The 70699-nt window shown below is 51.4% G+C and overlaps 1 protein-coding gene across 1 annotated transcript; it reads left to right on the forward strand.

The window, feature by feature from the left end:
- The first annotated feature begins 25460 nt into the window (after positions 1 to 25460).
- On the forward strand, positions 25461 to 45028 carry LHX2 (LIM homeobox 2). Its single transcript, XM_042913269.1, has 5 exons — positions 25461 to 25580; positions 27090 to 27292; positions 28283 to 28690; positions 34349 to 34547; positions 44718 to 45028. The coding sequence occupies exons 1-5, from the start codon at positions 25461 to 25463 to the stop codon at positions 45003 to 45005; spliced, it is 1218 nt and encodes a 405-aa protein (XP_042769203.1). The 3' UTR covers positions 45006 to 45028.
- Positions 45029 to 70699: the final 25671 nt, after the last annotated feature.

Below are 70699 nucleotides of genomic sequence, written 5' to 3' on the forward strand. Positions count from 1 at the left end.
TTTAGGGGCACCTAGGTGGCTCAGTGAGTTAAGCGTCCCACATCAGCTTAGGTCTTGATCTTGCAGTTCGTAAGTCTGAGCCCCGTGTGGGGCTCTGTGCTGACAGCTCAGGGCCTGGAACCTGCTTCAGATTCCGTGTCTCTGTCTCTCTCTGTTCCTCCCCCACTCAGGCTCACTCTGTCTCTCTCTCTCTAAAACAAATAAACATTTAAAAAAAAAACTGTTGAAGCAAATAAAAATAAATAAACACACATTTAAAATCACACAAAAAAGGGAGTCTGGGTGGCTCCGTCCGTTAAGCAGCTCAGGTCTGACTTCAGCTCAGGTCTTGATCTCACAGTTCATGAGCTCGAGCCCCACATTGGGCTCTGTGATGTCAGCACAGAGCCCACTTTGGATCCTCTGTCCCCCTCTCTCTGCCCCTGGCCTGCTCGTGCGCTCTCTCTCTCAAAAAATAAATAAATATTTTAAAAAATTAAATTAAATTAAATTAAATTAAATTAAATTAAATTACAAAGTCACAAAACAAAACAAAACAAAAGAGCACAGGCTTTAGTTACTTCCTAGCTGTAAGGCCTGGGGTGTATCTCTGTGATATTCAGCCTCCTCACGTGGAAAACGGGTACCGCTGTGACGGTTCCAAAGGACTAAACAGATGATGCATGGAACTCAGTTGCCACGGTACCCGGCACGCTGTGAGCCCTCACTAAAGATCACACCGCACAGGGGCCCCTGGGTGGTTCAGTCAGGTAAGCATCCAAGTTTTTGTTTGTTTTTTTTTTAATGTTTATTTGCTTTTTGAGAGAAAGAGAGACAGAGCACGAGCGGGGGGAGGGGCAGAGAGAGAGGGAGACACAGAATCCCAAGCCGGCTCCGGGCTCCGAGCTGTCAGCACAGAGCCTGATGTGGGGCTCGAACCCACAAACCGTGAGACCGTGACCTGAGGCGAAGTTGAATACTTAACCAACTGAGCCACCCGGGAGCCCCAAGCATCCAACTCTCGATTTCGGCTCAGGTCAGGATCTCGAGATTCACGAGTTCGAGCCCCACGCTGGGCTCTGTGCTGACACTGCAGAGACTGCTTGGGATCCTCCTTCTCTCCCTCTCTCTACCCCTCCCCTGTTCTTGCGCTCTTGCTCTCAAAATAAATAAATTAATTTTTTTTAAAAAAGATTACATAGCACATTGTTCTTGATTTTTGTTTTTACCTTTTCATCTGGGAAGACATTTTATTAGAAATAGGGGCGGAGTGACTGGGTGGCTTAGTCGGTAGAGCATGCAACTCTTGATCTTGGGGTTGTGAGTTCGAGCCCTGCACTGGGTGTAGAGACTACTTAAAAATTAGATCTTTAAAAAAAAAGAAGTAGGGACAATGCCAGCTTTGGGTTTTTTAATGGTGTTAAAATATTCATAATTTAGAATTTATCATTTTAACCATTTTAAGTTTTCAGTGCCATTAAGCATATTCACACTGTTGTGCAACCCTCACCACCATCCGTGTTCCACTTTCTCATCTTCCTAATCTTTTTTTTTTTAAGTGGGCTTCATGCCCAGTGTGGAGCCCAAAATGGGGCTCGAACTCACGACCCTGAGATCGAGACCTGAGCTGAGATCAAGAGTCAGACGCTTAACCGACGACGGGGCCACCCAGGTGTTCCTCTCATCTTCCCAATCTTCAACTCTGTCCTCATGAACATGAGGACTCCCCATTCCCCAGTCCCCAGCCCCTGGAAATCACCATTCTGTTTTCCATCCCTGGGAATTTGCCCATTCGAGGTACCTTATATAAGTGGGTCCGTACAGCACTCATCCTTTTGTGTGACGGCTGAATGTCAGCACAATGTCCTCGAGGCTCATCCATGTTGCAGCAGGGGTCAGAATTTCTTTCCTTTTTAAGGCTGGATAATAATCCACTGTATGCAGAGACCATATCTTGTTTGTCCTTTCAGCTGTCAATGGACACTTGAGTTGCTTTTACCTTTCGGTTATTGTAAATAATATTGTATGAACATGGATGTTAGAGTCTCTGCTTTCAATTCTTTTGGACGCATATATCTAGGAGAGGAATTGCTAGATCATGTGAAAATTCTTTTTTTTCCAAGTTTATTTATTTATTTTTAGGAGAGAGAGAGAGAAAGAGAGAGAGAGAGAGCATGAGCACAAGTGGGGGAGGGACAGAGAGAGAGGGAGAAAGAGAGAATTCCGAGCAGGCTCTATGCTGTCAGCACAGAGCCTGATGTGAGGCTCAATCCCACAATGTGAGATCATGACCTGGGCTGAAATCAAAAGTCAGATGCTTAACCCACGGAGCTACCCAGTCACCCTGATCCTGTGATAATTCCATGTTTCATTTTTATAGTGTGTGTTTTTTCATGTTTATTTATTTATTTTTTGAGAGAGCAAGAGAGAGAGAGAGCACAAGTGAGCCCGGGAGGGGCAGAGAAAGAGGGAGACAAAGAATTCCAAGCAGGCTCCATGCTGTCAGCACAGACCCTGATGCGGGTTTTGAAGTCACACACTGTGAGATCATGACCCAAGCCAAGATCAAGAGTTGGACGTTCAACCGACTGAACCACCCAGGCGCCCCTATATAGTGTGTTTTAAAGTCTCCATTTCTTCAGCTTAAACAGAGACACGATGGCCAAATCGGGGCTCTTCTCCACCTTTCCCAGGCCCGGCACAGAGTTAACGCAGGTTCTCCCCACCACCAGGCTTTGCACCCAACCCAAGGCTCCTCTGGGCCATGCTGACCTCCACTATGATGGTGTCGTTGTGTGTTCCTGGCCCTCCGCTGACACACGCCATCCAGCCATCCCTCGTCAGGAGCTCCTGCTTCTTGCTCTCACTTCAAAGGGGAATTTAGGAGCCACCCCCTGTTTCGTGGAAATCCCTAGATGAGGCTGAAGCATAGACACCATGGAGCCCAACTGCCTTAAAGCGCCACCGACTGGGAAGATGACCTCTTCCTGCTGACAGCCCAGGGGACCCCACTCCCAGGGCATCATTGTCTTCCAGCCCCACCGGCTCTCCAGAGTGTGCATCCAAGCATCTTAGTGTCCTACTTACAGTCATGGGCTCCGGGACCAGACAAATTTGGGCTTGACACATAGTTCTGGCAGTTGCTGGCCGTGTGACGTGGAGAAAGTCACTTCTCCCTCTGAGCCTCGGTTTCCTCACCTATAAAAGGGGACAGTGATAGGCTCTGTTAATAAGAAAAGTGAGCCAACCCAGTGAAATCCCTAAGCCCTCCGCCTGGTACCATAAATGGAACTTTCACGACCAAGGCCATCATCTGGTCACCAGACTGAAGGAGGTGAAGCTTCCAGATGGAAGGGAGCTAGGATGGTGAGACACTTCAGGGTCCCAGCTGAGGACATTTGGAAGCAGATCTCGGGTTGGCCAAACCTCTCTCCTCTGCACAGGTCTATCTATCTCCATTTAATTTTTGTTAAATGTTTATTTATTTTTGAGAAAGACAGATGGCACGAGCAGGGGAGGGGCAGAGAGAGAGGGAGACACAGAATCCAAAGCAGACTGCAGGCTCTGAGCTGTCAGCACAGAGCCCGAAGTGGGGCTCGAACCCATGAAACCGTGAGATCATGACCTAAGCCAAAGCTGGACGCTCGACTGACAGCCAAGCAGGCGTCCCGGGCCTATCTCCATTTAAATTCCCCTTCCTTAATATAAACCGATGGTGGGGAAGCAAACACACATTTATGGAATATCGCTAGTATGCCTTGTGTCTCACAGAAAAAGTGTCAGTCCCTACAACTTAATTTATCCTTCTTTAATTGAAGAGAAAAATTTTTATCAGAAAATTGGTCCTGTTTTTTGCCACTAAAATATGACTAAAAGGGCATGAGGCAGTCATATGGAGGTTGCTTTCTTATATTTCTTTAATTCCCTGTATTTGAACAGGGCTTTCTGTTCAGTTTTTCTGTTCAATTTTCACACAATTCTGTCACGTGGTGCGTTGGTCATCTTGGCCCACTTTACAGATGGTAAAAATGAGGTTCTGAGATGGGTGCCACAGAGAACTGGAGTTGGAAATTGCTCTATTTCAGGCCACCCTCACTAAGTCCGTGTCGTGTGCCAGGCACTGAGCTAGGCGCAGGGCCTGGGAGATGGTGATGATGTGGGTGTGGGTCTCTCCCTCCCTCCCATGGAACAGGATTTCTTCTGTCCTTGGCCTGGGAGTAGACAAGTTTCCTAGAAGAGTCAGTGGCTCTGTATCTCCAACCCTCCTTGCCCCCCTCAACCCATGCTGCTCTGGGGTGGCTTCTAGGGCTCCTAAGTCACGGTCAACTGTATCTTGGCCTGGGGTGAGGGAGGAGGATGCCACACTGCCTCCCTCCCAGCCACCCCTGCCCCAACCCTTGGTTTTCCAGGTCCCACAATAATCAACAGTATGATTCTGAACCTTCCTATTCTTGCCTCCAGTTGCCCTTAGAATCTTTACCGCTCCCTGTCCCCACTTTCAAACCCTCTTCTATGCTACTCTATAGAAGCGGAAAGGCTCTACATGAAATTAGAGAGTGCAGGTCAGCCAAGGTCCAAGCATGACAGGGCCGGAGGACCCCCCACCCCCCATCAGTGCCCTCTCCACTTCACTTGGGCTGCTGTTGGCCAGGTCTCCCTTCTGAGCTGATGCTGTTGGTGTTGTGGAGCCAGGGGCAGGTGTTCATGTTTTCCCCTGCCTCCCCTCATCTTGTAAACCCCATCCTGTTGAGATCATTTTGGATGCTTATCACACTAAATGTGCTTGTATGATTTCTCCACTGAACAGTGAGCTCTATCAGGGCAGGTAGCTGTCTGTCTCTCTGTCTGATTCTTCATTATTCTACCAGAGCCTAGTTCAGGTCCTGGCATAGTAGGCACCTATCAGCCTCTACTACTCCCCCATCAAAAAAAAAAAAAAAAAAAAAGAGTGTTATCATTCAGCAATCTCTGGTTCTTCCTTCCCAAAACCATCTGCCAGTGGGACAAGCAGGCTGTCCAATGTTCGGCACCATCACATGTGACTTGGATGGACAGAACAGGGCCTAGTAGAGAGGAGCTAAGGTACCCCACTAGAGTTCCTTTTCCATGAAACAGAGACCTGTCAACACCCTTTGATTATGGGTAGTCAACTTCCTAGTCATCTTCAGATCCATCATACGTCTCTCTGTCTTGTTCGTAAGAACACAGTGAGAGGCTGGGCTCACTCCATTCACCACATCCTTCATGATCTACCCATCCAGTGACTCCGGCAAAGAAAGAAATGAGACTGATCTGGCACACCTTGTTCTTAGGGAATCAGTGTGCAGTCCTGAGAATCACTGCCTTCTCTTCTAAGTGCTCTTGCAAGCCCCGAGTTTTCTGGAAAGCTGCTCAGAGTAATGTCAAGCTCACCACCACTGTGTTTGCCGAATCTCTTGGCCTGCAGACTTTGAAAATGCAAACCACCCTTGTCCACTTCTTAGGCTCTTGAGCCTTCTCTGGTTCTCCCAGATTCCCTGGGAAACCGGAACAGTGGCTTGGCAATCCTGTGTGCAAATTCTCTTGTTGCCCTGGAATGAACTCCTCCCAGCCGGGATATATTAAATTCTGTGCCCCCTGGTGCCCTCTCACCACTGCCTCATCTTTCCTGGCCTCCTGTTTCTAATCAGCAATATTCATTCAGGTCTCTCGGGGTCTGGTGATCATTTTCCTTGCTGGTTGCAGTGGGTTGACCCCAAAAAGTCACGTCCATGTCCTGGAACCTATGAACGTGAACATATTCGTGAAAAGGGGTCTTGGGAGACATAATTAAGGGTCTTGAGATGAGAGCATCTTGTATTACACAGGTGGGGCCTATATCCAATCAATGGCAGGTGTCCTTCTAAGAGACAGAAGAGAAGACACGGAGGAGAAAAAAGCCACGTGAAGACGGCAGCGGAGATGGGAATTAGACAGCCACCAGCCAAGGAACACCTAGAACCAGCCATAGCTGGGAGAGGGAAAGAAACATCCTCCCCTACAGCCTTCAGAGGGAGTCCGACCCTGCTGAGTCCCGAATCCGACCTCCAGCCTCCAGGGTTGTGAGGGAATACACCTTCCTCGTTTTCAGCCACCCAGCTTGCGGTGATCTGTTACAACAGCAGCAAGAAACTCGCGTACTGGTGGCGACCAGAGCTCCTAGCTCTGCCTGCTCTTCCTCATAAGCCGTCTTGGGTGGCTTCATCATAAGCCAGCCTCCCCTCTGGCCTCCTTGCCTCCAAGCTCACCCCCTTCCGTCGCTCGGCTACACCGTGACTGACAGAGTGATGTCACTAAAATACACATGGTGTCACATTCCCGTTTGAAGCCTATCAGCTAGAATTTCCCGTTCCAAGTGACGGAAGACGCAACCCAAACTGGCTTACACAAAAAGGAATTTACTGGCTCACGAAACGGGGGGCTAGGGCTTGCTAGCTTCATCTTGGCTGGGCTTGAAGGCCAAACAATGTTACTGGAACTCCTTTTGATGTGTGGTGCTGCCTTCTGCTCTGTTGGCTTCGGTGTCAAGCTCTGCGTGGCAGCGGGAGGGTGGCAGCAGCCCTGGGCCCTACATCCTGCTATATTAGAGAAGGACAGAAAACTCAAAGACCTCCCCCAGGCCCTTGAGCGTGAGCCCAGGAGCGGCTCTCCCCCATTGTCCATCCCTCAGCCAATCACCGTGGCCACAGGAATGGAATGTGCTGATTGGCTTGGGCCTAGGTCACGTGCTCCCTCCGTAGGCGTCTTGGTGGAGTTGCTTCTACCAGAACCAGGGGGACTGGAAAGGAAGAAGGAGAAAAAGGCAGGGAAACACAATTCCCAAAGAAAAGTGCCAGTCCGAGGATAGCAAGTGCATGCTGAACAGGCACAAACAAACAAACAAACAAACCGTAAATGCCCGCCCTGGTGCTCGTCAACGGTTATGCCAAGACGCATCAAGATTCGAGCCCCTGGTCTCCTGCCTGACCTCAATTCCGATTCCCTTGACATCCCAGATGTATCCTGCCGTGTCTTGCCCACATGGTTTTGCTCATGGTCCCCTTTACTCAGAAGATTCTTTTCCCCTTCCCCACACTCTTCATCTGACTGATTTCTACTCCTCCTTCAAGATTGCTCAGCTGGAGGCTTTACCTCCACTCTGGATCCCCCACAGCATCCCGAAGTGCGTGTGTGCCGACCCTTACTCCACTGGAGTAAACTTGACTGCTAATGAATGTATCTCTTCTTTCGAACTCTGTTCTCCATGAGGGCAGAGATTTATTTTATTTTATTTTTTTATTTTTATTTTATTTAACACACACACACACACACACACACACACACACACACACGGCCCTATCCGGGGCCGACCACCATTCTAAGCTCTTTACAAATATTAACTCAGTTAATCCTCATAATAAACACAGAAAGTAGGCTCAATTATTAACCTCAGCTTAAAGATAAGGAAATTGATACAGGAAGATCATATCTGATTCATCTCTATTTCCTGGGCCCAGCTCAGGGCAAGATACATGGTTGGCATTCAAAAAATAGGTCTTTTAGGTTGTCTCTCCTGGTTGTCCAATCTTACCACAATAGGCATATCCTCGCATTGCCCTATTTCCCAAAGTGGCCCACATTCTGGGTCTTCCCAGCCTGGAAAGGGGCGTTGCTGAGGCAGCCTCAGCCAGAACACCCTGAGCTGTATCTCTCTGGCTAAGCATCTGGTGCCCAGGCTAGTGACCCAAGGGCTGGTACAGAAGTCAATGAAATGTGAGGGGCACCTGGGTGGCTCAGTTGGTTGAGTATCCAACTTCAGCTCAGGTCATGATCTCGCAGTTCATGAGTTCGAGCCCCACACTGGGCTTGCTGCTGTCAGCCTATCAGCACAGAGCCCTTTTCGAATCCTCTGTCCCCTCTCTCTGTCCCTCCCCCACTTGTGCTCTCTCAAAAATAAATAAAACATTAAAAAGAAGAAGAAGAAGAAGAAGCAGCCTATGAAATGTGGAAGGGACTACAGTCTGGACCCTTTCGGCCCAGCAAATCCCTGTAATTAGAGGATGAGCCCAGGAGACGCCCCAGGGTGGTCTTCTTCCTCATCTGTCTCAGTGTCCCCCACACTTCTGTGTTCCAAGAGCCCAGCCCTGGGGTCCCAACCTGATGGTCACTTGCCTGAACAGACTCTCGAGGATGGCTTCTGTCTCTGGAATCCTAGCCTGAGACCTCCTGAGCTTTAACTGGCTTGATATTAACAAGCATCCACCTCTGCAGACCCTTCTGGTTCTGTCTCTTTGTCTCTGTCTCCTTACTGGACTCATTCTCCATCCCTCCTCCACCACCCTATCCCAGCTGCCTCTTCCTCACAGGTCCTGTCTGACCATCCATTCCTGTCCTTGCTCTGCCCCTCTTCCTTTGTCTCTTGTCCCAGTCTCTTTCTGTCGGCCTATGTCACTTTCTCCTGTCTCTTTCTCCTGGACTCTTCTCTACTATGTCCCCCAGTGTGTGTCCAGCTGTCTGTGTCCCCTGGATCTCTGCCCGTCTCTCTCCCCGTCCTTGGTTAGTTGGGATGTCTGGAAATAGACCTGGGACCTCTTGCTTTCGCATCAGAGTGAGAGAACCCCTCTGTAGCAGGGCAACCTCAGGATCCCTCTCTCAGGACTGTCTCCCATTCTATGAGCTTCCTCCCTGCTCTCTCTGTTCCTACAGGCCCCTCTGCCCAACCCAAGAGGCAAGAACCCTCAGGGCCACATGGGCAGGGTGGCCGTCTGCTGCCCTGAGGACCCAGGCCGCAGCAGCTTTCCTTAATGAGCACGCCTTCAGTGACACATTCATTATTCCTGTTTGGTCGCTGAGAGTCAAAACTGATTAGTTACACTTACCGCTGCAAAGATGTAATGATTTTATTGTTTATCTTCAATTTATTTTGATTAACATCTCCGTTCTTTTCATTGCAAGAGCAATTAGGTGCAATCTAACAGCGACTACTTTAATTTTGTTGAAATTAAGATGAATAAGTGACGGCTTATGGTGCTTTGTTTAACAAATAAATCATAGTTAAGAGGAGCGTATTAGTAATAAATGAAAAAAGACAGCTTAATTAAAATGCATGGAGCCAGCCTCTTGATGTACATCCAAAATCCAAATCTGAATTCCAAAAATCAGAGGGAGCCGAGGGTTAGGAAAACCCTTCGCCGCTGCTCGAGATGGTGATCACGAGAGGACAGTGAGTGTGGTTTGGTTTTGAAGCCGCTGCCCAGAGAAGAGCAAGGTGTATTTTTATAATAAGCCTTGGGAGACGGTCGCACCTGGTCAGTAAATACCACCGGGAACCCTGGCAGAGACCAGGCTTGGGAGGACACAGGAAGAGAGGCCTTATCCATCCAGGAGGAAGCTGCTGTCAAGCCCACATCCTGAATCCTCCCTGGGGACCCACTGAGGGCAGGGGGCAGTTTGCCCTCGCCCCACTGAGGTTGCCTTGGGAGGCTCCCTGCCTTGGGAGGTTGCCTTGGGAGGTGGGGGAGCCCGGTGCCAAGTGGGGAACCCCAGGGCAAGTCTCTCAGTGCGATCTCCTCCCCGCTGGGCTGAGAGGGACTTCCCCATCTCTTGATTTGGAAACAAAGTGCAAGAAGTCAGCCCCGGAAAGTTTCCCGTGTGAAGTTGAAAAGCGCTTGTGCTGAGGAGGCTGGCTTTGAAGCAGCTTGCCGGGGCCCCTCGGCAGGCTTCTGCGAGTCAGAGGGCCGGCCTCGCCTCAGATCCGCTGCGCCAGCCTCTGCAGGGCTGGGAAATGGGAATTGTTTTTAAGCGGAAAAATTACTCGTGGAGCTCACTCCTTTGCCACAGCTCTTCTTTTGTTCTCGGTTGTCTCTTTCCTCTGCCTTTTCCCTCCTCTTTTGCTTTCTTCTTTAGTGAAGGAGAGCAGGCGGACCTGGGTTCAAGTGCATATGCAGTCTCTTACTAGCTGTGCAACCTGAGCCCAGTGACTTCACGTCTCTGGGCCCCAGCGCTTATTCAGAAAATCGAGGTCAATAGTGCTGATGAGGCAGGGGCACTGTGGAGGTCAGCTAAGGTAACTGCACAAAAGTGCCCGGTACCCGCCTGGCCTGGAGAAGCTCAGTAAGCATTATCTCCCTCCCTGTATACAGACTCTTGGGTCTCCTCCCGTCTATGTATTGCTACTAACCAGATCTCCACAGGCAAGTCTCCTTATCCTCGCTTGGGTCACTGAACTCCTACCTGTCCTTCACCCTTAGTTTAACTATAGGATCATTTAAACCTTAGTTTTCTTTCTCATCCTCTCAACACATGTCACCGAGTGCCCACCTTGTGCCACACCCTTAAGACCACACCAGGCGAGTAAACCTGGGACGGGCCTGCCATCAAAGAGCTTCCAATCCCACATCCCAAGTTCCTGTGGGACTCCTTCCTGATGGCCATCCTAGTCCTGTCTGTTCCAAAGTGTCGTCCCCACAAAACGAGCACTTTGTGATGGCAGGTGCAATGCCCAGCATAGAGCCCGGCACACATCAGGCACTTGGTAGCTACTGATTGTTCAAATATCAAATGCCGGCTGTGGGCACCTCCTGTGGGACTGACTGTTAAGGGCCCAGAGAGGAACCAAGCCTGGGTGTGTGCCCTCAGGGGGCAGGGACATAGGTGCCAAAGCAGGCGATGACACTGTGGAGTGGACAGTGCTGGGACAGAGCAGAGGAGGGGACAAGAGATGACATCCCCAAGAAGGACCAAAGGCAAAGGACGTATATGGGAAGTGGGTCTGGCTTCAGTCTTCCTTCCACTTCAGAACAGGAGAAATCAGGACTCCTGGGGTTCCCCTGTACCTTGGTACAGGCTCCTCCTCAGAATCTACAAGCCCCGCCCCCTCCATGCCGGGCTCTGCCCACCTTTCCAGCCTCATCCCCACCCTTTTTAGCCTCATGCCCCTCCTTCCTTCTGGTCCAGCTACACTGGCCTTCCTACCACCCGCCAGGCTCCCTGCTGCCTCCCAGCCCTGTCACATGCTGGTCACTCTGCCAAGAACAGTCTCCCTTTAGCAGCTCCTTTCCACTTCCTGCCAACTGCAACCCTCGCCCCACACCTGTCTTCAGGTCTCAGCTTCTATGGCACCTTGAGAAAACCCTTCCTGAGCCCCCACCCAGGGCAGTTTCCCTGATGTTAGGTCTCACTGCACTCTGTATTCCCCCATGGCACTTGTACAACTGTCGTGAAATAATTATGGAATTGCTGTTCACAGTCTGTCTCCCTAGCTAGACTGCAAATTGCACGAAGGCAGAGACCATGCCTGCTTTGCGAATTGCTGTGTCCTCAGTGCCAAGCAAAAATACTTAATAAGTATTTGTTGAATAAAAGTTGAACAGAATGAATAACCTTCTATAGGCTGGGCACTTTATGCATACTACGGATAATCCTAAAATAATCCTAGAAAGGAGGTAGTTATTGTTCCCATTTACAGATGAGGACACTGAAGCTTAAAGTGGTAGGACTAGCCCAAGGCCATGCACTAGGTAAGTGGTCTTGACCCCGAATCTGTCTGACTCTGAAATCACACTCCATCCAGGAAACATCTTTGAAACTTAAAGTCACTCATGGTGTGTGTGTGTGTGTGTGTGTGTGTGTGTGTGCGCGCGCGCGTCGGCGCGCGCACGTATGCGGGTGTAAAGTCGGGAGAAATAGGTTTTCTCCTGCTTGGGTCTAAGGACAGGAGAGTACTGCCCCTCTGCTTGGTGTCAGTGAGGGAGAACCAGCAGGTGACAGAGGCTGAAATGTCGGTTCCAGCTCTGGGGAGGTGGAGAGAGGTGGCACAGAGGCTTCCCAGGAGGGACTTTGGGGACCCTAAAAAGCCCTTGACTCTCTCTGCTCAACTGGCTTTCTGGTACTCGTCCTGGCCCTCAAGGCTGGCGACAAGGGTTTTGCGGGGCACACGTGGCACCCCAGGAGCCCTGGTTCCAGGCGGCTACCACAGTGACTGCTGCCTCCGGGTAAGTATGAACTCCGAGAGGGGAAACCAGAGTCACTGAGCACCTCCTGCGTGCCCCCCACCCAGTGCCCCTCCCAGCCTCACCACCAAGAGCCGCTTAACGCCTTTTAGAGATAAGGACACTGCAGCTGGGAGGAAGTGACTTGTCCGAGGTCTCAGCGGAGAAATGACTTAAGCTGCATTCCCGGGCTGCCGTTCCAAGAAGGGATAGAGGGAGGGACAGCGAGTCCTCCTAGCAAAGGGAGAGAAGGGTGGAGAGTGAGGGGAGGTAGGAAGAAGGAAGAGAGGGAGAAGATGGTGGGAACGACCGAGGGGAGAGGGGTAAGAGTCAGCACCACCATCCAAAGAGAAAAAGAGAGGCGCAGTGAGCAGGAGCGCTGGGGACACAGTGAGAGACCGGCAGAGGAGGGCAGACAGAGAGACGCGACAGAGACCGGGAGATGAAGAGAGACAGAGGGAGGACGGCAGGGACGGCCAGATCCAACAGCCAGAGCTAGTGACAGCGACCGGGGGCTGGGGGGCCCAAGAGCGCGCGGAGCGGGCGCGGGACGGCGGCGGGCGGGGCGGGGGAGGCCGGGGAGGGTGCGCCGCGGGGCCGCCTCCTCCCGCCCCCTCCCGGCGCCGCGCCGCCGCCCCCGCCCCCGCCCCCGGCCGCACGCGCCCGCAGCCCAATGACCGCAACCCAGCCGGAGACGCGCGGCCCGCGCCCACTCGAGGCGGCCGGCAGCTGGCGGCGCGGGGCCGGCCGGGGAGCCGAGAGCGCCGCAGACACGGTGCCAGTCCCCCGGCTCGGCGGGCCCTGATTGATTTGTCAGCCGAGGCGACAAAACAGCCCCTCTGATCCGCGCGCCCGGTCCTCGGCCGCCCGGGCGCCGGGCCTCCCTCCCCGGCGCCTCGGCCGGCTCCCGGGCCGGTCCCGCAGGCTGGAGCCCCCCGCCCCCCGGCCCGGGCCCCGGCGCCCCTCCTCGACCTCCCCCATCTCGCACCTCCTCCGGCTGGGCCGGGCTCGTCCCCACGCCCCGGGGCTGCCAACTGCCCCGTCGCCCCCCCTGGGCACCGTGCCAGCCCCCCCAGCTCTCACCCTGCCGCTCCCCCCCAGCCCGGCGCTCCCGCCCCCTGCCCCCCGGCCCCGGCCCGGGGCCGCCCGCAGAGCCGGCCACACCCGCTGCGGAGGACTCGGAAAGGTAAGGAGGCGCCGAGGCTCGCCCCAGGAGTCTGGGGGCTGCGCGGGGGTGGGGGTGGGGGCGGCGCGCGCAGGGGCCCAGAGGGCACCCGCGGACTCTGACCCGGAGCTACCTCTGCCACCGAGCCGGGGACGCGCGAGAGCCCCGCCGGGGCCGGGAGGGCTTTGGACGAGTTAGAATTGCACAGGGAGGACCTGGTGGGAAATGGGTGAGGTAGTTACCCGTCCTTCCGTCCTGGGATCGGGGGCGAGGGGGTGGGGGTGGGGGTGGGGGGTCTTGCTCTCGGGGACAGAGATCTCTGTTCTTGTCGTTTATCTTTCAAGGAATCCTCATCCTCTCTCGCCTTCATCTCTGTGTCTCTAAAAATTTATGGGACCGTTTTCCTGTGTCTCTTTTGAGGATTCAACTCTTTGCCTCTCTCTTTCTCCGGCAGAAAGAGACTCCTCGTTTCTTTCCCCAATTAAGCGTATTCTCTCCCTGCTCCGATTTAGGATTTTCTTCCTCTTTCTCACTCCCCAGTTTATAAGGAAGTTCTCTCTTACAATTTACAACCGTCTTCTGTCTCACTCTCCCATTTTGAAGCCTAGATCCCCTTCTCTGTCACCTTTTTAGCCCACTTAATTCTGAGTGTGCAGACTCAATTTGAGGTTTCGGCCAGGGGTTGGACCTTGTGTTTTTCTGGTGCAGGGGCCAGTTATGGGGACTCATCACCCAAAGCAGGGTACCAGCCATCCATGTTAGCCTCCAGGCAAAGGGCAACTTCCCCAGTGAACAGGGCATTTGTTTCCAGGGGCAGGGAGGGAAGACTTTACCCCGAAACAAAGAATTGAGGGCAAGGAGACTGTCCCAGCCCCTTCGAAGGCTGAAGAATCCCAGCCTCTGGGCTGAGGGGCCACATCGAGCCTCCCTCCCCCATCCCTTTAACTTTAAAATAGTTTAATGAACACAGAGAGAGAAATCATTTTTTTTTTTTTTTCTGCGTGGTGAGCAGTCTACAAAGAGAATGGGGAAAGGAGAGAGAGAGCTTTAACTCTGATCCCCGCAATTAGTTCCCTGGGATTGGGAAGGGGGGGTAACTGGGGAGCCTCAGTTCTTCAGATACAAAAGCATTTAGATCGCTTTAGACCGGTTAATCCTGAGTCTGGCTCGGGTCTCTTTTGTTTCCCAACTCCATTGTGGGTTTTGTGCAGTTTCTCTCTGTTCGCGTGATTGACTAGCCAATGGATGGTAATTATCCAAATGTCCCCTCTGTCCTTTGACTGACTTCTCCGTATTATGGGCAACTGTCATGCATTCTGTCATTCCATATCATATTACACGTATTATCATATGAAGTCTCCCCCCCCCCCCCATATAAAGGAGGGAGCCTCAGCCCAGATGCTGCTGCTTTTAGAAGGAAGGGCCCCAAGAAATTTGTCCCGGGCACGGTTCGGAATACAGAGCAGGGGACTCCCGAAATGGGAGGTTCTGCAGGTAATATGTTTCACTGGCTGGGAGAGGGGGGTGAGGGTGATCTCTGGAGCTGGGGTTAGATGACTGTGCTGTAGCCTTGGAGCAGGCTTGCCAGCTGGTATTCCTGGGCTGGACCCTTGGAGCAGCTTGGACAGATCGGGCATACCTTATGGAGAAACTTAGAACCAGCCTTCTGACCCCTGAATATCAGAAGAGTCTGCAGGGCTAGGTCCTTTTTGGGGGTACTGGAGGTTACTGGCACATGCTCAGGACATCAGCCCTTGAGATCCCAAAATACACCTCTTCTACTTGTGGCCCTTTGCAAGACAGACCCTTTGGACTCTTGTCCCTGTCTGCTGCCAAGCAGACTGAGGACAGAGGAGCCAGCCACATCTATTTCAAACCCTCACAAGCTGATGCTGAAGGTCTGAGAAGGGACAAGCTTCCCCAATGATGCTTTTGCACAGATAAACTTAGTGCCCCTTGGTGCAATTGTGCATGCCATCACTTAAGAGGGAGGCAGGATTTATAACAAGGAGGCTTTGCAGACGGAGACTCTGGGGTCCTCTGAATCTGTGGGCAGGACTAGCCTTTCTTCTGCTAAAATGGGAAAAAAGTGTTTTATTATTGCAATGGATATGAAGTGCCACCCAGATGTACAGCCTCGCAGTTAATTACCTTGTTCTTCATCAAATATATGAGCAATAAATTCTCCAGAAGGGAGGGGCGTGTGTGTGTGTGTGTGTGCGTGTGTGTGCGTGTGTGTGTGTGTGTAAATAGATGGATAGATAGATAGATGAATGCAGAAGAGAGAGAAGCTCACACTCTTTTCAAGACCACAGAAAAAGGCAGGCTATTTTATGGGAAGCTTGATACAGTGCTGCAAAATGCTTTGAATTTTTTGATGATCAAATATACATGATCAAGCTGTGCATGTTAGGGTGTGGGGTGCACTGACGGTCAATGGCTATTGATCAGGCTGTTAAGTATTTCTGCTCGGTTTTATAAATATAGATGGATCCCAGATGATTTTAAGAATTGGATAGTTACAAAAACTGGCATTCTGCATTTCTTTGGAGAAGTAGAAATAGCTGGTCAGTTACAAAAAACACAAACCATTGTTTAACTGCCCCCCCCCACCAAGTACTTTGGAAAATGTGAACTTCATTTGAAATGGTGTTCACAAATAGGGTAACGATATTCCAAGTGTTTTGGGGGGGAGTCTACCCAAAACAGTCACTTTATTTGAGGCTTATTCACAGACTGGGAGTATACTTCCTTCTCTCTCTCTCTCTCTCTCTCTCTCTCTCTCTCTCTCTCTCTCTCTCACACACACACACACACACACACACACACACACACACACACACACACACTGGTAGCCACAATTTTGCTCCAGACTGATGTGCTATTAAAGAGATGGAGAAGGTGTCATTTCTGGGAGTGGAGTCTAAGGTCCTTAAAACCTTTTTGGTTAGGAACAGGGTGAACTGGCCACAAGTCCTTTCCAATTAACTAATTTCTCGCTAATCTAAAGATCTATTTAGAAAGGTGTGGAAGGGGTGGAGGGATAGAGATTTAAAGATAACCTCTAATTGGTCTAAAAAAAATCAGTCGACGTCTAGAAAACCTTTCCCTTTCATTCTTTTCCCCTCTCTCCTCCTCTCCTACTCTCTTTCACATCTCTTTCTCTCCTTTTGCCTTCTAGAATTTAAAAGTGGACTTTGGAAGGAAGGGGTAATAAGAAATAGTTGGGAAGGGGGAGGAGAGAGAGCAAACTTTTCATTTTTTTGATTGAGTTGCTTGGCAATCTTATTTGCAATCATCCAATTAGCTATTTTATAGAAGGATCATGCTCAAGAAAATCAGCCTTCACCCAGATCAGTGAAACTTAAGCATACAATTTATAGTTAGGTTTTGGTTTCACATCTTAAAAAGACAGAGTGTAGATTTTAGATTTCTCTATCTGCAGAAAAATCTTTTCCAGCTAAGAGCCGCTCACTGGGGGAGCTCAGGCATTCCTATTGATAAATCCTCCCTGGAAATAGAACTGAAATTGGCATCCCTCAAAAAAGTTGATCCACCAAGAAATGGATGAATCAGTCCTGATTGGGTGGACATGCCCTTTCACCTCATTGTGTCTGACCTATCACTTAATTAATCTCTCCCAGATGCAGAGCTGTTGACAATGCCAAAGATAAGCAGTATTTTGAACAAAGCAGGACGCTTTTTAAAGAACAAGGCATAGTGAGGTTTGAGGCTCTTAAAAATGTGTAAATCATCAGCATTTAGATGGAGAGTTTGTTATAACATAGCTGGAGCCGAGGTGGTCCCATCTCTGCACAAAACTTTCTGTGTCTTTCTTTAACCACTGATACCTACCTACATTCATTTTCTGCCTTTCCTCTCTGATGGTCCCCTTCCTTCTGCCACTCCTTCTCTGGATTCAGACTATCCATGGTTGGTTTACTGAAAATTGTCTTCTGCTTCCCAGCCTTGTCTCTGAGTCTTCAGATCCTTTTTATAGCTTTAGGACAATCGAGGCGGTCAGCTTCGAAGGCTTTGGGTGACAAAATATTGACTGCATTTGCTAGTACCTTGTGAAGGAGGACATTTGTACTGGAGGCACCTTGGTGACTTACAGGGAATAGTTCATTAATTAAAAGACTTGCTAATTGCTACTTGAATTACTGTACAGAGAGAATGAAATGAGTTTATAAAAGATAACAATTTGGAAAATAAATGTGTGGGGGTTTTTTGTTTTTTACTTTTTGCTTAAAATATTTTTATAAACAGGTCCTAGAAAATGTGTTGCTTTTACTCATGCCTCTATCGTCAACTATTCAATTGAGCCTCAATTAATGATAATATATGGTCCGGGATCCTTAGCTGGGTTGACTGATGGAAGAGCTTTGTTGAATTTGGTGCAGGTGGCACTGTTTAATAAGCACAGGAAAGAGTGAATAATGTAGTGCTTGCAAAGAGAAGTAAATGCAAAATAGATTGCTCTAATTATGGCAGCCCCCAGAAATGGAGATACAAGCTGAAATGGCCAAGTAGCTGAGAAATTCCAAATAGAGCTGATTGTCCCCTGCCTTTTTTTTTTTTTTTTTTTTTTTTTTTTTTTACTTTCGAGGACTAGCACAGTAATGTAAAAGTGAATTTGGATCAGCTCATCTGACTCAACACAAGCACAAATTCAAAACCTGTGTCTGATGACCTATCAATGTTTGCTTTAACTGTCTAGAATCCTTTACCAGGTAGTATAATTCAGCTCTAAAACGGGGGCCATCTGAACACTTCTAGTAAGAGATCAACACAAGCTTGTTACTACTAGTCTTCCTGCCTTATTGCAAAGTGTCAGGAGATTTTGTTTTTGTTTTTGTTTTGTTTTGTTTTGTTTTGTTTGAATTTCTTTATGCCTGAGAAAATGAGTCTATTGGAAATCAAAGTGTGAATACTTAAGCAAACAGAATTTCCGGTATACCTGCAAGGGCCCATAATGATTTTCATTCACGCAAAAATAATCCATGGGACATTAGTTGTTTTAATTAATGGAAGAATAAAAATGGGGGGGGGGAGGCATGAGGGGCTGGGCTTCAGCTGAAACATGTGGGAAATGACTGTTCCTCGCCTAAAGAGACAATGCCAGCTTCCCAAATAGCAGTAGAGATTTGCTAATGGGTCCAGTGGGAAGTTGGGCTGGGGTAGGGGAAAGGTTCTGCCGGAAGTTCAGGGTGAGAGATAGTGGCCACAGTGAGCATTTTCCCTTCCTGCAACCTTACTGCTCCCCTCAGAAACGTACATCCTACATCACCTCACAGAAGAGGAACCTTCTTACCTCGAAGGAAGGTTCAATTTCTTCTAGGAGCCTAGAATGTTTTGTGATGGTAAAATAGTGCCAGTGGCTGGGAAGCCAAAATCAACATTCTTTAGCCTAAATTAAGTAGACGCTGGCGCTATGTGTGGGTTTCTTCATGAACTGGGCTGAGAAACGTACTGGGTCTGCTAGACACAGGGTGATCTATACAACAATGCCTACAGCGAGTGTGTAGAGACTCTCATCCTATGACTGGGGACCCAAGGAGGAGCCAAGTCCAGCATCTTTAGCCAAAAACCCCTCTTTTTGTTCTCTGGAAATGTTTACCAAACCCATTCCCTGGTATGGTCAGTGCTGGCTGGGCACCCGCGTCGATTAGTGTATGTAAAGCTCATAAAATGTTTATGGGGAAACCTTCGCTTAGAAAGAGTTTAGGGGTATCCTGCTGTCAGAGAGGGATGGCAGAGATGCCTCTAAATTAAAAAAGACTGTGGTGGGAAATACTCCCAGTCTCCAGGGCATGCATGTAGATACAAGAGTTGCCAGCTAGTCGAGAGTTCAGCTTCTTCCTCCCCCATCCCCCTTTTTTTCACACAAAGTCTTCCTGATTTTCCTTTCAGCAAAACGTGGTTCCCTGTGTGAAGAAATTTATTGCCGTTTATTTGTGTTTCAACCTAAAAGGCAGTGAGATTAGCAAAATGGCCCCTCTAGGACTGGGTCGTATTCTGGGTTAGATTAAAAAGAAATTACCCTCAAGGAATGGCTGTAGTTACACCGGCTGAAAAAAAAAATTGACCATCTTGTTGCAATATTTACTGTGTGTGTGTGTGTATGTGTGCCCCAGCCCAGGGCAATCTACATCTTTGCATGGAAATTAGTAGGTGGGGGAGATACAATCAGCTATTGTGTATTTTGTTACAAGTGTTCTTTAAGAATAATCTGATATGACAGATTTACATTGTTGACAATGTGATTTAAGCAGGACCCAGATACAAACTTTCCCCACCCAAATCAATAAGGGTAAATCCGTTTGCTGGGGTGAACCGTCTCTGACCTAGTATTCATATTTTTTTTACCGATTCGCTGTAATAAAATTGAACATTTTGTCACCACTTTGAGAAACACTGCCAAACACCTTAAAACACATGTCACACGCCAGCAGCCCCTCATTTCCCTCCTCCGGGAGTTTCTACATCTGGAATCATAATCACAGATAAAAACCTTGACAAAATTGCATCTGAGCATATTCCTCTCTGCAGCCCTTACTTCCTCATAACATTTAATACAATATTAATACCTGCTACCGAAATGCAGGAGGGAGGAAAGGGGCTGCCAGCCTCCACGTATCCTGATGCATCATGTTCAAACCTGAAATTCACACTTCGTGTTTCATTTTAAGTTCTGTGCATTTAACAGGGCCCTAGAGAGAGGGCCCTGGTTAGTTCCCCAACCTGCTCAGCTGACGCCCAGGGAGGCGGTTTCGGAATTGTTCAGATCGCTGCAGGGAGAAGGGAAGGAAGAATTGGGCTTTCTCTGCCTGAGATGGGCATTTATCTGTCCACAGACATGAGGTTCTTCTTGGAAACAACTAAGGCCCCACCAGTTTTTATTATCGATAGCGGCGACCACCGGATTTTCTCTAAGGTGTGACCAAGGCAATGAGCTGATTTCATAAAGAGGTAGCCATGCCTGAGCTGATTTGCTGCTGACTGACAGCCTCTCACATCAATATAAAACACTCCCCCTCTTTGCTGAAGGAGGCCCACAGGCCTGGGAAGGGAGGGGGGAATCCTTGTTGAAGATACGGGGCTTTTCTGCCATCCCTGTGACTTGGCCTCACCCCATCTTTTCTTGAAGATGTCCACAACCCCACATTCCTGCGCAGTGGCAAAGAACCACCATTAATCCCTCTGCTGTATAAACAGGAGACAGAGGTTAGAAAGGGGAAAGTGCAGGAAGCCTACCCCACTGGAGGGCGGCAGGGGGGTGGGGAGCGGATCCTGGGGGCTAGTGTGATACCTTCGAAGTGGACTTTCAGATGTTGGTGGCTTTGTTCAGTCCCTGCCATTCTCTAACCAGAATTAGGGTCAAGACAGACTATAGCAATCCCAGGGAGCAATGCTCCCTCTTCTTTTAAAATTTAAACCTTCAGGTTTCTGGAAGGAGTAACCAGCACTTCTAACAGCAGCCTCACTGTAGAGGGACACACACACACACACACACACACACACGCACGCACACACACGCACACACACGCACGCACACTCCCCTAAGCAGGACCCACTCCCGGGAGCAAGGAATATAATTTGTTGAATGGTGCTACTGGAAAAACCGGCGACATTACACTTGACGCAGGCAACGGAGGCAGGCAACTGGCCTTGTGACTGCAACCAGCGGCTTTAAGAACACAGTCCTTTCTGCTTCAAGGCAGAGAAGAAATTGTTTTTGCCTCTTTTTCTATTTGCAGTTATTATCCGAGAGGCTTCCCCGACCCCAATCCCCAAGACCATCCTCAGAGTTTCAGGTCATCCACTGGCAGTGCCCAAAGGGGGGGCCCTAGGCAGCCGGTCTGGGGCCAAGGAGGGCGGCTCCCTCCGCGCGCGGAATCCTTCCCTAGTGACTCCCAAATCCGGCGATTTCTCTGCCTGCCTTTCCCTCGGGGGAGACTCTCGGAGAGGCTGCAAAAATCTGGGCGCCCGCTCGCTCGCTTGTCAAGAAGCAAACTGTCTTCACATTCTCCAAGAGCAACATCCCTGCCTAGGAAGAGGAAGGAAGAGGCAAAATAAATAAAACCAGTTAATGTTGTAGTTAACTTGCAAATCAAGTAAATCTGTTGGTGCCGTATTTGAGAAATAAACCATCAGAGCGTCACAGCAAACACACACTTCTGAACGTCTTCATTTTGATTTAATGGTATATCAGCGTCAACTATCGCTTCCTCTGCTGGTACACACGGCCTGATGCCGCGGGAGGAGGGTGCCCATGTTTATCACCGAGTGAGATGACTAATTACACCTTGTCAATCACCGGCTATGAAGACATAAAACCAGCGCGCACAATGAAGTAGTTGCCTGCAGCGTCAATTAGTTGGCGATTCGGAGGTTATTGCGTGGCCCTGCTTTGGCCGCCTCTAATAACGGGACCGAGCGCCGGGAACAGCGCACTGATCAATCACCCTCCTTCCGCGGCTCCCCGGATCCCACCCCCTCGTCCCCCGCCCCGCCCGGCCTCACTTTCTCTGGGCCGCATGTGCTTCCTCCCTCCGCGGCCCAGGCTCCGTGGCGCCGGCAGCCCCGGGAGCCCCGGGAAGTTTGCGCGCGGCAGCTCCGCAGCCGGCAGCCGGGAGCCCCGCAGCCTTCGGGGAGCGCCGGGGCTGGTGGCCCCTTTGTTGGAAGAGGCGTGGAGGGAGCGCTTTTGTTCTGAGTTAGTCACGGTGGCCGGCTGGAGGCTGCTACCTCATTATGCGCCGGGTCTGCTTGTCTGCGAGGAAGCAGATGGTGGGGAGGTAGGCAGCGGCGTGAGTAGCCAGACCTGAATCCCGTTCACCTGTCACCTCCCACAAAAGGCAGGTTCTGGGGATTTAGGGATTCTTTTTCCCTATCTGGGGGAGGGGCGTCGAGGGGTCGCCGTTTCCGACGCCTCGGAATATTACTTTTACCTGCTCCCCCTACCCCCTGCCTTCCCCTCGGCTGCGGCTTCTCGAACCGTGTAAATGTCACTCACGTGTCAGGATGTGTGTTTACAGCCTGTTCCTTTCCTTGTTTAGTCTTCACGGACAGGGCTCAGCGGTTGTGCGACGTCCCCCCCCCCCACCCCTGCCCCGCCGCTGGGGGAGATTAGCAAAGTTACCCGCCTCTGAGCCCAGGGCTAGGGCACCCAGATCCCACCCCGCGGCGGGAGATGCTTTTGAATCTCTAGCGGACCCGGGCGCGTCCCAGCCTGACACCTAGGGATGCTTAAGCGGGCGCACCGGCGGGAATCTTGACTGCCAGGGAATTTGGGGTCGGTCAGGGATGGGCGTGGGCTGCAGGTCGGACAGGCGGTAAAATCGTGTACTTACATTTGTGGGGGGGGGGGGAGTGAAGAGCCGCAGGGTGCGTTTCCCTGTTTCTTGAGAAGCCCGCGGCAAGAGTTGCTGAGTGCTCCTCCTCCCCCACCCGCCCCCCTCCTCCTAAAGCAGCCCCTAGAATTCTCGAAAGCGTATTGTATCCATCTAGCCTGGGCGCGGAGCTGCACCAAGGACACCCTCTCCAGCGTTGTTACAATTTTTTCTACCCTTTGGGCGACCTCCAGATGAACCCCGGTGACTCCCAGATTAGGTTTTCATTCCTTACTTTCTTTGAAAGAAAGTGCCCCAGATGCGTCGGTAAAACATGCCTGTGTATACGTGTAGGCGTCCGCGTGCCTGGGCGCGGGCCGTGTGCAGGCGCCAAGGCACACGTCTGTGTGAACACTCGCGCACGCGCGCGTCTTTGGGTTGATGGTCCTTCCGTCTCATTGGGGCATCTGTGCATGTGCAGCGTGTACACACATACTTGTAACTTAAGGAGTTTTTTCAAATATGCAAAACGTGGCCTCGGAGAAGCGCACGCAGTGATTTAGGTAGTATTGTCTGAACATGCAATTGCATGTATAACATGCAATTTACCCGTTTACAAGTGCATCCTCCCGCCTGGCACTGGACACTTACACTTGATGTGTCTGTGTAGACCCTAGCTCTACATCACTGCCGGTCGTATTTTATGCCAACAGAGATGAACATGTGTGTTTGCACACACGAACACTAGTGCATGTGCTTGGGCAGTACAAGCACACATATATTTATATTTGAAAGTTACGTCCGGTAGGTAGAAGGTAGGACTTTGTGCCCCCCCCCCCCATCTCTGCCCTGTAAGATGAACCGCACAGATCAGACTGACCCGCCTCCAAAGCAGACCCAGAAAATGGGACTCTGTCACTGACTTGCTCACTGAGTTTTTCCCCACAGTCACTTTTTATCTTCTAAATCTCAGCTTCACCACACACCTAGGTGTCATCCTTGAGTCCCCAAGAGACTCTAGGTTGAGCCTGAACTCTGGGGGCTGGGGTGGCAGTTGAGATTTACCCACAGGCCGGGTTGTTGATCTTGGAGAAGTGGTGCAGTCAGGCGGCAGGGTGGACGTCTGTCAACAGCTGGGTCTGTGGCATGATGCAACCAGCCAGCAGAGGATGGGCCTGTGGTCTTTAGGAACCTCAGGAACGCTGAATGTATGTTGCAGTAGGAAAGTTTTTAATAGGGGGAGATGGAAAAAGAAAAGAGGGAGTGATGAAAGTTTGGTGAGTGCCTACTGTATTCTAGGTACTTTAAATCCATGATCTTTTTTTTTTTTTTTTTTCATTACATCTGTATAGAGGGTGCTGTCTTGGCCCTCGGTGGAAAGATCAGAAACAGGCTAAAGGAAGTTAAGTCACTTGCCTAAGGTTACATTGCACGTAAATGGCAGAACTGGGATTCGAACCTATTCCTTTCCTAGTCCCTAAAGCCATGCGCCCGTCCACTCTTCCAGGCTGCAGAGGGACAGGGAAGTGCAGGAATGAGCTACACGCTCCCATAAAGTGGGCCCTAGCTTGCTTGGAGCGAGGCTATTCCGGCTGGCCCTCCTCTCCCCGGAGTCTTAACAGCTCCCGCTCGCTCTTGCCGCTCTGGCTCAGCCCGGTCCTCAGGAGGCCTGCGCGGCCGCCCGCAACCCGCAGCGCGGAGCCTGGGCCGAAGGCTGAGCTCCGCGGGAAGCAGCCGAAGGCTCCTGCAGCTCTGCCCCAGGCTTGCCTTCCCAAGCCTCCCCAGCCGGTGCCCGAGGCGGCGGCTCTGGGCCGAGGGGAGACCCGAGTGAGAGCTCCTCAAGCATCCTCTGGCTGCGCCTTCTTAGGATGGAGACGGCGGGGAGAGAGGGTTTAATTTTCCGTCCCAAAGAATCGCAGGAAACTGTTCGTAGCTTAAAAACTCCAAACCCCGCGCTCTCCCTCCTCCCTCCCTTCCTCCCGCCCCCTCCCTCCAGCCTTGCCCACCAGCTCCCACCATCTCGTCGCTCCTCTCCTCCTCCTGCTTCTCCCCTCCCTCTCGGGTCTCCCGCCTTCCCGGAGCACGCGCTGCCAGGGCCCGGGGTGCTGGGCGGCCAATGGCGCGGCGGCAGGACGTGATGTAAGGCGCGGCTGTAGAAAAGGCGCGGACGCTTGGCTGGCGCGGACTGCAGAGCCGGGGCTGGGCTCGGCGCGCTCTTGGAGAGCATTGCGCGCGGCTGGGCCCGCGGTCGGCGGCTCCACCTCCCACTCTGCTCCTCCTCCTTTTTCTCCTCCTCCTCCTCCTCCTCCTCCTCCTCCTCCTCCTCCTCCTCCACCACCACCACCACCACCACCACCACCACCACCACCATCACCACCACCACCTCCTCCTCCTCCTCTTCCTCCTCCTCTTCAATTCTCTCGGTGTCTCGGCTCTGCTCGCTGGCTTCGGAGAAACCCGTACTACAGTCGCCGACCCAGCGCCTAAGCGGGTCGCCTAGGGCTGGGGGCACACCCCAGGGAGGGGAGAGGTCCAGGCAGCTGGGCCGCCGCGGGCACCTAGCTGTTCCCGAGTGAGCCCCGACCGCAGCCGTCGCCGCCTCGGGCAGAGTTTGCGCTCCTGCTTTGCGCCCGGGGCGCTGAAGCCGGGCGGGCGATGCCCGCGGCGTGAAAGCGCCCGCGGCGGGCGCCGACCTCTGCCCTCGGCTTCCCCCTTCCCGCCCCCCCCCCCCGCCCCTTGCCCTTGTGACCCTGGCTTTGGCGCCGCCGCCCAGGCGCCCCGCGATGTAGCTGCCCCTGCGCCTCGGCGGGAGGCGTCCTGGCCCGCGGGCGCCCGGGGCCCGGAGCCCGGCCTGGGGGCGCAGCCGAGCTCGGGCGGGGCCGGGGCCGCGGTGGCGATGCACCGGGCCCGTTAGCGCCGGGAGCGCCAGGCAGCTGAGGCGGGGGGCAAGCCCTCCCGCGGAGGAGCCGCGCCCCCGGCCCCGCCGGTCCCGCCGCGATGCTGTTCCACAGTCTGTCGGGCCCCGAGGTGCACGGGGTCATCGACGAGATGGACCGCAGGGCCAAGAGCGAGGCTCCCGCCATCAGCTCCGCCATCGACCGCGGCGACACGGAGACGGTAGGCGCACGGCTGCGGGGTCGGGGCTGAAAGCTGGGACGGGGCCGGGTCGGTCCGCGCTTCTGCTCTCCGAAGTTTGGGGGCACTTTGGGGAGCGTCCTTCGTGCCGCACGGGACTGGGCGCTGGGGATCCGCGGACAGGATGCAAGGCCCGTAGCTCCCGGCTCGGGGGAAACCCGGCTGCTGGGGCGGAGGAGGGAAACAAGGTTTAAACCGAAATTTCAGACCCCGAGGGTGCAAGAGAGCATTTCTCCCGAAGTGGGAGCGAAGTCCTACCCGCGTCCCGGGATGGCCCTCTTCTCACTACACCGGGCCCCTCTGGTCGCCAGCTCCGCGTTCCCCTCCACTACTCGGCTGTAGCTGCTGGCGGCGCCGCCTGCGGCGCTGGGAAAGGCGAACCAAACGGGAGCACTGGGGCTCCAGCCGGCGTGGGCCAGTCGCGTCCCGCCTCCTGGCAATCGGAGTTCCCTCCCCAGCACAATTTCAGGGGTCCAAGTCTTCTGGGCCAGTGCTTTTCGTTGATCACGCCCCTGGCCTCCTGGCCGGCCGACCTGGCCAGGCCAGGCCAGGGCTGGGACTTCAGGCCCTGGCCTGGCTCTTGTGGAAGGGGAGTCCATTTGGATCTCCACACCTGGCTTTGCCAGCCCAGCTCCAAATAGCCAGTTCCTCACCTCAGACCTCCCAGAGGGCCAGGCAAGCAGTCGCTATCCAAGTTGGGCCCAGAAGTGACCTTTAGAGGCCAGGCCGAGGAGGTGGGGAGCAGGAGGGAAGCCTCTCCACTTGGAAAGCAAGGGCAGCAGCCTCAGTGCCTCCGGCTTCTGAGTTCTTCTTCCTGGATTAAACTCTCATTCTGTCCTGCACTCGGAGACTTTGAGGGTGCCTCTGCACTCCACTCACCATCTCCCAGAACCCAAGAGGGCCCCAGCCAGTGTGGCCAAGGTAGTGGAGGGGCAGACGTGGCTGCGACCTGTCCTGGCCTAAACCTTTGGCATACGGATCCAGAGATCACTGGGGCTCGGGGCCAGGAACTCTGTGTGTCTCCTGAGAGGAGAGGAGTCTGTGTAGAGAGAGGGGGACTTTTAATGGTCATCTTACCCCTTTTCCTGGGGCCCAGCGGAGTGTCTCCTTTAAGAAACAGTTTTGAGAGAGCTTTTGCAGGGCTTGACTGGAGTAGCCACTGCTGCCCCAGCCCTCAAACACAGCCCAAGCCTTTCTGGGAAAAGGGCAGAGGGGGCAGGAAGGGGGAGAACTAAGGAGGGAGATCCGTCCAGGCCAGCAGCCAGGCCTGGGCCTGTGGCCGGCTTGGGCTGTGTGGGCGGGCCTGGGTTCTGAGCCTCCTCACTATGGGCCTTTTGGGGACGAGGAAGCCACCGCACACCCCGGCGGCCCTCTCCGGGTTTAGGGCTAGCCGGAGCAACCGGGGGGGAGCTGAGGGTGCCCGTTTCCAAGCGGTGGTGAAGTCGCAGGCTGACGCAGGCGCTGCGGTCTCCCGCCTCCCTCCCTCCGCAGACCATGCCGTCCATCAGCAGTGACCGAGCCGCGCTGTGCGCTGGCTGCGGGGGCAAGATCTCAGACCGCTACTACCTGCTGGCGGTGGACAAGCAGTGGCACATGCGCTGCCTCAAGTGCTGCGAGTGCAAGCTCAACCTGGAGTCGGAGCTCACCTGTTTCAGCAAGGATGGGAGCATCTACTGCAAGGAAGACTACTACAGGTACCCCCAACTCAGGACCCTCTGCCCCCCAGGACCCCCTATTCTCAGACACAATCTGACCCGGTCTTCTTGGCCTCCAGTCCCAAGGGAGGGTTCCCCACCTGGGTCCCCCCTTCTCCATGCCAGTACAAATGGGGTGACAACCTTTTCAAACAGGAATTTGAGGGAACTCCTGGAAAGGTCTGAGAACTATAGGGACCCAGAGTAAAGGGCTCTCTTCTGAGCTTAGACCATAAATAAGCTTGGGTTGGAGGGGGGGGGTCTTTGCACCCCTCTCCCTTTGAAGTTTCTTGGGTCAAGCAGAGAGAACAGAAACAGGCAGCACCACCTCCCCCCCCACCCCAAGCCCAGGCAGCCTGGGCTGGTGTGCGACAAAGTTGGAGGGAGAGCTGGGGGATCAGTTGGGTGCGTTTCCGGGTCTTTCGTGGAGATGGGGGTGAAAGCTGCCTGTAGGGTTAAAGAGCCAGAGTCACTAACAGGCTGCAAATTTCTTGTTTCTCCCCTCTGGTTTAGGGTTAGGGTCTGTTTATATTCCTTCTTTCTCTCTCTCTCTCTCTCTCTCTCTCTCTTCTTTCTCCCTTCCCCTCTCTCTTTTTCCCTGTCTCTGTTCCCCCCTCCCCCCTGCCAAATTACAAAAGTCTGTAGGATTGTCAGGTACCGGTATAGAGGGCAGGGGTAAAGGTTGAGAAAGGGTAAGTGGGTAGTCCCCCTCTCCCTGCGTTCCCAAGCAAAGGCTTTCCTGGGGCTTGCCCAGACTCTGGGTAAGGTCGAAGCATTGTGGACATACATATGCTTAAGGGAAACTGTATTTTAGGGTAGGACAAGACCTGGGCCAAAATCTAGTTCCCTCTTTCCCCATCCTCCAACTTAAGACTGGTTCCCATTTTAAGGAGTAGATCTCCCCCCGTGGCAGCAGCGGCACCTGGAGGAGGGATATGGGGGGTACCCAACCGTGTGTCCCCACAGTCCCTCCCTCCATGGTCCCTACAGGCGGTTCTCTGTGCAGCGCTGCGCCCGCTGCCACCTGGGCATCTCGGCCTCGGAGATGGTGATGCGCGCTCGGGACTTGGTTTATCACCTCAACTGCTTCACATGCACCACGTGTAACAAGATGCTGACCACGGGTGACCACTTCGGCATGAAGGACAGCCTGGTCTACTGCCGCTTGCACTTCGAAGCGCTGCTGCAGGGCGAGTACCCCGCGCACTTCAACCACGCCGACGTGGCGGCGGCGGCGGCCGCAGCGGCGGCGGCCAAGAGCGCCGGGCTGGGCGCAGCCGGGGCCAATCCGCTGGGTCTTCCCTACTACAATGGCGTGGGCACGGTGCAGAAGGGGCGGCCGAGGAAGCGCAAGAGCCCCGGCCCCGGGGCGGATCTGGCGGCCTACAACGCTGGTGAGTTCGAGGCGCACCGAGCGCCCCCGTCGGGTTGGGGGAAAGTGCGTGGCTGACCACCGCCTGAAGCCAGAGTGAATCTCAGTGTGATACGCATATGTATATATCACTCTGGGTACTCTAGTCCTTAGATTCCCCAGACCCTAGGTGCCACAGGACCTAGCAGAAGGGACGTTTAGGCTCCTCGGCTCCAGCCTCCGCACACTCGGCTGGGGTGGAAGGAGAAGGTGCATTAGAGTCTTGCTGACCCCGGTGCAGGGCCTCGTCGCTGAGAAAATTTTTAGAGGCAGTTTTTTGGTTTGGGCCTTTCCCCCACTTTGTTGGTCAGAAAGCGTGAGGATAGAGAAAGCAAGGAGGAGCCGGCACCAAACAGGCTCTGGGTTGGCAGGGCTGAGGACAGGGAGCTGGGGCGATGGATGAAGGAGGCAGGGCAGCGACGGTCCCAAGAGAAAGGACTGGTGGTGGCCTGGGGTAACTTGCTGGGCCTGGCGTTGGGCCTGTCAGGTGAAATGTACTGAGGGCAGCAGGCTCCGGAAACTTGGGCCCAGGACCCTTATGAACAAGAGCAGGTCACTGTGCCCGGGGAGGCGGGGGGGGGGGGGGGGGGATCCTCTTGCTCTGCCAGGTCTCAGTTTTCCCCGGGCTCCTTCCTCGGAGTTCTGGGCGCCAGCGGGGTGCTGGGATGAGAGTGGCGACCCTTGGAGGCCGGCGCCCGGGGATGAGAAGACCGGAGTAGGCCTGGCCTCTCACGGAGTCGGGTGGAGGGCTCGTTTCACATTTCCGGCATCTCAGAACCCCAAGCCTTTCCAGGAGAGGCTCTGCCCCCTCCCGCACCCCTCCCTGCTGCTCTGGACAGCTGTGGAGGTTCTGGGGCCCGGCAAATTGAACCGTCAACATCTGCCCGACGTCTGCAAGGCCGGGAAAGGTTTATGACTCCCCGGGCTTCTGAACTAGATAGAGTTTATTTGCAATTATTTTCTTTCTTTCGTTTGCGACAGAATCGGATTCCGGGATTTTGTTTTCTTCCTCCTTTTCCCCTTAGTCTAATGCGCAAGTGGAAACAAAACAAAACAAAAACCCAGGATTGGGGGGAGAGGGCAGCGTGGGGAAGTCAGGGTTATTTTGATCTTTAAAAATCTGAGCTGGCTGGGGAGGAAAATTCAGCCAGGGGTAGGGTGGGGTGGGGGTTGTCCCCTGTTCGATCCAGCGAAGTTGCTTGTTGGAAGATGGATGGGTGTATGTGTCTCAGTATGTGGAGTTGGGAGGAAAATGCAGCCCCCAGTCTGGTAAATGGTGAAGTGGCCGCAGACAGGTCTGTGGCGGCAGGTTAAAGATTTGTCGAAGGTTCTGCCGGAGATGCCGGCTCTCAAAAACTTCCATCCTTCATCTCTCAGCACCCTGAAAATAAACTAAATCGGGTCCAGGCCGGGTCCCCCCCCCCCACAAACAAAGCCACGTCTATTTATCAAATGGGGTCGGCCCCCAGTAGGAAGCAGCAGGCTGACTCGGCCGCAGAGCGCGTGGGGAGTGGGATCATGTTTTTCTAGGTAGGCAGGTTTGCAACTGGGTTTGGAATTGAAAGGCAGAAGAGTTTCAGAAATTTATTTGTGCTTCTTGCTGCTCTGCCGCCTTCGCTGGCGAGGTCCGGCGGCACCGAGCAAGAAGATGTGACTGGAGGCTGAGTTTCAAGGGATCTGGCACCACTGCAAGGCATTCCCCACCCATGCCATCTCCTCGGTTTTTGTTTTTTGTTTTTCTTTGACCCTTCTCTCTTTTTTACCTTTCAACTCTCTCGATCCCCCTTTCTCTCTGTCTCTCTCCCTCTGTGTGTTTTTGTCTGGGTTTCTCTGTTCCGGTCTTTTTCTCTCTCCCGGCGCGCGTCTCTGGCCTTGACTCAGGCGGAAGAAACCGCACACGGCGCGCCGGCGGCGGTGGCCGCGCTGCTCGCGTATTCGGGGCTCCCGGGGCCGGGTTGGGAAAAGGGGGCGCCTGCCTGGCCGCGCCGGGCCCAGCCAGGCCTCCCCGGGTCTGGCTGCCGTTCTCCTCCTCTCCCCGCACCGGGCAGGAGAGAAATGGCCGCAGTGTGGGCCGTGGGGCGGCTGGAAAGGGCACCGTGGAGGGTGGAGGGTGCACTGCGGGTCGTGTGTATGGGCAAGAGCGTGTGTGCGTGTTTCTGACCGTTGAGGACACGAGCTTGCTGGTGTGAGTGTCCCACACCCGGGAGCCCAGCTACACCGACCCCTTGCAAAGCCCTTCGCTCTGTGGGCCAGTCCGGTGGCGGAGCGGCGGCACCTTATTCCAGGGCGGCGAGCTCGGGCAGACTGGGGAGGGACGGCCGTCGGTGCGCCCAGCCCGCCGCCTGGGGAAGGGCAGCCAAAGCGGCGGGGCCGCAGGCTCGGAAAGTCCTTCCGGGGCGGTGGCCGCGGCAGCCCTGCTCCGGCTGCCCCTCGGGTCCGAGAGCGCAGCCCCGGTCCCAGAGGCAGAAGGAAACCCCTGAGCGGGGTTGCCAGCGGGCCGGGGCGCGGACGAGGCCCGGGCCGCGCACTTTGCGCCGGGGTTTGTAAGCCACGGCCGCGGGAGTCCCGCGCGGACCGGCCGGACGCCCGGGCCTCCCCCAGCCCCAGCTTTTTGTGTGTGTGCCTGGCGGCGTAATTACTGATTTGATTCCAATCCATTATTTAGACAATTGAACCTACAATCTCGTCTTTAGTAAAATGAGGCGAAGTCAGATTTGATTACAGGTTCAGTCCCAGCGACAAGAGCTCGAAACCCGATGGGTTAATAACAGATCACGAGTAAATTATTCATGATTTTACGAGCTCTTTAGCTCCATTGAATCGGCCTAATTGAGAGGAAAAAAAAAAAAAAAAAGGAGAGAGAAAGCCTGTTCCTCCCCCTCCCCTCAGCCCCTTGCTCCTCCCCGGATCCGATCTTGGGGAATCTCGACCCAGCCGGGGCGTGGGGAGGGAGGCGGGAGTGAGGGCGCCTGGGGTACCGGACAAATCTGGACCCAACGGCTGCTTCCCGGCTGCTTTCACTCCCCCAGCGCAGCCCCCCTGCCCGGGCCACTGGCCACCTCGGCCTCCCAATCTTGGGCCAGCTCCTTTTCTGCCCTCCCCTCTTTTCCCCTCTCTCCCCTTTTCGCCACTCCCCGGCCAGTAACGGCTCTGGAATACGCTTCCCCGAAGGGACCTGGTTTCCTTGAGATCCGGGATTCTGTTCCTTAACCTGGGCCCTCCACCACACAGTCCTCCTTTTTTTCCAGGCCTCGCTGTCCCCTCAGGCTCTCTCTGTGTCTTTCCTGATTTTTTTTTTCTGTCTTTGTAGCTGTCTCTCTCCGGTTCTCCCCATCTCCACTGTTTCCTTTCCCTCCGTCTCTCCTCTCTTTCTTCCTGGCCCTGTCCACCTCCCCTCCCTCCCCTCTCTCCTTTACTCTCTCTCCCTTCTGTCTGTCTTTCTACCTCTGTGTCTTTCTCTCCTTTCTGTGCCCTTTCTGTCTCCCTCCCCCAAACCACCTCCTCCCATCTAGGCCGCACTCAGGGCACGTCCCTTGGGTGAATGGGGCGCCGGGGTCCCCACGGAGCTCATTAAGAGCAGCAAGGCCCAGGCGGGGACTGGGCAGAGGGATGGGCCCAGAGATCCCCCGTGGGGAGGCCTGCCCCACCCCCCCGTGGAGCTGGGGACTGGGGGCAAGGAGAGGGTCGCTCCCTGCAGTGGGGGCAGGGCAGTTTCCATGGATTCTGTTTGGAGTCATTTTCTGATCCCTTTTAAATTGCTGGACCCCCGTTCTTCACCCTGGGCGCTCTCAGTGGGAGTACAGCCCTGGTGGGGGACTTGGGTGCCTGGGTGCATGTGGGAAGGGACGCTTAGGAAGTGTAGCCACTTGCTGACAGCTTCAAGATTTGTGACAAGACCAGCATCTTGCAAATTCTTTCTGCAAGGGACTGTTCCCCACCTGAGCAGTGGGTGGAGTAGGTCACCAGGAGATCGGGAGTACTTCTGAAGTGGTTTTGCCAGACAAAATGCAGGACATCCAGTTACACTTGAATTTCAGGTAAACAACAAATACATTTTTTAGTGTGAGTATCCAGTGCAATATTTGAATTTTAAATACATGAGTAATTTTTTAGTGTAATTGTCTCCAATGCAATATTTGGATTTTAGGTAAACAGCAAATTAATTTTTCAGTAGAGGTATGTCCCATGCAAAATTAGAGCCGTACTAAAAAACTGTTCATTGTTTATCTGAAATTCAGATTTAACTGGATGTCCTGCATTTTTATTTGCTAAATCTAGCAGCTCTGTTACGGGCATGTGATGGGGCACAAGACATATTCCCAGTTGTCCGCTTTAAGGGGACTGAATTGATCTCCTCTGAGGTTTTCCCCAAACCAAGACTTTACATGTAGGATGGCTGGGGATGTGATGAAGGAATCTTGGAGTTCTTGATGTCCCCATCAGGCACCGGGTTACCAAGCAACTTTCTGAGGCCTTAGGTTTCCACCCCTGTCCCTCACCCCCATTGCCTTCCAGGCATTGGCAGCCAGGCCCCAGCTGGGCCCCTTCTGGATGGGGACCGGCTCCCCAAAGAGTCGTGCGTCATCTTTGCCTGCCTTTGTGGCGTGGTGGAAGGAAACGGGCAAGGACTGCAATACTGAATCTAGGCTCAGCCCTTACCAGTGGTGTGGCTGTGTACACATGGCTTCATTTCCCTTCGCAGGAGTTTCCTCATCTCAAAAATGGGATGAAAAGCAGTAGCCACCTCTTGGAGCAGTAGTGAAGGCCCTATGATGTATGTAAAGCCAAAAGCATACCCTGGGTGTCAGATACATGTCAATTTCTTCCTCCAACTTCCTTCTCTTTCGGGTTAGAATCCTACCACTCCGTGAGATTTCTAGAGATCGCTTAACCTCTCTGGCCCCTTCAGCCCATTTGTATAACTGGAAAACAAGTACTTCCCAGGGCAGTGGTGAGGATCAGGATTAAACTGCAAGATACAATTTCCGACCTTAGCCCAGTGCTGGCGGCCCAGTGTCATCCAGAACTTCTGGTTTGGGGAACCGATGAGGGTGAAATCAGGGTGAGTGGAGAGATGTCAGTCAGTCATCCACTTTCAGGTGCCGGGTGCCGGACACTGTCGGGGGAGACAGCCTCCCTCCTTAGAGAGTGCAGGGGGAAACAGGAAGAGTGTGGGCGTGGGAGTCCTGAACACTGCTCTGTATTCAAGTCAAGTGACTCCCGTTTCTAATCAACGTTTGTAAAAAGGAGGAAATAATGCTAGGCTCTTAGAGTTGTTTTAAGGATTCAGTGAAAATATATAAAGCCTTTACGCACATCATCCATCTGGAGTCGAATAGCCATCAACAAGTTGTAGCTGTTGGTTGTTATTATTCTGACACGATGGCACAGAATGGTTTTTGGATTCTCTTAGAGCTGGGTTTGAATCCCGCCATTTCCTAGCTGAGTGACTCGGGCAGGTGGCTCTCGGGGAGCCTCAGATTCTCCTATAGATCTAGAAGATGGGGATAATATTTTCACCTCAGCGCGGTGCAGTTCACGCTGTGTGGTCCTGCGGCTAGAAGCATTTGGTGGCAGGTGGGGCGGTGTAGGGGGCAGGTCAGGAGGTTCACCCGCCGCCTCTGCGTCCCCTCCCCAGCGCTGAGCTGCAACGAGAACGACGCGGAGCACCTGGACCGCGACCAGCCCTACCCGAGCAGCCAGAAGACAAAGCGCATGCGCACCTCCTTCAAGCACCACCAGCTTCGGACCATGAAGTCTTACTTTGCCATTAACCACAACCCCGACGCCAAGGACTTGAAGCAGCTTGCGCAAAAGACGGGCCTCACCAAACGGGTCCTCCAGGTCAGCTGGGCCGGGACAGGGGCTGAGGGCGGGGGCACCCGGGGCCTGCAGGGCCTGCGGCGGAACCCCGTAGCTGCCATGGGCTTTGGAAGGACCTTCCCTTCTATGTGTGCCCTTCTCTTTGTCATTCTCTACCCTTTCTCTACCTCCTCAGACTCTAGCTGTATTTCAGGGATTTTTTTTCTTTCTAACTTTTCCTCTTCTCTTCCAATTTTTTGTCTAATCTTTCTATTTTGTGTATGTGTCCCTCTTCCTCTTTGTCTCTACACTCAGCCTCTTTCTTTCTTGTAAACACTTCTTAGTTGCTCTTTATTACTAGAGTGACACTCAAATATGTTCATGTAGTAAAAGGTTCAAGCATTTCAGATAAACGCAGCGCATCCCAGGATGGCTGTCCAAGCTAATTGCCGTTAGCTCTTTCCTCCTTCTGCTTCTTTTCCTGACTTGCCGTCTCCAGTTTCTCTTTCTTTCTCTAGATTTTTCTTCTGTCTCTTTGTTGTTTCTTAGACTCTCCCAGAAGCAAGGTTGGGGGGGGGGTGTGGGCTGATCCCCTGGGTGGGCCCGGGAGGCTCATCTGCCTGCAGGGAGCTGGAGGCAGATGGGCACCTCTGAAACTGCGCAGAATTGCACTTGTATGTGAGGGCGCTTTCCGGATAGAGGATCCAGAGCTTTCCCTAGACTTTGAAGGTCCTGTCCCTACCTCAGAGACGTTAAGAAGCCCAGTTTGGGGAGTCCCAGGCTCCTGTTTGACCCAGATTCATGGCAGGGATTTGGACTAGCACTTCTCAAATCTTTAGCTCTTCCTGTTACTCGTTTCACAGTCCTGGGCAAATCATTTAACCCCTCTGGGCCTCAGTTCCCTCACATGTGAAACGGACACAAGAAATTATCTCGCTGCAGGCTTATTTGAGGAGCCGTTGAGATGAAGAAGTGTCCACCACCGTAGCTAACGCTTACCTGCTCAGTGGATGGTAGCTAAGAATAACATGAGCTAGGTTAATAAGTCAACTGGTATTAAGTAGCAGGAACGATTCTTCTGGTCACTGGACTTCAGTTTTCCCATCTGTACAGCGATAAGGTGGAACAGCATCTTTCTTTATAGCACAGTGTAACCAGTTTATTCTTTAGAACCTGTGGCTGTGGGGAGAGCAATTTACATTTGGCGGGGAGGAAATCGAGAGAGGAAGATCTGACCAGAGTCTCACAACTGAAGGGGAGGTACTGAGATTCAAGTCCAGGCCAGTCTGATCTCCCCCTCCAGCCCCAGGTGGTTGGGGACTTAGGGCTGGGGGACTGCAACACTGCGGGGGTGGGGGTGTGTGTAGTGAGAATGACGATAATGGAAACCAAGGGCTACGCAGTCACCCTAAGATCTCCTGCGAGTATGTCATGGGGGGGGGGGAAGCATTTTGGGTGTGATGGCTGCGCGGGATGGACTGTGACTGGGGCGCTGGTTGGTAGATTCCTGTAGTCGGGCCTGCACCCCTGCGCAACGGGAGGGGAGCCTGTGTCTGGAGGGCTCAATGACGTAGCTGAGGGAGTTGAGTGCTGGCCAATGGGGCGCCGATGCGCCTCTCTGGGCCCGCCCCCTACCTCCGGGGCTCTGCTCCTTGTGGGACGCTCCCCTCCTTGCGTCCCTTTTGTCTGAGGGGTCCCTCTGGCCTGGGCTTGAGAAGGGGCGAGGACGTTGCTGCGCCTGACTGGGTCTCAGATTCCCCCTTGTCCATTTCCCTTGGACTTTACCTTCTTGGGTTAGGTCTGGGGACCCTTCTTGGCACCACCCCCTCCCCCCTCTCCCCCCCCAGTGCCATTCCTCAGCCCTGGGCGAATTTGGTCATCAGCCTCTCCTCTGGTTATTAGGATACTTTGTCCCTTCCCCTCTCTAGAGCCCCTTATGGCATGTTGGTGGGAGCCATTTGGTGAATCAGGCCAGGACAGGAGCAGGCACTTGGAGTCAAGCAGAGAGCTCGGTTCAGGAGGGCCTGGGTTCAGTTCTGTCCCTCTACTCACTCGCTGGCTGTGCATTTTAAACAAATTAGTTACCCTCTCTGAGCCATAGCTTTCTCACCTATATAATGGGCACCATTAGGACATATACCTCCCCCTGTTATCCTGACTAAATGATAGAGACTAAGTGTCCATTGTTGAGTCTGAATCCACATAAGGAGCCACACTCTGCTGGCCTTTGAGGCAAGAGGCTTGGTTACCTGATTTAGGAACAAATCGGATTTCCAGTATCGTTGTCTCTCATTCTTTCATCTGGCCAAATATCTATTGGCACCTTGGGGTGCCAATATCTATTGGCCTTGGAGACACAGAGATGAATGAACCACAGTCCTGGCCCAGAAGAAACTCACCTATTAGCTATAGAGGCAGACCCACATTTGGTTTCTCCGCAGTGTGATCAGTTGGGAGGGGCGTTCTGTTGGAGACCAGAGGAAGAACTAACTGTTCTTTGTTTAAGGGAAGGTTCACCAGAGGGACCTGGGTGAATGCTTGCCCTGAGCCTTCCTCCCCTACAATCCCGAGCCAGGCCTGCTCACACCTGTGTGTCCCCTCTACCATGGGGACTCAGAAAAGCCAGGGACATGGAACTAGCTGAGAGAGAAGAGCACGGACAGTCATGGTGGGTCTACCAATCAATGAATGTTTGAGTGCACTACTGTGTGTCAGGCACTTTGAAAGGCCCGTGAAATACATTTGCTCATTGAGTTCTCACTGGTAGGCATCATGATAACCTCCTCCCCACTGCACAGATGAGAACATTGAGGCCCAAATGCTTTCCACTTGCCCCAAGTCATATTTGCTAGTAAGTAGCAGAGCTGGACCCAAATCCAGGCCTGTCTGGTCCACGGATGTAGCTCTTTCTCCACTAAGCCAACCTGGCAGTGCCCGCTCCTGAGTGGGAGGATCATGTAGGGCCTGTATGTTGCTGGGAGTGGGGGCGTACTAGACCACTTTTCTCCCTCCTCTCAGACATCCAGGTCTCTTGCACTGATCCTTAATAGTCCCTAAAGCACAACCGTTCATGATTATGCAGCAGTTTGCAAAACATTCTCTTTCCAGCCACTCATCTACCTTCCCTTAATGTTTTCCTGCCCATGTTACAGATGAGAAGCTTAAGAAGTAGCGAGATGAAGTGATTTGCTGGAGGTCTCAGGAGCCAGGCATTGGCAGGGTGGGGCTCTCTCCCAGGGGTTCTGACTGCTGCTGGGCCAGCTGGGGGAGGCGGGGTGAGGGCAGTTTGGGGCCACGCAGGTGGTGGTGTGGCTTTGGAAGGTAACAGAGTGGTTCAGATCCTTTTGGACTTACCAGCAGTGTGATTTAGGCACTTTAACATCTCCTCCTGGAGCCTGATTACTTATCTACGAAACGAAGGTAATAATAGTTTGTATCTTGAGAACTGAGGATTGAGAAGGCGTTGGCAGCGTGCTGCCTGCTACAAAGTAGGTGCCCATGAAATGGTTCCTCATCACTTGTCTGCACCAGCTTAATGGTACTAGGCCTTGGGGGCCCCACGGAGGTGGTGGTCAACCTCCACCCTTTGGAGAGAGTCTGTGTGGCAGGGACAGGTTGAGATTGAGGCTGTGTTCCCAGAGGTCAGTGATATAGGGTGTGTGTGTGTGTGTGTGTGTGTGTGTGTGTGTGTGTGTAGGTTTTCTGGGATGTTCCTGGATCTGTAATGCAGAAGCACCATCAATATGGGAGGCCTGGGATGCAGTAACCCTGCTGGAATTTGGAGTCAGTTGATGTGAGGTCCAGGCTCAGCTGTCTCACCTACTTTCTGAGCAATATTGAGCAAGTGACTTAACCTCTCTGGGCCCCAGCAGCCTCAGCTATAAAATGGAGACGATACTAATACCCACTGGGTGTTTGCAAGGAGCCAATGAGATGACTTCAAGTGTAATGTATAAAGTACAGATTAGGGGGGCTCCTGGGTGGCTCAGTTGGTTGAGCATCCAACTTCGGCTCAGGTCATCATCTCACAGCTCGTGAGTTTGAGACCCGCTTCAGGCTCTGTGCTGACAGCTCGGAGCCTGGAGCCTGCTTCAAATTCTGTCTCCCCCTCTCTCTGCCCCTACCTCACTCATGCTCTGTCTCTCTCTCTCTGTGTCAAAAATAAATAAAAACATGGGGCGCCTGGGTGGCTCAGTTGGTTAAGCATCCAACTTCAGCTCAGATCATGATCTCACGGTCCGTGAGTTCTAGCCCCACGTCGGGCTCTGTGCTGTCAGTTCAGAGCCTGGATCCTGCTTCAGATTCTGCATCTCCCTCTCTCTCTGCCTCTCCCCTGCTCATACTCTGTCTCTCTATATCAAAAAATGAATAAATGTTAAAAAATAAATAAAAACATTAAAAAAAATTTAAAGTACAGATTAGGGACTCAATGCACATGGACCTCACACACACTTTTATACAGTAGGGTTCAGTCAACCTACCTCTCATACACAATAAAAAAATTTAATTATCTTTATTTTGCAGATGAAGAAACTGAGGTTCAGAGAGACTAGGACCCTAGCCCTAAGTCCCACAGCTAGTAAGTGAGGAAGCCAGGAGTCGAGCCTAGATCGGTCTGATTCCACAGCTCTTTCCAGCATCGCCCAGTGTAGGGCTTTGGCCCTCCCGCCTTGGGTCTAGCTGTAGAATGCAGCGGTACAGGTGGAGAGAAGGAAAGGGAAGGGGCGGGTCATAGATGCCATGTCTTGGTAGCAAAGCATGTTTCCTGCTGTAAAGCCATAAATGCATAAAAAGTGCTCAAAATTGTCATCACGGCACGGCCACCACAATTCTCACATTCTACCAGTGGGCGAGGTCACTGGAAGAGAGAATGGTCCCTTGGACAGAGGTCCACGAAGGCCTTAAGCTTTGTAAATGCTTGCAGACCTTCCCGCAGCACATAGATGCCCGTCTGAGCAGTCCCTCTTCCTTCCTGGGGAAGGGTCAGGAAGGCAGAGTAGGCCAGGCTTCGGGACGGGGGAGGTGAGCTGACTGATTTGGGTGGCTGAAAGTCTCCTTAGGGCTTCCTGGTGTGACTTTGGCAGAAAATATATTTTAGCCACCAACAGCTTAAAAACATTCTTCAGATGACTGGTTCGTGGTCACTAACTTGTGTGAGAACACAGGAACCGAGAATGCTAGCTTTTCTCTGGCCACCCATTTGTTCTACGCTGACCTTCCGCCACGTTCTGGGTGGGGTGTGACCCAGACGGTGAATGGGACCCGCTGGAGCTGGAACTCCAATCCAGAAGGGAGACAGATGTGCAACAAAGAATTGCAAATGGCAATCGTGTTAGCGCTCACTCGTGGGGTGCCCGCGTGGCTCAGTCGTTTAAGTGTCTGACTCCTGATTTCGGCTCAGGTCATGATCTCTCGGTTCTGTGAGTTTGAACCCGCCTCGGGCTCTGTGCTGACAGCGAGGAGCCTACTTGGGATTCTTTCAGGTTTTTTATTTTATTTTTTGAGAGACAGAGAGAGACAGAGCACGAGCAGGGGAGGGGCAGAGAGAGAGGGAGACACAGAATCCAAAGCAGGCTCCAGGCTCTGAGTTGTCAGCACAGAGCCCGACGCGGGGCTCAAACCCGTGAGCCGCAAGATCATGACTCGAGCCGAAGTCGGACGTTCAACTGACTGAGCTACTGAGGCACCCCTCAAAGTAAATAAACTTAAAAAAAAATAATGTTAGCGCTCACCTTGTAAAGCACTAATGAGTTACTATGTGTGAAATGCTTAAAACTCTCCTTAGACAATGCCTGCTACTTAGTGAGTGAATATTATTTGTCGTCATTACTTTCTTTATGAAGTTGCTGTACCAGAGGACAAATTCTCTCTCTCTTTTTTTTAAGCTTTTGTTTTTAAGTAATCTCTACACCCAAAGCGAGGCTTGAACTCTCAACCCCGAGATCAAGAGTCGCACACTTCACCGACCGAGCCAGCCAGCCGGGCTCCCCAAGACATAGCCTCTTTATTCTTTTTTTTCCTCATATAACATTCATCATAAGACATTACCCCTGCAACTGCATGGAGTGTCTGTGTCATGATTTCCACTTGCCCCATCTGGTTGGACACTTTGCACGCGGCCATTAGTTGATGTTATTTAAAAATACCACAATGGAAAAATGAAATGTTAATAAAGCGGGGGGGGGGCGGGTGGGTGGGAGGGGGAACGGTGCCCGGCTGGCTCGGTCAGTGGAGCACACAACTCTTGATCTCCGGGGTTGTGGGTTTGAGTCCCACATTGGGTGTGGAGATTACTTAAAAATAAAATCTTTTTTTTTTTTAATGCCACAATGGATATCTTTGGGCATAAAGCTTTTGTCGTTGGGCTGGTTCCCTTAGTGACCTAGAAAGGGATTTGTGAGGCAAAACGGGTTTTTCACTTACTCCCTTGGTCCCCTTGATGAATGAATCTTAAGGAAGGGAATTTGTGAGTCAAAACACAGCGTGCAGGGCCAGTGGGTGCCTGAGGAGGGGCATGCGGTAGTGTGGGCTTCTTCATTCACCCAGGACTTACTGGGGGTCCCCTGGGCACCAGGCGAAGGCACCCCTCGTGGATGAAGAAAAGGGGCTGCCAGTTTAAGAAGACGGGTGGGTGGGGCAGATCGTCTCGCGCCTGCTGGAAATCCCAGACTGTCAGAACCCCAAGGGCCATAGAGGTCATGCGGGGGTGGTCCGACCCTCTTGTTGTGCAGGTAGGGAAACCGAGGCAGACCCAGAGGTAAGGGACTAGCACAAGGTCACTGGACTGGTCAGTAGCAGAACCAGAACTGGAAACTGCAGCGGGTGCTCTGTCCACCTCGCCACAGTTGCTTTTGTGCTCATTCACTCATTCACTCATTCATTCATTCATTTATTTGCTGACTCAGGATCATGTGGTAGGGAGCGTATGGACTTAATGGCAGATATTCCTGGATTCCAGTCTCAGCTTGGCCTCTGTGTGACCTTGGGCAAGTGACTTCACCTCTCTGAGCCTGTCTGGTTTCAAATCTATAAAGTGGGGATGCTTGGCTTATCTTGAAGATAACCTACGACTGCATGTTAGAGGGTGGCACGGTGCCTGGGACATGGTGGTCCACAAATGTTATCTATCATCATTGCTATTAATTCAATGCATATTATTGAATCTTAGTCTTTGCCGGTCCCTGTACCACATCCCAAGGACATGAAGTGGACTTAGGGGGCCCTGCCCCAGCAAAACGCTCAGGAGGGGACTTTGTAAAATGGTCAGGAGAGAATTCTGGTGAAGCCCTGCTTCAGGTGAAAAACACAACACCAAACCCCACAGCAACCCGGCTTCTAGTTGAGTTGTTGATTTTCACCCGCCAGATTTCCAGCGCCTCAGATTCAGTAAAGCAGAGAGGGCGGTTGTGGAAGATGGTGTCATTGTTTACAAATCACTGTTAGGGGCAACGCAGAGGAAAGAGCAAACAGCTGGCAGCTAACTGGTTCCAGCCCTTCCCGAGGGCTTAGAGCCCTGGACCTGGGAGCCGTGCACCCCACCCCCGGGGCTCCCTGCTCCAGCTACTGCTTGGAGAGAGACACACAGGCCAGGACAGAGGCAAAGGGTGGCCCCAAGGCTCTCGCCTTGTCGGAGGCCATGAGACTTTGGGGAAGTTGCTTCCTGTCCCTGAGGGCCTCTGCAGACTTTATCCATTTTACCATCAGCCATTCCCGGGGCCAGCGAGACAGTCTCACCCCTGCAGACATCTGCAGGCTGTGCAGGGAAGGATTCCCTACCCTAAGAGGAGCACGTTGAGGGTGGTCTTAGAAGCACTATACTTATCTGCAAACCTCCAGAAGAGGTGATGGGCTTGCTTTGGGCAGAAGGCCAGGGGAAAATGTGCTTTCTTCCCGGGAAGATCCAGCATGCTGGGGAAAGAGCTTTATTTCCTGACTTCACAGGGTCCAAGTCTCTCTCCTTACCCCAGGATTCTCCTGGATGTGCTTTTTAAATGAGCACAAATCTTATCAGGCAACTAGAAAGGCTAGTTTGACACCATAGGCCCAAGTCGTGGGGTGGTCCCCAGGGGAAGGTGGGGCCAGGGGTGAGGTCTTCCCACCCCTGCCTGAGACACTGGGAAGACAGGCAGATGCAGGCACATCTGGAAATATGCAACTGGACACCCCAGAATCCGTAGAATTCTCTGAGGCCCTTTGTTTTATGGGGAGGCTTCTGGCGGGTGTTTTTCTCATGCAAAGGGAAGTGAAGGGGCCCTGCCTTTCAGGCTTTTTTCTTTAGGAGACACAACCCCCCCTCTCCCCCCCCACCAGCCCCACGGTGGCCTGGATTTCCTAGGCCTCTCTCAAAGTACTCTGAGGACCTCTGGGTACAGCTAGATCTCTCTGTGCAGTTAGACAGGTGGTCATAGTTGGGGGAGGGGGTGCTGTGGAGATGAGTTTCCACACATGTCTTCCTGAGAGCGAACAGGCTTGTGTGCAAAGGTATGGGCGTGGATGGGTGTGTGTGTGTGTGTGTGTGTGTGTGTGTGTGTGTGTGTCTGTGCCCAAGGAAAAATGAAAACAAACCCTTATTCTTTCTCTTTGGTATTCTTTTCATACCAAGCTCAGTTCTTTTTAAAAAAAATTTTTAATGTTTATTTATTTTTGCAAAAGAAAGAGAGAGAGCGGAGGAGGGGCAGAGAGAGAGAGAGAGAGCAAACGCAAGCAGGGAAGGGGCAGGGAGAGAGAGAATCCCAAGCAGGCTCGGCACTGGTAGTGCCATGTGGGGCTACAATCCACAAACCATGAGATCATGACCGGAGCAGAAGACAAGAGTCAGATGCTTAATCCACTGAGCCACCCAGGTGCCCCTCTGTTGCCTGCTTAACGGTGACTTTCAAGGGGGAAAAAAAAAAATCTCTCAACCATTGTGAACAATGATCAAGATTTGATTTGTGCACATCTTCCAGAACAGTGCTGTCAAATAGAAATGCAACGTGAGCCACGTATGTAATTTTCCATTTAAAAATTTTTTATAAAAAAAAAAAAAAAAGGGGGGTCGTCTGGGTGGCTCAGTTGGGTAAGTGGCCAACTTCAGCTCACGTCATGATCTCATGGTTTGTGGGTTGGAGCCCCATGTCAGGCTCTGGGCTGACAGCTCAGAGCCTGGAGCCTGCTTCAGATTCTGTGTCTCCCTCTCTCTCTTCCCCTCCTCTGCTCATGCTCTCTCTCTCAAAAATAAATAAATGTTAAAAAAAATTGTTAAATTTTTTAGCAGCTACATTCAAAACACAAAAAGAAGCTGATAAAATTAATTTTAAGAATATATTTCATTTAGCCCAATATATCCAAAATATTATCATTTCAACATATAACAGGTAGAAACATTATTATTGAGATATCCTACCTTCTTTTTTTCATACTGAATCTTCCAATGTAATTTTGTGTTTTCATCTACAAAGGAGCCACTTTTTGGCTAGTCATACTTTTTTTTTTTAAGTTTATTTATTTATTTTGAGAGAGAGAGAGAGAGAGTACAAGCAGGGGAGGGACAGAGAGAAGGAGAGATAGAATCCCAACCAGGCTCCCCGCCATCAGCACAGAGCCCTATGTGGGACTCGAACCCACAGACCCATGAGATCATGACCCAAGCCGAGATCAAGAGTCTGAACATCTGGGGCGCCTGGGTGGCGCAGTCGGTTAAGCATCCGACTTCAGCCAGGTCACGATCTCGCGGTCCGTGAGTTCGAGCCCCGCGTCAGGCTCTGGGCTGATGGCTCGGAGCCTGGAGCCTGTTTCCGATTCTGTGTCTCCCTCTCTCTCTGCCCCTCCCCTGTTCATGCTCTGTCTCTCTCTGTCCCAAAAATAAATAAAAAACGTTGAAAAAAAAAAATTAAAAAAAAAAAAAAAAAAGAGTCTGAACATTTAACCGACTGCACCACCCAGACGCCCCTAGTCATACATATTTCAAGTGCTCAGTAGCCACCTATGGCTAGTGCCTACCATGTTGTTTAGCTCTAGAACCTTCTAACAGAAAGGGAAACCCAGTAGTAGGCAATTAGGGCAAAGGCAATTTTATTTTATGAAGAGCAAAATATTGCCAGCCCAATTTTTTATCCCCCCCTCCCCCGAAAACCCAGATTAGCATCCCTGGGGAATGCTCTGCTACTCTCCAGTCCCTGCCTCTCTTCCCCTAACCAGTCCTTCTCTCTCTCTCTCTCTTGCCCCATGCAGGTCTGGTTTCAGAACGCCAGGGCCAAGTTCAGGCGCAACCTCTTACGGCAGGAAAACACGGGTGTGGACAAGTCTACGGAGGCAGCGTTGCAGACCGGGACGCCTTCGGGGCCAGCCTCGGAGCTCTCCAATGCCTCGCTCAGCCCCTCCAGCACGCCCACCACCCTCACAGACTTGACTAGCCCCGCCCTGCCAACTGTGACGTCAGTCTTAACTTCTGTGCCTGGCAACCTGGAGGGCCACGAGCCTCACAGCCCCTCACAAACGACTCTCACCAACCTTTTCTAGTGACTCACGCCCTCCCCACCCCCGCCCCCCGCCCCACAATTTCTTTAAAAAAGAAATTATCTTTAGTTGAATTCCAAGTGTATTTTAAAATAGAGGCTTTGAGCAACTAACTAACCACATTTTAGGATCTCGCCTGGAAACAGAGGAAGAAAAAATTGTGCGTCCGGCTAATGCAGCGGTGTGGATTGAGGAGTTACTTGGAAAATCTATCTGCAACACAACATTTGTGTCACTGTACAGTTTTGTGGACTGAGCGAGGAAAAACAACAAATAATTTAAGTTGGCTAGAGCTTCTGTATTTTCAAAGACTGCCACGTGCCTTAGGAATACTGTTTTATGTCCATACTTTGGATGACTTGTTCATTTTTCTCTCCCTCTTTTTCTCTCTGTATATTTATGACCAGAGCAAAAATGCAAAAAAAAAACAAAAACAAAAACAAAAACAAAAAAAAAAAACAAAAAAAAAGTTTGTTACTTTGAATAGTCCTAAAAAAAGAAAAAAAAAAAAAGAAAAATCAAACCCCCTCCAACGGTCGCTTTGTTGTTTTAGAATTTTAAGGTGGAAGTCTGTTCGAATATCAGAATTTGTAAAATCTAACCAGTAATAAAACCACTTATTGAAACTAGTTGGTGTCACTGCCGTTTAGTTGGGCGCGAAATTCACAGGACTTAACTGTCTTACTGAAGTCCAGACGTATATCCGGGGTCTACCCTTATTTATCTATAATATTTATTTTTAATGTGCATGGGGCCCCTTCTTCTGCGCCAGGCTTTGGAATGCCAGAAATTTGGATCCAGAGACGAAGTCTGTACAGGCCCTGCCATCAAGGAATTTAGAGTGGAGGCAGAGACAGAAGAGATCATCTTTTTTTTTTTAAGTTTCTTTATTAATTTTCGAGAGAAAGCGAGCAGGGGAAGCGCAGAGAGAGAGAGAGAGAGAGAGAATCCCAAGCAGACTCCGTGCTGTCAGAGTAGAGCCCTATGTGGGGCTCAAACTCACGAACCATGAGATCGCGACCTGAGCCAAAATCAAGAATCAGATGCTTAACCGACTGAGCCACCCAGGCGCCCCAGAAGAGATCATCTTAACATGGTGCCATAGGTGCCGAGTGGAGAGTATGTCCACAAAGTATATCATTAGTTCATTCATTTCAAATATTATGTACATCCTGCTGAATACAGAAGTCAAAGGTCATCACATCTGCCTCTTCTGCTCTTCTTTGGGCTGGGAGAGTGGTTCAGGCAACGAGGAAGGCCTATCCCTATTAGGAGTGAACCCTGTCACCAAAGGGCAGCTTAAACTCCAGTTTTCCTAATGAATAAAAAATAATTCATTAAGTCAATAAATCATTTGCCTAGAGGGCAGAAGCAAATGAATTTAGCTCTTTTATTAAGGCTTCGGGCAACCTCAGAAACCCACAGAAAAGACACATCCAGGGAGGACAGAGGACTAGCGACAGGCGGAATGGGGCTGGAGTCTGTCCTGTAGCAGTGTGAGTTAAGGAAGTCACTTTACCTCTGTGGGCCTCCAATTCCTCAGCTGGAAGATGAAGATAGTGACCTTTATAAACAGTTCTAGTGAGGACGAGGCAAGGTGTGTTGAAGGGCCCGGCAAAGGGCCTGGCATATAGCAGAGGCCCACTATCTCTTACTGGGTCACAGACATGACTCATGAGGATGTTGCAGGTGGAGAGCAGGCATGTGTGTATCCAGGCATCGCCTGTCATTGCCGGATGCATCAAGCGGGTGTGGTATCTGTCCACTGGGCATCTTACATCCCTGAGTTCTTGCTCTGAGCCCTGCTGCAGACCATTTTGTTCCCAGCTTCATCGAATGCCAGCAGTTACCTAGCAAAATGTCCCTTAGTGGCCTGCCAATGTGAAAATCCAGAGGGAAAATCAGAGCTGCCCTCAGGAGAAAACAGCCAGGAGAGATTGGGCAGGGGAACAATCCAGCCCAGGACTGGGGTCTCCCCTGTCCTCCCTGTGCCATCCTGGTGGGGACAGGATTGGGGAGGAATGGGTTGGGAGTGCTTAGAGCCTGGACTGACTCACTTCCCGAAATGTTAAAAACACACTCACAAACACTACTGCGGTTATTGCTGTTGAGTGCCTGGAAAACGGCAGGAGCTCAGTAAGTTTTTGTAAACTATTCTGTTGATGTATAATGTACATAAAGTGCCCACATCTGAAACGAACAGCTTGATTAATGTTTTCTAAAAGAACAACAACCATGCAAACACCACCCAGATCAAGATATAGGACATCGACAGCACCCAAAAGGCTCCCTTGGGCCTCCTCCCTGTGAACCCCTCCCAAGGTAGCTCCTATCCTGACTTCTAGCACCATGGGTTAGTTTTATCTGGTTTCGATCGATACATTTCTGCTGAATGAATTCAGGATTGTTCAGGATTAGCCAACTTGCCTGAGGTCAGGCGGCTAGTGGTGACGGAGCCAGGATTTGAACCAGATCTGTCTCCAGACCCCAAGTTCTCTCAGACAGGGTAATAGGATCTGCACCGCACGGATGGCTGCATGAGAGAACGCGAGCAGGGGGCCTGGCATGTTGGAGGAGCACAAGATACAAGTGCAGGTACTCCCGGGGGCTTGTACACGTGCCCACAGACAAGCGCACGTGTCCGCTCTGGAGACGCTCATGGAGGCTGCTTACACCCAGACAGCCCTACATACAGACACACATACAAGCTCGCAGACAGACATAAACAGGCCCAGACACTCACAAATACATCTAGACAGACACCCAGACCACCCCACACAGGGAGACCCGCACACAAACCCAGATGTGCACACGTGCAAACGTTTGCAGGCACCCAGGCGCCCCCGCATAGCCTGGTTGTGCCCCCTTGCTCAGGCCCGGACAGAGCCGAGTCCGATCCCTATCTCGTCTGTCAGCACTGCCACCCAGATGGAGCAGACCCTGGAATGATGCCCGGGGGTCCCCCTCCCCCTGCATGGGAGCAGCTTTAGAAGCAGGGCCTGCTGTCAGGCCAGGGATGGGGGCGCTGTGGAGGAGACACTGCTTTCCCCAGAGTCAGAGACTGGGAGAGACACACACACAGAGACTCAGAAAGATAGTGCTCGAGACAGGGAGATAGGGAGGGTGGCAGAGAGATAGCGCAGAGTCTGGGTGACAGAGAAAGAAAGGGACAGTGACAAACATACAGGGGGCAGGAGGCAGAGACAGACGGATCAACAATAGACAGACTTTTGAAAAGAGAGAAACAGCAGCAGAGTAGTGAAGAGGCAGAGAGGCAGACAGACAAAGACGGGGGCCAAGATTCAGAGTGTCAAGGCACAGAGGACAGATGACAAGACAAAGAGACTGAGAAGAGAAGCCTCAGAGATAAAGGCAGACCCCGGGACAGATTCGGAGGCTGAGAGAGGCCAAGACAGAGAGAGCCAGAGAAACAGTGAAGGGCGCTTAGAGACTGACAAAGGGAGACTCTCAGAGAGGGAGAAGGGAGACAGAGTCCCAGGCTGAGGGAGAGACAGACATAGGAGGGCAGGTGCTTAGTGGGGAAGGCGCTGAGGCTGCCAGTCCAGCTAGGTCTACCTGTGCTGGGATTGAAGGAGGAGGTCCTCTCAGCACTGCCATCTGTGGCTCTGGGGCACTGTCCCCACCTCCCCTCATGCTGCCACAGAGGAGACCAAGGCACCGTCTCCAAGACCCTCTGGGCTCCCCACTTGTTGTGAATATGGGGAGTCTCTCGGTTCTTGGGACGCATGCCCAAGATCGTCGTTAGGCACCCTACAGGAGCTGAGGTCTCGGCCGTGACTTTCCCCCCGTCCTGTCCCAGCCCACCGAGTCTCCTTTTCCCCAGAGTGGGGAGGTCTGGGGCAGATCTTCCACAGTCTTCTCTGCTTTGAAATAATTTTGGCAAGGTACTTAGCCACTCTGAACTCCAGTGTCTTAATCTGTAAGATGGGGCCAAGGGTATCCACTTGACAGGGGCATTGTCAGGACCCATGTGTACGTGCTGTATTTGTGTACATGTTGTATTTGACCAAATATGGGGGGGAGCCATGGAGGAGATGTGAGGAAGTGTCCTGCGAAGTGGGGAGACTCCAAGGAGGAGATGATATTTGAGCTGGAAACTTGGATGAACCAAATGTGACTGGGTGCAGGAGGGGAGCAGGGGAGCACTCCTGGCTGGGGAAACAGCCAGGGCACAGCCGAGAGGCCACAGAGCACATTCAGGAGTGGAGAGTGATTTAACGGTGGGGGTGCCCCTGGACAGGTGGGTGAAATTTCAGCACAGATAACCTTGAACACCAGGAACTTCATCCTGGGGGCTACGGGTAGCTGCCTCTGACACCCTTCTTCTCTCCCAGGCTGCGGGCCCGACAGGCCCCCTTTCCCACCTTGTGTTCAGGCTGGAGTCCCACATGGGACTTTCTGGAGAGAAAGTGTTTGCTGCTGTGACCTGTGTGTCCTGCTGTAAGAGTGGAGGCTGTCAGGCTTCATCTGCCAGCGGAAGCCCCAGGGAGGGCCACCTGGACCCTCTGGCCCCTGGGGACTGTAAGCGTGCCAGTAGGCCCTTCATTTCTCCCTTTCCACCTTTCCCTTCTTCTGCCCCCCCCCCCCTTGGCCCAGTGCTGGGCACTGGGGACTGGGGGCATGGAGATTATCTGGCCAACAGCCCCTCCCTCTGGCTCCCGGGGCTCTCTGGGAGACGGACGTGTCAACAGCCAGCCACTTCCCAACATGAGGGAATCCCAGGGGGTTACAGGACCCCGCCCCCCCGCCCCCAGGAGAGAGAGAGGCTGGCTCTGCATGGGGTGACCATCTTGCCACACAACTTGCCACACCTTTATAGTCATGAGCTCACTGAGTCCTCCCCACAGCTTTACGAGACAGGGATTATCATCCATTTCACAGAGTGAGAAGCCAAGGAGAAGCATTTTGCCCAGGATCACACAGTTTTGGGGGCCCCAAAGATACCTTCATTGCAATTCAGCCAATCCAGTTGACCCGTATCAATTCCCCCATCATGCCAGGCACTGTGGCGGGGGGCACCTTGACAATTCAGGCCCAGGCTAGGATCTTACAGAAGCAGACCGGGTGCGAATGTAGCTGGAACTGGGGTTTCCAGATGCAGGGGAAGCCCAGAAGAGGCTCCTGGCAGAGACTGATGTTGGGGTGGGGGGACTTTTTGAGTTGGAAGATCAGGCGACTGACCTAGAAGTGTTTGGGGCCACAGGGGGATTAAGGGAGAGGACAGAAGCGTGCGCTCAGGGTGTGGTATTTTTCCACCAGTGAACGGCACTCACGTGGGCAGGAGAGAACCACTGCCAATTTTTGGAAGCAGCCTCAGAGAGCCTCTAGCCAGAGACGTGCTTCCGAACCGTTCCAGCAGCTTCTCCCAAATACCCTTACTAGCTCTCCACCACTCACTGGGGAGGAGCCCTGGCTGGCGTATCCTATAAAAAGCTTTTTATTTTGAACAATTTCAAACATATACAAAGTAAACAGAAGAGTGTACTGAACGCCCGCCCGTGCACTCACTGCCCGGCTTCCGGAGTCATCAACATTCACTCCGTCTTGTAACGACTGTACCTCCATGCACCCACCACTCCCAATTCGATGATGTCGATGGTGATCACCTGGGCGGTTTTGAAAAGTCCCTCAGGGATTCTGATAGGCAGCGCCACTTGGGGACCTAGTGCCTTCATTTTAGGGAAGAGCAGTGTAAGCTCACAGAGGGGAAGGGACTTAGCTAAGGGTGCCCTGTCAGGAAGCAGCAGAACTGGGTTTATCCTGTGTAAGGACCCTTATTGAGTGGCAGGTCCTATGTTGGTCACTGGGGATACCAGTGAATGAGATGGTCCTTGCCTTCCTAGTAGGGCAACTCAGAGACTAGTGGAGAATACAAATGTCCAACAGCCTCGAGAGTAACTTCTTAATGATGTCTGTGATAAGGCATATGTGGGACCATGACAGTGTATACACACATGAGGAAAAGGACAGCTTCCTGGAGAAAGGGATCACTGAGAAATCAGACAAGCGAGTGGCAATTAACTTAGCAGGTGGGACGGGGAGGTGGAGAAAAAGGAGTAACGGTGTGTGCAAAGGCCCTGAGCCCAGCTGGTCCAAGGCAATAAAAGGTGTACCCCTCCAGTGTGGCTGGGGCTCTCAGAGGAAGGGCCAGAATGGTGGGGGGGGGGGGGGGCTGAAGACACAGCTATGGGCTTTCCTGGCAGCATGATTAGGTATTCATTCTGGTAGCACCAGGAAGTTGGGAATGATGAATCAAGGCAGGAGGGGACAGGGATGGATGAGAGGAGGCTCTTGAGATCAGTCAGATGATGAGGCATCTGACTGGGTGGAGAGAAGGCAGACCGGCTATGAGGGGGAAGGAGGGAAGCGGGGGACAGAGCCATAACTGGGTAGATGGTGATGCCCTTCACTGCAATGGGAGAAGTCACTGGGAAAAGGATGTCGGGGGGTTGGTGGAGGGACGAGAATTAAGGATTTGGGGTTGGGACTTGCTGAATTTTTGATGCCTTAAGACATCATAGCGCTAGCTGGTTCTTCCCTTTGGGGCCTCCAAGCCACATGAGAAAGGCACGAAAGAGACCTGGGACATTTACCCATTGCTTCTCTTCTTTGAGTTTCCCATCCCTCCTGAGCAAGTTGGTCCTTAAGCTGGTGTTTGAGACTTGGGCACAAGCTGGTCCCTGCCCACCTCTCCGGCAGGACTTGGGACCCACCTGTCTGTCTCTGGGCTCAAAGTCAGCCAAGTGCACCAAATTCATCCAAGCTTTACATGGCAGGTGGGCCCTCCCTGCCACGGCCAGCACCTAGCTCCTAGTAACACATCTTTAGTAAGTGAGCCAATTAATGATGAACTGTAGGTGCGTATTCTGGGACTATTTTACTATTTTTCCTGCCACTGTAAGTTCCATGACTCAGTGCGTCTGTCTTTATATTACACCCAGACGATGCCTGGCAGGTAGGGGGTGGGTCCTTAAATACTTTCTAAATCCTGCAGAGAAGAAATGTTAGTAGGGGCAATCACTGTGGTTGAGGGTCTGTCTAATCCTTAGAAATTTGGCCCTAGACCCTGTCCTGCCACCTCATGCTCCAAGGATCCTGTGCAAAATACTTAACCTCTCTGAGCTTCTAGCCTTTTAAATCTGCAACACGGGTAACAGTAACACCCGCTTCCCAGGGTGTTGTGAACACTGTTAGAACTCACGCAGCCTCAGCGTCGAGCAGGGTGCCTGGCACGCACGCAGGAATGCGCTGCTCGAGGGAAACGGCGGTCTTTCAGTTCAGGCACCTCTATGAGTCCCTGCGTGCGCTGTGGGATGGTCTCCGAGGTTCTCAGAGCCCGGGGTGGGGGTGGGCTTGGGGCGGTTCCGGGCCGAGGGGGTGGCCGCGGGCCCGGAGCTGTTGGAGATGGCCCCTGGGGACCAGGGAGGGGGCGGAAGCCGGAGCCGAGGTCGGATCCGGCGGGGTGGGGAGCCGAGACATCCTGCGGGGGCGCCCGCCAGGACCTAGGGAAGCTCCCAGGGGAGCCGCGGGGGCACCGCGGGCACCGCGGGGCTGGGAAGAGGGACGCCAGACGCGAGGCGACTGAGCCCCCGCAGGGGCCGGGCGGAGGGCGCCCCCTGGCGGTGCACCGCGGCATAGCCCTGGGGTTTCCAACCCCCGCCCGCCCCCGACGCTCTTGGCCAGGAGGTGTCTACGCTAAAGAAAACTCGCAGGAGAGAATCAGAGGCCTGAGATCTATTCCAGGCTCCGGACTCTCTCCTCAGTTTCAAAACGGGAGTGATAATTTTGAGCCCCTTAACGTGTGTGTCCGGTCTAGTGGCTGTGACAGCATATGGAAGCCCACAGCGCAGAGACTGGCACACAGTAGGTCCCCCCATTGCCCTCCTTTTAGGTTCATTCCTGTGCTCCTATGGGCAGCAGTGTTGGGCTCAAGCCTGAAGAGCTCCCCAAGTACGGGAAGGGGTGAGGAGGTGCAGTTCCAGGCACTCATCCTGGGCTCCCCCGAGGGGCTCACTCTGCCCTCCAGTGGCCTCCTTGAGCACTGGAGCCCGTGTGTGATGAGGGCGGGTTGTGGCGCGGGGGTCGGAGATGTAGTGTGCATTGAGGTGTGGTGGGTGTAAGGGGTGTGTGCGATCATGTTGGTGTGGGTGTTAATTTGGGGGCGCCTTTGTATTGTTGAGATGTGTGTGTCTGTGATCAGATGTGTGTGTGTGTGTGTGTGTGTGTGTGTATTCCGGGGGTGTGTCTATGTGTGTCTCTTACTAGGAGTGTGTCCATATGGGTCTACGTATGCCTGTGATCAAGGGTGTGTGTGTGTGTGTGTGTGTGTGTGTGTGTGTGAGATCAGGGGTGTGTCTGTATTCAGGTGTGTGTGTTAGTGTGCCTCTGTGTGTTCGGGTGCGCACAGGCGTTCAAGGTGGTTGCTGTGTACTGCAGGTTGGGAGGTGTGTGTTGGGGCTCAAGGGCGATCGGGGCCTGTCCGTGGAGGGGGTGAAAAACCCTAACCACGTTTCCACCCAACATAGAGGTGGCCAGGCCCCCGCCCTGTCCCTTTGCTGCAGCCCTCTCAGGACCACTATCTTCTTTTCCTCTCCCTTCCTAACCCTCACCTGTACCTGAGTCCAGCTCTCTAAGCCTCATTTTGGAGATGAGGAAACCGGGCTTAGAGCCGGGAGGGATGGGCCCAAGGACCCTCCACCAGAAAGGCAGTGGAGCCAGGGTATTGGTCAGACTCTTGACTCCCGCCTGAAGTTTTTCCTCTCCCAGAAGGGCACTGCACACCCTTTGCCCAGCCCGGGGCAGGGGTGGGGACAGGTTTCGGGGCTGGGCCGCGTGGGGAGCAGGACACAAAAGGCCCAGTGTCTGCCCTCGCCTCCCCTTCCTGGCCCTGCCCTGCTCCAAGAGCCGAGTGGGTGTCCAGTGACAGACTGGGCAAAGATGGCCACTTGTGACATTCATGCTCCCCTGGGAGCCAGCCCAGCACTGGACCCACTAGCCTTACCACCCCATGGGCTGACTGTCATTGGGTGTGACCAGGAAATAAAACTTTGCCCACAGTTTAGGCTCCTGGCACCAGCTCTCAGCTGGCACCCACCCAGGGCCGGAGAGCTCCAGCTTGCCCTGCTCGAAGAAGGGATTGATGAGTAATTAAGATCGTGATGATATCAACACATATATTAATAAAATCATAATAACGGCTACTGTTCGCTGAGGCTGGACCATGTGCCATTTCTAAGTGCTTTACGCAGCTTCGGGGAGGCAGGGAGGCAGGGTGGCCAGGACCTTGGACTCCAGTGCCAGCCAGACTGCCAGGATTGTTTCCTGGCAACACTTCCCAGCTGTGTGACCTTGGGTAGGTTGCTTAAAATCCCTCTGCCTCAATTTTCCCAGCCGTAAAATAACAGTGGACAAATTCATAAATAAAAATCACTTTAAAGCCCTGTCTGGCATTGAATACGTGTGCAACAAGTACGATCTCTTACTGTGATTTTCTTGGCTCCTCACGGCACCCTGGGAGATGTTGTTATCCCCACTTTACAGATGAGGAAACTGAGGCTGAGCCATTAGTCGTAGGTCACAAAACAAAAAGGTGTCCAGGCTGGGTCCTGAGACCAGGTCTGATGCCAAAGCCTTGTCCGCGGCTGTATTTGCCCCACTGGCCTTGATAGGATAGTTTGTAGCTGATAGAATAAGCCCTCTGAGAGCCTAGAAAGCGCTTTCACCTGCATCGACTTGTTTGAATCCCACTGGAGCCTCCCAATGGGTCATTAATAATAGCATCTCCCTTGATAATCAGAGAAACCGAGGCCCCAAGAAAGAGTACTTCGCTAGAGCTTACACAGCAAGTAAGCGGCAGAGTCAGTGTTTCATTCTAGGCCTTTCCACTATTAAATAGTATCGCTTTATGTAATTAAGGTTTGGGGGTGTACCTACTGTGTGTCCCGCTGCATGCCAGTGCTCTGTGCACGTGATCTTATTGTAATTCCCATAACATGCTTAGTGATGTCCAAATCCACTGGGTTTCCTCATTGCCCCTTGCTCTGTGTACCCATCTTTACCCCACCAGGCTAGGAACCCCTGGAGGAATGTGGGCCAGAATGTGATTTACCTCTGGATGCCCAGGGCCAGCACGAAGCCTGGCACACAGCGGGTGCAGAGTCTGATGGAGAAGACACAGGTCTGGGGTGGTTACGTGGGCGAAGAGGGCTTCCAGGAGGAGTGGAGAAGGGGGACTTGGGAGGGAGTATAACTGGGGCGCCTGACCTATGGCGGGGGTCAGGAAAGGCCACCCTGAAAGGCAGATGTCCATGCTAAGATGGAAAGGCGGATATTTACATCTACGGGGACATGCTCCTGTGTGATATTCTGCGCCAGACATTATGATAGGCATACTTTAAGGGTTTCGTATTCATTATCACATTTAATCCTCAAAATGTTACGGTCTCAAAACTTGAGGTTGGTACAAGAATCAGCTTCATTTTATAGATAAAGAGACTCGGGCATAAGGTGATGAGGTCGTGCCGCTGGCAGAGCTGGGATCTGAACCCTGGTCATCTGCCTCCCTCCTGGCAAAGATGGGTATGGGCTGGGGAGGGGGGACGTCCTCCCCGGTTGGTTGTCTCCTTTCTGTCTTTGACAGCTCCGTGAAGGTCTGCCTCGGCTCTCCTTCATTCTGAAAAGCAAGAAAGGAGGCCCCGCGGACGGCTGCGATTCCCCATTAAGGTTCTCCTAGCACAGGCTCATTCTCGGCTCTTTCCTGGTTCCCATACCTCCATCGCCGCCGCCCCCCGGAGCAGGGCCAGGCATGCAGCGAGCGCCGGGTGAAGCGGTGCTGACGGATGCCTGAAGCGGCCCCTCCTGGGCTCCAGGCTGGGGCGGGGAGAGGGCCAGAGCTGCCTCCCCGGGAGGCCCAGGCCGGTGCTGGGGCCGGAGGGAGAGGGGTGAAGACCCGCACTGATTAACCGCCTCCTGCATGCTGGGCTCAAGGGCGAGGCGGCCTGGGCTTGGCGGTGGGGCTCTGGGTGGCCCCCTAAGAGCCAGTCTTCCGGCACAGGGGACCCCCAGAGTTTCGCCTGAGCCCCCCGGGGAGCTGTCTGGACGGGGCCTCTCTGGGGTGAGCCAGCGTCTGGGGCCCGCGGCTCCAAGCAGGCCAGGAAACGCCTGCTGGTGCATTTGTTTTTCCATCAACAACAGGCTTACGTAAACTCCTCGCCGGCTCCGAGGGCTGCCAGCGCGGGGGAGGCGGCCTTATCTGATGGGGGCTGGGCCAGGGCCGGGGTTCCCTGCGTGTCCCGGCACAGGCCCCGCGAAGGGAGCCCTGGCGGTGGGTGGGGGGCGGGGTTTGGCGCCTGGGGCTCTGCTTCTCTCGCTCAATCCCGAGGCAGAAAGCGCAGGGTCCCCTTCCCCAGTCTCTGTCCCCAAAGCCCGGTTCCCAGTTCCCTGTCAGGCAGGTGCCTGAAGGGAAAAGGGCCCTCTTTACCTGCGCCCTGGAGGGAAGCGGCCAGCAGTGAGATGCTGGGGTGGCCCAGTCACCAGGCTCGGTCACCTGGCTTCTCGCCCCACCTACGTCCTGGTCCGGTGGTGCTCAGAGTACAAGGGTGCTTGGGAGAAAAAGTTGGTTTGCCAGCCTTACCTCCAGGGGTTCTGACTTAAGAGGTCGGGCGGGGACACAGGAATCAGCAACTTTTAAAACAGAAACAAAAAAAACCCAAAACCCTTTATTTGGGAAAAATTTCAAAATTGCAGAGAAGGCGATAATACAATAACGCCATGAACCCCTTTGGAGATTCACCAGTTGTTAACCTTTGCCACTTGTGTGCCTTCTCTCCATCCTTAGGTGGGCAGTGTTACCATTCTCACTTTACAGCTGGGGAAGCTGAAGTTTAAGAGCTGAAAAAAAAACGTGTCCAAGAAGATGGTGGAGCTAACAGTTAAACTCGGATCTCAGATGAAAACTTTCACTTTTTTGGGCTTTCTTCAGGATCTGTTGTGGTTGTTTGTTTGATATATTCGATTTCTTTTTGGATGAGGAACACCTGTATGTAAAATAGGAAGGTTTTAAGTATGTAGTCACCTTGATCCAGCGTCCTGGTTCCTTAATTAAAGGCAGTCTCTGTTATTCGTTTTTTCTGTATCTTTGGAGAGACGTTCTATGCCTATGAAAACACGTCCATAAAGTAGGTCTTATACAAATGGTATTATACTGTCCGTGTGGTTCTGAGCTTTGCTCCCCGCCCCCCACTCCCTGCTTTTAACTACATATCAGAGATTTTTTCCACGTCAGAAATATAAAACTGCTCCATTTTCAAAACGGTCCATAGTATTCCACAGAATGGATGTTCCAGAACTTATTTCGCCAGTCCCCTCCTGGTGGAAAATCAGTCTATTTCCAATCCAACGCTACATTACAAGCTGCAATAAATACCCATATCCATAGTCAACTTGCCATGCGCATGTATTTTGTATGGTAAATTCCTAGAAATGGGGTTGTTGGTGGAAGGGTATGTAGATTTCTAATTTACTTAGATATTGCCAAATCCGCACTTCAGGGAGATCGGACCAATTTGCCCTCCCACTTGCAATGAATGACAGAGTCTGTTTCCCACAGCCTTGCCAGCACAGCATGTTATCAAACTTTTGGATCTTTGTCAATCTGTTAGATAGAAAATGATATCTCGTAGCTGTCATTTCATTTCTCCTGCTACAAGGGAGGTTGACCATGTATTCGTATGACTAAGAATCATTTACATTTCCTTTCCTGGGAACTGTTTGTTTATATCCTTTGCCTATCTTTTAATTAGGTTGTTTTTTTTTTCTTCCTGATTATGTAGGAGCTCTTAAAATAGCAAGGCTATCAGCCCTTTGTCAGGAACATGTGATACGTCTATAATATGTGCCTTTTGACTTTGTTTATATTATTTTTCATAAAGAATTAAACATAATTTTGTGTAGCCAGATTTATCAATCTTTTCGTTTATGGATTCAGTAAATTGTTTTATATTTCATAAGGCCTTCCTTAGTCTAAGAACACTTTTGAAATTACTACCAGGTCTTACTCACTCTAGAATTTGTTTTGGTGTAAGGTGTGAGGTAGGGGTTCAGCTCTTTCTCTGGTTGGCTATCGAGTTGTCTCAACATCTTTATTGAATAATCCATCTTTTTGGTACTAATTAGCAGTATCGCTTTTGTTCTAACTCAATTCCTATACACATTTAGCTACTGTATTAATTTCCCAGGGTTGCTGTAACAAATTAGCACACAAACTGGGTAGCATATAACAACCGAAATGTCTTCTCTCAAAGTTCTGGAGGCCAGAAGCCTGAAACCAAGATGTCAGCAAAGCCAGATTCCCTGTGGTGCCTCTGGTGGGTCACATCATGCAATTGGACTGTCCTAGCTTCTGGTGACTTCCAACAACCCTTGCCATTGCATGAGTTGTTGCAGTGTAACTTCAATATCTGCCTCAGTGTTCATATGGCCTCTCCTGTGAGTTTATGTCAATGTCCAAATTTCCTTCTTCTCCTAAGGACGCCAGCCATTGGATGACGGCCTAATCCAATATGACTTGAATTCAATATGGCCTCATCTTAATTTGATTATATCTGCAAAGACCCATTTTCAATTAGGTCATATTCACTAGGTTAAGACTTGATCATAACTTTTGGGGGGACACAATTTTATCCACTACAAGTATGCTTTCAAATGTCTTATTCTGCTCTATTGGTCCATCTATCTAAAATTAGCACACTGTTTAAAATATTGTAGTTAAAAAAAAAAATTTAACGTTTATTTATTTCTGAGAGAGACAGAGTGTGAGCAGGGGAGGGGCAGAGAGAGAGAGGGAGACAGAATCCAAAGCAGGCTCCAGGCTCTGAGCTGTCAGCACAGAGCCCAAGGCGGGGCTCGAACTCATGGACCGTGAGATCATGACCTGAGCTGAAGTCGGATGCTTAACCAACTGAGCCACCCTGGCGCCCCTTAAAATATTGTAGTTTTATATTATGTTCTAATATCTAAGACTGGTCCCCACTCATATTCTTCTTTTTTCAGAATTTTTCAGAATTTCCTTTTATTCACATTGCCATAAGGACTTTAGAAGGAGCTTCCTATTAGCCTTTTACCAGAATATATGTATTATATGTATCCAGAACATAATACATATATTCAGAATATATATATGTACATATATATATTATATACAAATATATAATATGTAAACTAGGAAAGATTTGGTACATATTTAACCATTCTACATGTTCAAGCTTTCTTCTAAGCCCCTCAGCAATTTATTAAAGTCTCTTTCTTTCTTTCTTTCTTTCTTTCTTTCTTTCTTTCTTGTTTTAAATTTTATTTCCAAAAATAAAATAAAATAAAATTTAATTCCAGTAACTATACAGCGTTATATTGTTTCAGGTGTAAAGTACATTCCTAATAATCTTGTATATTTTATTTTTGTTAAATTTATTTCTAAATATTCTATCGTTTTTGCTTCTATTGTAAACAGGGACTTCTCTTTCATTATATCTTCTCACTGACTGTTTTATTTTTATGAAGGCTTTTCATTTCAGTATATTAATTTTGCACCCAGCCATATTACTGAAGTCCCTTATTATTTATAAAGGTTTTTCCGTTGATTCTGTAAGTAATGATCAATTTTCCTCCTTTTTGATTTTTATACCTTTCGTTTCTTTTTCTTGTCTAATCATAAGGGTTGGTATCTTCAGACTATTTTAAATAATAGTGTTGAAAATAGACACGCTTTTCTTATTTTTCATCGTAATGGGAATGCCTTTAAGGATTTCCCCTAAAAACATGACACTGGCTTTTGGGTTAAAATAAATATATTCTAGGGGTGTCTTGCTGGCTCAGTCATCTGAGAGTCCAACTCTTGATTTTGGCTCAGGTCATGATCCCAAGATTGTGGGATAGACCCCCACGTTGGGCTCTGGGCTGAGCGTGGAGCCTGCTTAAAATTCTCTCTCTCTCCCTCTGCCCCTTTCACCTGCTCTCTCTAAAAATAAAACTAAAATAAATATATTCTATTGCATTTAAATATTTTCCTATTTTATCAAGAAAAAAAATTCTTTCTAAACTGCCTCCTTCTCTGGCCTCTTCCACGTACAGCCTAGACTCTGTGGTACAGAATCCCTCGTTAATCCCTGAGCAGCTCTGTTGTTTCATGCTTTCTAGTCCTTGCCCCCAAACTAGTCCCTCTTTCACGGAACACCTTTCGCCCCGGCTTCTCTCAGGCCCAGAATGAAGTCACTTCCTCTGGGAAACTTCCCAGGTCTTTCCCTCTGTCTTGTCTCCTCACAGCCTGTTTCATGCTGGACTATAACTGCCTGTGTCTTCCTCTGCTTTCCACACCAGCCTGTGAGCAGCTTGGTGTGTGTGGGGCGGGGAGGGGGAGCATGTCTGGGTTATTTGTGTGTCCCCAGTGCCTAAACTGGGGCCCAAACAGACTAAATATACGATAAATGTTTTTGAATGAGTGAATACTAGAATAAAAGCTAACAGTTTATGAGTAGTTACTAGATGCCAGACCTTATGTGAAACATTTCCCATTCATTATCTCATTTAATATGTACAAAACTCCTGGGAGGTAGATGCTTATTATCTCCACTTTGAGAAGACCAAGTAGAAGCACTGAGAGGCTAAGTAACGAGTACAAAGTCACACAGCCAGAATGTGAACCCAGGTTTGTCCCGAAGCAGCGCCCAGGCCTGAACGTCTCTAGGCCATTCTGAAGGGCTATACGTAAATGTATGAATGAAGACATGCTATGCTATCAGGCCTGGGGTGGCGGCTGGGCCTGGACGTGGTACCCCAGGGAGAGGATCCCTGAGGCGATGTCTCCTAACTGGCCCAGAGGGTGGAGCTAGGAACGGGGCGACGAACCTCCCGGTTTGCTCCAGATTGAGGGCTTTCCTGGGACACTGGACTTGCAGCACCCGAATTGGGAAAGGCCCGGCCAAACTGGGACAAGTTGGTCACCCTAGTGATGGAGCTACAAGCCACGGATTTCCTCTCCTTGAGAGCAAGGACTTGTTTAGTCAGGACCAGTTAGGGAGAGGAGAGGTACCTTGGAAGGTAGTAAGCTCTGCATCATGGGAGATGTAAAAGCAGGAGGTGGAGACTCCTTAACTTTCCTATTTTTCTCCCTAACTCTTTGGGGTTCTTGAGTGATCTTATCTTGGGTGGAGGGGTGGGATCGTTGCTTTGTTCCAAGTTCCAGGGTCCCTGGAGAAGACAGAGACAAGCCGAAGGCTCAGTTGCTAACTGTTTGGTGGCTGAATGTTCCTCTGTATGGCTTAGGAGGAGCATGAGTGGGCAGAGTTGGCCTATATGTCATGTGGCTAGTGGTGCTCCTGCCAAGCCAGGGGGGGGGGGGTCCTCCTCCTCCTACCCCTCCTGCAGAAAGGGCCCCAGAAAGGGGGACAACAATCTGAGAAAACTAGGCCTTGGAAGGGTGGGTAAGGAGCTGGGCTGCAACTCGTCTCCTGCCTCCGTCAAGTGAATGGTGGGTTTCTGGGGGCGCCTGTGTGGCTCAGTTGGTTGACCATCTGACTTTGGCTCAGGTCATGAGCTCAAGGTCCGTGAGTTCGAGCCCCACATTGGGCTGTCTGCTCTCAGCACAGAGCCTGCTTTGGATCTTCTGTCCCCCCTCTCTCTCTGCCCCTCTCCCGCTCTCGTTCTCTCTCTCTCAAAAATAAATAAAAACATTTTTAAAAATGAGTGGTGGGTTTCTGGAGGCAGGGAAGTCCGCCTGGTTCATCTCCCAAGAATGTTCCTCCGGACAGACTCCAAGACCCACAATGGAATCTGACACTCAGCAGGGAAAAGTGGTTGGTGTTGGGAGAAGGAGAGCTAGAATTTCTTTAAAGAACTTTGCATTTGTCAACTCCTATCAGTGACCGTGAGCTTATTTCTTCTTTATGTTAAGTAATCTCTACACCCAGCACCGGGCTCGAATTCACAACCCTGAGATTAAGAGTCACATGTTCTCCTGACTGAGCCAGCCAGGCACCCCCCATGTACTTTTATAGCTTATATACACTGAAAACATTTTTATTTTTGAAAGTGGCATTACATGCAGTAACGTGTGTAAAAATGTATGGTTTGGTAATCTTTTTACTTATGTATGTACACCCATGTAACCACCCAGGTCAAGGTGTAGGCATTTCCAACACCCCAGAAAGTGCCCCTACGCAGTATGTATCTGCCCCCAGAGGTAAGCGCTGTCCTGTCTTCTATTGTCTGTAATAGTTTTACCTGTTCTTGAACTTCATGTGTATGGCATAATACAGAAAGTCCTCTTGTCTGTCTGGCTTTCTTGGTTCAGCATAATAAAGGTGTGATTCATCCATGTTGCTGCACATGTCGGTGGCTCATCCCCTTCTTACTGCTGTGCAACACCTCATCGTGCAAACACACAACTCATTTATCCCTTGATGGCATTGAGTTGTCTCCGGTTTGGAGCCCTTCCAAACAAGGCTGCTGTGAACACGTGCGTCAGGTCCTTTCGTGGCCATATGCACTCATGTCTGCATACACGAGTAGGAGTGGAATTGCTAGGCCGTGGAGTCGGTGTGTACTTATTTAGCAAAGCATGTACCACCTTTGTTATAAAAGAAATTTGGAAGAGTCGACAAGTGATTTAATATCTCTTTAGAAGGAGCACATAGAGAGTGCCATATGGAAGGTGAGCCCGCAACCTTCAGGCGCCCCAGTTCCAGCTTCTGGGTATGTGGTTTGGATTCCAGAGGGGAAGGTCAAGCACAGGTATTTGGGGGTGGGCTGGGAGATAATTAGCTGTGCCTGGGCCCTCTCGGGTCCCCTTCCAGGGAAGAGAGGACAGGGTCTGCCTGTATGTTTTCTCCAATGGGCAGATCTGATGGGCATTCCTGTAGAGTCCGATTTGGGGCCTCACTCTCCCTACCTGTGCAATGGGCCGGAAAGTGGTGGACTCAGTGACTTCTGGGGCTTTGGGGTCTTGGCAGTCTTCTGGCGGTCTTCTCTTTTAGCCCCTCTCCTCCGACCCCCTAGGCTGCTGTCTGCGGCAGTACTGACTCTGGCTGGTTTTAAGGGGTGGGGCAATGCCCTGGGCCCCAAAGTTCTGCCAGGGTAGGCTCTGTGGAACTGGGCCCCAGAGGCTTCCTCCTACCCTCAACCTGGCCTCAGCTGTGCCTCAGGCTCCCTGGGAAGTGGGAGTGGGGGGTCTGGGGGAGGCAGGGGGAGAAGGGGTAAGGTGTGCCAGCCTCAACTATTTCCATGGAGTCAGAACAGCTGCTGTGTACTTTGGGAAGCCATCCTGCCAGGGAGCACCCAAGGGAGGTGCCAGAGCCAGGGCTCTGGCCACGGCTGTGTGCTCAGTTCACCCCCGGATGAGCTTAGGACTTGCACCCATACCCGGCCGCTGGGCAGAAGTGCTTACCAGCGTGATCAAATACTCCTCGGCCTGGCGACCAGACTCAGCAGCACGCTGAAATGACTCTGCAGCCCAGTGACACCACTCACAGGCGGCTGAAGACACTCACTAAGCCTGGAGTGGTGCGTATCCATCCACAAGCACTCTCTCTCTTGGAAAGCAACAAAAACTAAAAACGTTGGACTGCATCTGGGTTCACGTCCTGGCCCTGCCCCTTCCTGAGCTAAACTTCTTCTGTAGGGATATTCACTCCGTGTGTGTGTGTGTGTGTGTGTGTGTGTGTGTGAATGTGTTTACATTTATTTATTTTTGAGAGGCAGAGAGAGACAGAGTGCAAGTGGTTGAGGAGTAGAGAGGGAGACACGGAATCTGAAGCAGGCTCCAGGCTCCGAGCTGTCAGCACAAAGCCCGACATGGGGCTCGAACCCACAAGCCATAAGATCATGACCTGAGCCAGAGTCGGAGGTTTAACTGACTGAGCCACCCAGGAGTCCCATGGGATGGCTTCTTTGAACAAAACACGTGAGCATTACACACAGCTTGAAACATCATGCGACCCTTCAGGGTATCTTTTCAGGTGTACTTTCTGGTTTTCCTTTGACTGTGTCTTAGAAAGCCCTGACCCCTACCCAGATCCATTTCTCCTTCTTTAATCAACAACAGCCACTGTCTAGTTTTTTCTGGGCTCTGGCTTCAGAGCTATTGGATTTGAGCCCTGTGTACATGGTTGATTACAGTGTGTTAGGAGTTGTAGTGACACTACTAATAATATCAATATAGTTGATATAATTCTCCCCTTTTATCTTTTTCCACATTATGAAGAAGTAGCCACATGAATTGTTTGGAGGGTATGTTTGGGATGGTCTGACTGGGTGTCTTTGTCTGTTTGGGCTGCTACAACAAAAATACCACAGCCCGGGTGGTTAATAGACAACACAAATTTATTTCTTATAGTTCTGGAGACCCAGAAGTCCAAGAATAAGGAGCCGGAAGATTGCGTGTCTGGTGAGGACCTCTTCCCGGGTCAGAGCAGCCATTTCTTGTGGTGTTCTCACATGGTAAAAGAGGTGAGGAAGCTCCCTGGATCTTTTTATATGGACACTCATCCCATTCGTCAGGAATGACCTTATGGCCTCCTAAAGGCCCCATCTTCAAATACCATCACATTGCGGGTTAGGATTTCAACATCCGTATTTGGACAGGTGGATACATCCAGTCTAAAGCACTTGATGTCCACCACATTACTCAAGAGTGGTTTAGGACTGGGGGCATGGGGCAGGGTCAGAGAGATGGGCATTACCCATCCTTGTCCTCCAAGGTTTCTCACATCAATGGTTATTGACAATCCATTGCTTGCTGATCGGGAGGCCACGTGTATTAAAATGGTAGAGAGAACAACTGGGGTTTAAACATGAATTCCAAATCAGCGGTCACTAGGGAAGTCACTGAATGTGGGTGTTAATTTATAATCAAGCTGCTTCAAATGCTGGCATCTCTGTATAGCTGCTTCATGATAAATAGAGGCAGGTAGTGATTTATTTTACTATGGGTTATTATCTCCCCAGCTAAGCAGGGGAAGCCACTCGGTAAACATTATAAGAGGCAGCATCTGTTAAACATTTTCTCTGTGCCCGGCACTGTGCTAGACCCTTTTATGCATTTTATCTCCCTGATTTCTCGAAATAACTCAGGGGATGAATGTGATCATTAGTTCAGAGAGACTAAGTAATTTATCCAGCTAGTAAGTGGTAAATCCAAGACTCAAACCCAGGTTCACCTGTCAGATGGCAAAATCCGTGCTCAAAACACATAGCCTACACTGTGTCCTGACTTGGGTTCTGTAAGTCAGCAAGTCCAAAGCTCCCCATCTTTCTTCCTGGAACTAGAAAGAAAGGGATTGACATTGCTGGATATGAGATTAACATAGAAAATCCATCATGTGCTTATCTACCAGGAACCAATGAGACTGCAAATGTAACAGAAAAAAAGATAGGATTTTAAATGGTCTAGTAATGAACGAACAAAGAATGTGTAATAACTTAGTGAAGAAAATACAAAATATTATTGGAGAACACACACACATACACACACATGCACACACACAGAAATGAAGATATGTACCATGTTTACGGAAAGGAAGACTCAATTTCATAGCTACTTTAATTCTTCCACAATTAATTCATAAAATCTACGTAATCTCGATTTAAAATTCCCCCAACAGCATTTCTCATCAAACTTGTTAAGCTGATTCTAAAATCCACCCAGAAAGGTAAAAGTGTGTGAATAGCTAAGATCACGAATAAAAATCTGAGGATAAATCTGAGGAAGAACAAGGTAGGGCTCTTATCCTAAACGTATCCAGATTTATTACAAAGCTTTGGTAAGAATGTGTCCTGGTGATTAGCACAGGAGTGGACTAATAAATCAATGGAACAGAAGAGAAATCCCAGAAACAGACCCAACTTATATGGGACCATAGTGTAAGTTCAAAAGGCATCACAAATCTGTGAGGGAAAGGGATGGACTATAAAAAAATGGGGGTTGGAGAAGCTTTCTGTATGGGAAAAAATGAAATCAGGTCCTATCTCACAGTGTACGCAAAATAAGCAACATGAATTAAGGCCTTAGATGTGAAAAACAATCTTAAAAGTTTGTAGAGAATAAATAGGAGAATTTCTTTACGACTTGGGATAGGAAAGGAGTAAATTATAAAAGCCAGAAATCATAAAGGAAAATATTATTTGCTTTAGGCTCAACCAAATCCAATACTGTAGTGCAATAAAAGGCCCTTTGCAAAGTTAAAATCTGACCAAGAGTCTGCGGGAAGACATTTGCAGCATACGTAGGACTAATGTCCACATATGTAAAGAACTCTCATAAATCAATAAGAGAAAGACAAACCAATAGAAAAACGGGTAAAGGCTATGAACGATTCACAAAAAAAGGAAGCAGGAATGGTGAATAAGCATACGAAAGACACTTAACCTCACTGCTTCGAAGCAATGCACATTAAACAGCAGAGATTCCATTTCACACCCATCGACTGGCAAAGGTTCAAAGCTTGACGCTATTAAGTGTTGGTGAAGATGTGGGAAAATGTGAACTCTCAAATACTGCAATTTGGCAGTAACTTACGCAAGTTGGAAATATGCATACCAAGTGGCCAGCCGTTCGGCTCCCCAGAATGCACCCCAGAGAAATCCCTGCACGGTGGTCAAGGAAATGTCATGGATATTAAACTAGGACACAACTCGCGAATCTCTCAATAGAGTAATTAAATAAATCGGTATTACCTATTTATAAAAGAGAACATCATACCGTACACCAGAGGGCCTCGCCTTACATCTATCAACACTGGATAAACATTAAAGAGTATAATTTTGATTTTTAAAAGTGTTAAGGAGGGGCACCTGGGTGGCTCCGTCAGCTAAGCGTCCGACTTCGGCTCAGGTCATGATCTCACGGTCCATGAGTTCGAGCCCCGCGTCGGGCTCTGTGCTGACAGCTCAGAGCCTGGAGCCTGTTTCGGATTCTGTGTCTCCCTCTCTCTGACCCACCCCCGTTCATGCTCTGTCTCTCTCTGTCTCAAAAATAAATAAACGTTAAAAAAAAAATTAAAAAAAAAAGTGTTACGGATTGAGTTGTGTCACCCTGAAAGATATGTTGAGGTCCTACCTATGAGCGTGGCCTTATTTGGAAACAGGGTGTCTGCAGATGCAATCAAGCTAAAGTGAGGTCATTAGGGTGAGCCCTAATCCAATATCACCGGTGACCTTATAAGAAGAGGGATATTTGGACACAGACACGCTCAAAAGGGAGAATGCCAGGTGAAGGCAGAGACACAGAGGGAGATGGCCACATAATGACAAAAGCAGAGGCTGGAGAAATGCAGCGGGAAGCCAAGGACTGACAGCCAACCACTGGACATCACAAGAGGCCAGAACCTCAGAGGAGCACAGTCCTGCCAACACTTGATTTCAGACTTCTTGCCTCCGAAACTGCAAGAGAATAAACTTCTGTTGTTTCGAGCCGCCTGGCTTGTGGCACTTTGTTAGAGCAGCCTTAGGAAACTCATACATAAAGTAAGTTGGAAAATGCTAAGTATAACATGACATCATCTGCGCAAAATTTTAAAACTCACACAATACTATGTATTGTTTGTGGGTTTTAAAAAACGGCCTGGGGAGGAGACATACCAAATTCTTGATGGCGGTTGCTTCTGCATAAGGAAGGGAAATAGGGCTGGGGAGGGGTATCATAAAGGACTTCAATTTAAAAGTCTTCAACATCGGTTTCTTTCATAAAAACCGTCTAAAGCAAAAATGATTCATTGCATCCACGTATTAACTCAGGGTAGCAGGTGTGTGTGGGTTTTGTTACGCTATATTCTCTGGGTTCTCTGTTACTCCTGACTGTGTATGTGTGACCATATATGTATCATGCACATATGTGAATTTCACATCTTTGCTTAAGGGATATGCGCATCTCTGTGTATTTCCCGTGTTCCTGTTTGCTCTGGCTGCCTTGCTGGCATCTTCTGCTGCTGTACACATTCTTGTGGCATGATGGGGGCAGGCTTGCTGGGTCTGCACCCAGTGACTTGGGTGACAAGGACAGCTTGATGGTATATCAGAGACCTACTTTGTTCATACCGGTCCTGAAGTTTCCGGATAACCGACAGCCCCAGAGTGGGAGGCTACAGGGGCATGAGGCTCATCGGGATCTGGCAGAAGCCTGGGCAGAGGCAGGGGCAGCCTCCCACAAGCTTCTCAGTCCACTCTGCATAAGTTAATTCCTAGAAAAATCACAGATGGGGAAGGAAGCACCAAGAAAATTTCTCCCCGAGAAAGCAGGAATGATCCAGTGCCAGATGGGGGAAGAACCTGGCCTGGGCAGTGTCTGTCTCCACTGGGCACCATCTATGTCCTTTGAGACCATGGGCAAGTGGCTCCCATCTCTAAGTCATACACTAAGTTAGGGGGATGGGTGAGAACGGGATGACCAATAACACTTCTGTGTTCATGGAACACCTCGCTGATCAATCACAGCACCTTTTCTGTCTGAGGTCCCACATAGCCTCAAGCAGGCCTCCAGGGCCAGTCCGCCCCAGCGGCATGGGAGATGAAACCACTCCTGGGGTCGGGGAGCCTTGAGGCTCTTTCTGACTCGAATGTTCTGGGATCCTGACCTCTGGGTGGCAGTAAAACACCCTGGAAACTTTCTCAGTTATCTCATCTCGAAAATGGGGGCGAGAACCCCGCTGAAGTCTGTTATTAGCCTAAACGAGGTAGGAGACAGGAAATACATGCATAGCGGACAGTACTGAGCATGTGGGAAGGATGTTCGTGTCCTAGAAAGTATAGGAGAGGCTGGTACGGAAACTGGGACGTTCTCAGGTCTCTCCTCATGTGTCTTCCCCTGCCTTCTCCCCAGGCTGGGAGGGGCAGCCAAGATGTCCCGGGCTCCTATGGGCACTGTGCTGAGTGCATTTAATTTCACGTTCACCTAAACTCTGCAATGTTAAACATAATGATTATAATGATGATCATCATAATAACAAACAGCTATAGATTTATGTGTCTTGCATGTTTATTCTAAGTTTTTACATACATTAATTCATTTTACCTTCATAACTACGAATAAATAGGTACTATTATCAGTCCCTTCTTATACATGAGAAAAACTGAAGCACAGGGTGGTTAAGTCACTTGCCCAAGCTCACACAGCGAGCAAGTGTCAGAACAAGAGCTTGGACCTAGAGAGTCCTGAGTGTGAGCCTTTCCCTGCCTTTCACAAGGGGGTGCCCCCGCTCCCATTGAACAGATGCAGAGAACGAGCTGTGGAAAGGGCAAGTGCCCGGGTTGCCCAGGCCTCCCTGAGTGAGTAGTGCTGATTTCAACCCAGGCTGCCTGGCTTTTCTCCTGCACCATCCTGATGTGCCCTGGAACCCACGTATCCCCAGGAAAAATGGCACAGCGTAGGGGTTCCAAATTGGGGGTCCTTTGAGCCCTCAGGTTTCCCATGCAGAAGCCAGGCCCACTGCCCCTGGAAAAGGGTGAGGCTGCCGGCTGGAAAGGTGGAGGTCCTCGGCAGGCCCAGGTGGGCAGCCTCTTTGGGCTGAGGAGGGGGCAGGGCTTGACATTACCAATATGGCTGGGCCCTCCTTGGGGTGTAGGACTGGGCAGGGCCGACCACCTTCGGACCGCTTGGGGCCAGGAGGGCAGATGAGGTGGGGCCATTTCTGGGCTGTGCCCTGATCACTTATGTCCAAGTGTTCTCCTTGGGTCCCAGATCCCTGAGGCTCCCTCTGCCAGGGTTATTTAGACGCGTCTCTGCACGGGGCAGGCGCCCCTATGGAGGCCATGCTGCCGGGACCCGGACTTATCAGAGGAAACTTGAGGAGGTGGGCCAGGCTGGCACCGAGACCGTGTCAGGAACATGTGCGTGCACACGCGCGCACACACACACACACACACACACACACACACTCATCTCCACACATACACATATGCCCAGGACTTACACTATCACACTGTCGCCTGCAGACACTGTCACCACACCACCCTCCACACACCCATTCTGACACCCACACTCACACAGTCTCCGGTTCACACTCAGTACCCCCACCCACCAGAGGCCGTGTGAGGGGCGGGAGGATCTTGGCTCAGGAGCTGCTCAGGCCCGGGTTCCAATACCAGCATTTCTCGGCCGTGTGGCCTTAAACAAGGTACTTTGCTTCCCCTGCGTTACTCTCCTCGTCTGTGAAATGGGCATAATAATAACCCAGCAGAAACCTCTCAGCTAACAAGTAGTTGATTAGCGGGGCACCCGGGTGGCTCAGTCGGTTAAGTGTCCGACTCTTGATTTCGGCTCAGGTGGTGATCTCGTGGCTTGTGGGATCGAGCTGCAAGCGGGGCTCTGCACTGACAGCGTGGAGCCTGCTTGAGATTCTCTGTCTCTCTCTCTCTCTCTCTCTCTCTCTCTCCCACTGCCCCTCCCTGCTCGAGTGTGCTCTCGCGTGCTCTCTCTCTCAAAATAAATAAACATTAAAAACAAAACAAGTTGATTACGTAATCGAAAGTTCGGCTGAGAAAGGTAGTCACTATAATGGATTTATAAATACTTTAAACACTTTATTGTGACATAAAATACTCACAGCGGGCTGGAGCTGCTGCCCTGGGTTCGAATCCTCTGGCTGGAGTTCTCCTGTGCCTGTTTGCCTGCGGCCACAGAGCCCTGCGAAAGATTT

The sequence above is a fragment of the Panthera leo genome, chromosome D4 (genome assembly GCF_018350215.1).
Source record: "Panthera leo isolate Ple1 chromosome D4, P.leo_Ple1_pat1.1, whole genome shotgun sequence".
NCBI lineage: Eukaryota > Metazoa > Chordata > Mammalia > Carnivora > Felidae > Panthera > Panthera leo.

Coding starts and splice junctions, on each gene's coding strand:
- LHX2 (XM_042913269.1), top strand. CDS start 25,461: ATGCTGTTCCACAGTCTGTCGGGCCCCGAGGTGCACGGGGTCATCGAC. Junction 27,293..28,282: donor TGCAAGGAAGACTACTACAG/GTACCCCCAACT, acceptor TGGTCCCTACAG/GCGGTTCTCTGTGCAGCGCT. Junction 34,548..44,717: donor TCACCAAACGGGTCCTCCAG/GTCAGCTGGGCC, acceptor TGCCCCATGCAG/GTCTGGTTTCAGAACGCCAG.